Raw genomic sequence first — 72,089 nt, 5'->3', positions numbered from 1 at the left:
ACACATAAACTCAGTGAGATTGTACTTAACATACACCTGGTGCACACACTCATAGCCACTGCCTATGGTCAGAGAAGGCTCAAGGAATTGGTCTTGCCATGCGAGGATATCATGACTGCCTGATCCAGCATGTCTGGTACTGGAAAAACCACATGCTGACTCTAAGGATCTTCTCAGAATAGCAGCCCAAGCATTTCCCCATAGGAGCCATCACTTGGAGGGCATCCTGCAAAATACCTGCATGATTTGCCCTTCACATTTGTGTATACGTGTGGTGAAAAGTCCTATTTCACTAAATCTAAATTGGAAGAACAATACCCTCTTCCTCTTTTTAAAAAAAAGGAGTTGGATGGAAAAAATTTTAAAAAACCACAACCACCTTTTCAGAATTATACACATTTAAGTATTGACTGCACACTGGTAGAGGGAATATGTTTTTTTCCTTATTCTTTGTGGCAGTCTTATTTAAAATGCTTTGGAGTCTTGGTCCATTCGGTATGAAAATCCCTTTTATCTTCTCATCAGACTTCCTACTGTTGTAGGACAATATCTCATTTCCCTCATCTTTTTTGTCCTCTCTCTCTCCCAAATACATCCTAGAACATTTCTTCTTAATAGAGAGGCCAGTGCATTACTCCAGTATTAGTTTTTAATGTGCACAACTGGGAAAGTGCCTTAGACTGGCACACTACTGGATCTGTTCCCTTCTAGATGAAGCAAATCAAAGTGAGACAAACTTCAGTGCCCTGCTGCTTTGGCTTCTGATCATTCTTGTATTCACAGAAAAAAGAAAAAAACCAACCCACCAAAACCTCTGCTAGAAGTCAGCTGAAGTAACCCACTCAAAGAAAATATATTTTTTTTCCAGTGTGCTGTATTCATTTAAAGTTAGTGGTTAAATATAAAAGATTTGTATCAGAGTTTCCACTTAATGAAAGTATTTGTGTGGATGATCTCTGTTTAGTTGCTGTTCGTAGGAATTTTGCAAGATGTAATTTTCAACAAAGCAGCAAACTACCTTATTGAGACTATTATCAAAAGTTCTTTAAATTAGGGGTGTTGACTGTGATACAACATAACTGTCATTCCTGATTTCTTATGTTTTTTTCTGTGCTAGAAGAGGAATGTCTTACTGGAGAAACTAATACATTTGTGTTCCAAGAGCACAAATTGAGTCTAACACCTGAATATCCTGTACATGTACAAAATAACTAACTATATAATCCCATCTCATGGATCTCATCTCTTTCTGTACATGTAATAATGTACAGAAATAAGAAAAGGGAGAAATCTTATGGCCTTTCTGTAATACATTTATTGTGGCATCATTAGAGGAGTCCAGACTTAATACAAGAGAGAAAGATGAGGAATTATGTAGACATCTCTTTTATATTCACAGGAATTACTCACATATTCCAGTGTCTGAGTGTTCAACCCTGACTGTCAGGTGGAGTTTGTGCCTCCACACTCCTGTCAGGACCACAGTGCTTCCTCTCCTGTGCTACCAGGGAGTCATGCTGTCAGCTTGAGGCTCTGCTTAAGCTGGTCCTGTTTAAGCCCCTTTAAGCCTATTTAAGCCCACCATTGCCCATACTGCGCTCAGTCAGATCCTTTTCTTTGTATCCCTCCCAGCTTCTTGCATTGTCACAGCTCCAGCCTGTCACCTCTGCTTTCCCTTCTCTCTAAACAAAAAAATGCCAAGAGGCAATTTATCTACAACAGCAATGAGGTATTTAATAGCAAGTGAAATCACAGGTTTGATAAAGGTAACAATGTAAATAAATCAAATATTATTTGACAGGACACCACACAATGTTATGAAAATAAACTAGAATGCTGTAAAGTCAATAAAGTACAGAGCACAGATTAAAAATCAGCAGCTCTTGAAATACAACTAGAAACATGAAGTAATTTTTGAGTAAAGTCCTACAGGGACAATCTTTGACACTAATTTGCATATATATTTTAATTATCTAATTAAATGAGGAGAAAAAAAAACCCAAGTCAGATGTCACTACTGTTTGCTTTTGGCACTTTTGTGAGAGGAATGGTGGAAAAAAATGCAAAAGCAGAGCTTTGCTGGCATTGTTTTACATCATTTGCTTGGGTAACCATATGACTTTTGTTATGCTCAAAAGTTAAGTCATGTACTGAATCAGGAAGACTAACCAATTGATATCCCAGGACTGGAGAAGGGGAACCAAGAGGAGGAGACTTCGACTGGGCCTGAGCCCCTGGCAAGTAAGACTTCCTGAAGTGATGGTTGCAAAAAAAGGACAACAGAGCTCAGTGAGATATACACAGGGGGATAATGAATTGAAGTGGGAAGATTTCTCTGTGCTATGCTGCAGTTGAATCAGACTTGAAGAAGTAATTAATATACAGCAAACGAGATGCCTTTGTTACGTATGAGGCCAGATGAAGAGTCCCTTCTGGTCTTAAAATATATTAATTTATGTATGGGGGAAAAAATTACCCTCACAAAGCTTTATCCAACCTGACAGAATCAGTGCAGTGCACATGGAATAGTAATTAATTTTCTAGTTATTATTTTAACAAGAAAATTGCAAAGCAAATCTTAACAAATTTTTAGATAACTCAAGGTTTTCCAAACTGGAAATACCAATACTTCACCTGTTTGAAGCTTTGTATTCCTGTCTTTTCCCTTTTCCCCTCCCTTTCACCAGTGAATAAATGATTCTCAGGGATTTCACTCCATTTCTAGTTCTCTTTCTCCCACCCCCTTCTCTCTCTATTATTCTCAGGAATTCCTCATTTTTGAAAATGTTACGGAGCAGTTCTAGGAAAACTGGGAGTCTCCAGTGTCCAGCCCCGGGCTGTTTCCCCTAGCTGGCTCTGAGCAGCCCTGCCTCGCACCAGCTGCCAAAACCCGCCCAGGGCAGCAGCCAGACACCCAGAGCCCCACCGACACCTCCTGCCTCCCCTGTGCACCCTCCCTGTGGTGGCTGGCAAGGGCTCAGCTCGGGAGCGACCCCTGCGACCCACCACCACCTGCACTCTTCCCCAAGGAAAAGGATCTGGAAGTTTTATGGGGCGATTCAAAGTGGCCACAGCAGTCAGGAAAATCTGGGCGTCTGCATTTCTCTCCTTTTTCCTGTCTCCAATGAGGTGTTATATGGCAAATGCAAATTGTCTTGAAAGGGGAAAAACAAATGAGGAACCTTGCACATGTTCATAGAGTGAAATCCAGACTGCCTGACAAAAGGACCAACAATAAGTTAATGAGTGCTACAAACCAGGACTTAATCATGTACTCATAGGTCATTAAAAAAAAAAAAATCAGTGTTGTCTTCAGACAATTTGCTGATTCTCAGTGTGTAAAGTTTTCTTTAGAGTTGTCTGGCAAGCGGATAGGGGAAATGCAGACTCCACCATTAGAGACATTTAGGAGTAGTTTTATCAACAGCTGGATTATGAATGTGTGAAAATGTCTCTCCTATCCTTCCAAATTGGTATTTAATAAAAACCAAGACATTTAAAAGAAGAAAAGGTATCACAGAAAGAGTTTTCTTAAACTGGCACAATCTGGCATTGAGGAATTTGGAAGGTGTTTTATATGGATTTTTGTGGGTTTTTAAGTATACTACATTAATTTTCAGTCTGCACTTACAGACTGTAGCAGAGTGAAGATAAAACAATTAAGTTTGTTTGCTCTCTGAATTGTGATACTCTTGGCCTTTCATTGATTTAAAGGTTTGTTGATCATATTTTATGCTTTGATAGCACCTGCCAATCCAGGATCTCAAATGCTTTATAGTAGTTAATTAGCAAAACCTACAGAATATTTCTGCCTCTTTAAGCCAGATACTGTAATGCTGAAAATGCAAATCCTTTATATGCACTAATGAGAAAGAAAATGCATGATAGTGAAAAAAATCTTTTGCTGCGGCAGGTGTTAAGAATCCTATTTTGTTTACAGAGGGGAAAAAAAACAGTAGAAAAGTTGATAGTCACAGTCAGTTAACAAGAATGCAAACATGTGAAAACTGCAACCACTCTAGCAGTAACCACGGCTGGAATATGGATTTTGAGAGGTGCTCAGTACCCAGTAATTCCTGTGCTCCTTCAACTAAATGCCCAAATAAAAACAACCAGAGCTGTAGCTCATATACATAGCCATCTGCTAGTTCCCTTCTTTACCCTCTAAGCAAGTGTCCTCCTAGCCAGAGATTACAAGATGTGAAAGGCTTGTTTCTGCTGTGATGGTAATGGGAAAAAGTGGTAAGGAGAGGCCAAGAGAGAGCATGTGCTGCTCCAGGCAATGCTAATGAGGGGGCCACTCATTAGCACAGTAGCCTCCCCTGACATAAATCTGCCCTGATCTGTTAACATTTGCTAATATGTAGTTTACTGTAATAAATTAGAATAAATTGTACCAGCTAAATTGCCTGTGAAGTTGCAGTTTCTCTTTGCAAGACCTGAGCTGCCTATTTGGTTCACTGGCGTGTTCATTGCTCTGCTCTGTGTGGCTCCCTGCACCACCAGCCCAAGCTCCCCGCTACAGATCTGCATGCACCCAGGAGCTCTAAATAAAACAAAATCCCAGCCCTTGAGTTTCACTTGGTTTCATTCTGAAATCATGCAAAACCAGACATCTAATTTTTAGAGAAGGTAGTGAATGAAGTTCACAAATGAGTTTTCCAAAAAGCTTCCAGACAACCTGGGCTGAGATTTGGAGCAGGTAGGTCCAGACTGAGATGTTAAGCCATGACAGCACTGATCAAAAGATCAAACTCTTTTGCAAGTGGGTACAGTAAATTGTTGATGCATATGCTGCCATCAGCACTGTTGACCACAGAATCTAGTTGAATAAGTGGAAAAATTAAACAGTTGCTCATTAACTTGTTCCTTTTTTTTTAGGATGAGGTCTGACACGGGAGACAACAAAAGGAAGGGGAAATTACTTTTTGCCATTAGCTGTGAATTCCCTTATACCACTGATGCACGTGATGCATGTGAGCAGATTTAAGAAGCTAAACAAGAAGAAAAAAATTTTTTTTTCCTTCCATGAGTTTAGTATGCTGATGATCCAGAAAGTTGAACCCAGTTCATGTAAGAGTAAGACAACTCACTCAAGTGAACAAAACCATCAGTGATTATGAAAGAGGAAGTGTGCTGCTCCCCTTTCATAGGAGCAGAAGGAATATAAGTTGAGAGGTCTTTCTGTAAAGTAAAACTCCACCCTCAAAGATCGTACATATTATTTAAACCAGTAACATCCTTACATAAAAATCATCATTAGAATCTAGATATAGTACCACAGAATGGTTGAGGTTGGAAGTGGCCTATGAGGGTCACTTGGTCCAACCCTTCTGCTCAAGCAGGGCTGCCTAGCGTTGGTTGTACACAACTTTGCTGAGAAACTTCTGTCAGTGCTCTATCACCCTCACAGTAAAAAGTGCTGAAGTTCAGAGGGATCCTTCTGAGTTTCAGTTTGTGTCCATTGCCTCTGGTCCTGTCACTCAGCACTGCTGAAAAGGGACAGACTCCTTTTTCTTTGTACCTTTCCTTCAGATATTTTTACACATTAATAAGACCCCCCCCGCCAGGCTGAACAGTCCCAGCTGTCTTGGCCTTTACCCACATGAGAGATTGCTTACCAAATTCTTTGAGGAAAATTGTTTATATTCCTTCTCCTGTGAGGTCAGGTGATAGAAGACAGGATACAATGTGCATTAGAATCTATTTGATTATATTGAACTGTCTCTCTTTATAATAACTTGAAATCTCATGTGTGATCAACAGAATCTAAAGAGTGATTCATCCCATCTTAAAGTAACTGTCTAAAACAGGTGAGATGAACTATGCTCTAAAATTCCCTGCTTCAGTAAAGAAGGCACAGTGCAATTATTCACACTGAAGGAGAATAAAGTTGGACAAAATTGTCTCTTGTAAGTTACAGAGTCCTGTAAAAAAGAATTTGCTACAGCATAAACTAAAAATACAACTGATGTGTTTATTCTGCACAGAAGATATGCAGGAGGTATTCTAATGTGCTAAATTAATACTATGGTCCCTAAAAATGACATTCAAATTAGTTTTAAAAAATCTGTTCTCAACAGCAGAAATCTTATGTCATTGACATAACAAGATACAGAATTTTAAATCTTTAAAAACAGTCCCTGGCAAACAAATCTACTACAAATATGCTATTATTTGGTTCATAGGGAAATATTACACAAGCTGGCCTAGACCACAAAGGTTTTTATATCAGCTGCCGTTTCTGGGGTAATTTATAAAGCAGGATAGGACATGGGATAATTGCCATTGTAAGGAGATATTTAATGTATTGGATATTGATCACATAGCAATTTGCTGTAAAAATTCAATTTCAGTACACTACTGTATTCTTTTTGTTTAATCAATAGCCTCAGGCTGGTCTGAAGCCTTTTGCATATGAAAGTATGTACAGTGGGAGAAAGGCGAAATTACAGATGAGCTTCAGAGGAGCTTTGATAGGATACAGATTCAGCTTCCTTTTAATCATCTGGATATCATCTGGACAATCATCTGCTTCTTCACAAAAGAAAACAAACACCAGAGATTTTTGGCATGAGATTTAAGTTGGCTGGTATTAAACAGCAGCTGTAGATCACATTGCTCCATAATAAACCCTCCACCCCTCCCTCAAAAGTGATACTAATTTTAAATATTTAGGTTTCCATGTAGATGAGATTATGTACTTCTGGAGACATACTCATGCATTTGCTTATAGAAAAGGGGTTGAGATGAAATTAGGTGTGTTTTATTATTTGAAGACTTGTTATACTGTGCCTGTCAGGAGAGGTTTAGCACTGTAATTAATGTTTCCATGAATTAAACACAGAAGTCTGGTACATACAGTGACAGTATTTAAGTAAAATATATGGTTAGTCTATCATCTGTTTAACAGACTTTGTCAGTTCATAATTCATGTTTATTTTGAATATCAGTCAATCTCTGATTGTTCTTCCTCTAAAATACCATTGCTGCATTACATAGGAAGAAACATAAATCTATAGTACTACAAAGAACAAGACAGTCTCTTCAATATTCTCCAGGTACTCAGAATATTGAGTTTAGGTACTGATATATATCTGGGGCAGCACCTCTGTATATGCCTTATTGGTCCTGAAAATATTTCCAAACACTGAGAACACTGAAAGTTGAAACAATACTTTATACATCCTATTTCACTTCAAAATGCTGCAAATAATATTTTAAATATTTTTGCCAGCTTACAAGAATATAAGCTAATAAGCAAGTAGATAAACATGTTTTACTGGAATATCTGAATTCAGATTTTCAAAATCTTCAGAGTCTGAAAGGAAAAGAAATTATCAAGATCGTTCAGATACCCACTTTCATTATTGTCAGTAAGGTCTTTGACAGGTGGGAAAATTTTAAAAGTCCCAGTGCTTCAGTACCTATGGTAATGAGAACTGCTAGATGGATGTTGAGAAAATCCATTTGATAATGTGAATGATCCTTCAGTCCAGCTGACAGTCAGTGCACACTGATCAGAAGGATAATTCCAGTTTGGCTTGCTCTCACTTCTTGTTCCATTATCCGTCTGCAAATTGGGTCCTGAAGAATTTGTGACTTCAATGTTTCTCTGACATTGGATCTGGAATAACTAAGAAACTCCATGAACTAAAATCTTTCACCCAAGTGTAGGGGACTGGATTAAAACATTATCTTTCAATATTCTGAAAGAAAACTCTGCAGCAGCTGAAAGCAAAAGGTATGCAGAGGAGCTCACAAGCATCACCCAGAATGGAATGCATACAAAGGATGTCTTAAGAGGTCCTACCATTCAGAAGCTAAGCACAATGTTATTTTCTTGATAGCAGATAAGTCAAGAAGCATAGTAATGATATGCAGGAAGACAGGGTCATGAAGACGTCAGGAGATGGATTTTGGAAAAGACAAATGCAGGAGAAATATGGTAGATTACAGACTAGCAATTAAGACAGAAAACCACTACAGAATATAAGGAGAGATTTCCTTATTTTACCATTTCAACATTTTTTAATGGTTCAAGTCCTTTACTCTGGTTCACAATGCAGGGTCCAGATAGTTTAAATGAGAGAGCTGAGTGTATCTCATCACAACTGCACTGCTCCTAAGATGAAGAATACAGGACTAGCTCCACAGACCATTCCTTAGGGTTATATCAAATAAAGGATGTTCAGAGATAAAGAATAAACCTATTTTATTCAGGGAGATGGAACTACTGTGCTTTGGAGTTTTATAAGATTTTCATTTTCAGAGAAAATTATGTGACATGATACACTTCATATTTCCAAAGCTGCTTTCCAAAAGTTTACATGAACTCACACAAACCAGTTTTGCTACATACATTTAGCTCTTTTTCTACTATTGAAGCTTTTAACTAACTAAACCCACATTAAATTAAGAAGCTGTAAAAAGATTTACACATCATTTGTTTTGAAACACAAACTTAATTGGACATATGTTTTTACCTAGAGAGGAGCCTATTTGTTTACCTGTAAACACACAATGTGGTGAGATTGCCACATAAATGGAGCAAGTGAGTGATGAATTTGGTCTCCAATATTCTGACTTCTCATTATATCAGTGAGGAAAATATAGAGATCAAAAGATAAATATATATACAGTATCAAGAGATACACAGTCAGGTGAACTTATTCCAGACAAAAACAAGTAATGAAAACTGGAATAAAGCAGAGAAATAGGTGAAGATTTCAGAAGAGAGAATAAAAATAATTTCTTTACATCATTTATTCCTTACATTGGTTATGACTTTTTATACTAATTACTTTTCAAGGCCGATGTTTAACTCTCCCCATTTTAATCAGGAGAAATGTAAAAATCCCATGATTAAATAAATCAATCAGATACCTTTTTAACTCTTTTTCTACCAGTTCTACCACTGAACCTTCTACATCACAATAATGAGTCCCTTGAATTGCTGACCAGTTTTTCTTAAATAGCCCATGGGGCAGTTTAGTATGAGCAGAATATTATTCACGCTGCATATGACTTAATCTTTCTAGCAACAGACTTTTCTGAACAATAGTTTATAAACACAAGCCATTCTGTTATTACTCCAGAGGCAAAGAACCAGATATAGCTCTAGAAGGTACAGGCAACTCTTTTCCTCCTTTGAAAAGTGCAGAATCAACAAAAACTTGCACCCAAAAACCTGGAAATAGGGTTTTCCCCACTGTACAGTGTTATTGCATGGATATGATCACACATGCTGAAGTTAGCACATTGTTATGCCCCATTCTGCCCAGTGAGTTTGGGGAAAGAATGTTTGGCTCACTCTGGGTGGTGCGCAGGAGAAACAAAATTCTTAGGAGGTTCAAAACCTAACTTTTATGTGCAAACTTTAGAACAGTAAGGTAGAATAAAGAACTAGACAAAGTTTAAAATGCAGCCATTTTGGTTAGAAGTGCAAAAATACAAAACCATAAAGATAACACTTCAGAAAATGTTTAAGGGTAAAGGAGGAAAGAGAAAGAAAGGTAGATAATCACCACCCATGGGTCCTGCAGCAAGAGTTGGTTGTTGCAATTCCAATGTCTGCTGGTCAAAGTGATGGATGCAGTCTTGGTCTGTCGGGGGTGGAGGAAACACAAAGTCCAATGGGTTAATATATGTTCAAGTATAGGTGTGAACACCCAGGTACCTCTCCTGGGGTGGGGAATTTTGTACTGTATGGATATGTTCCCTGTATGGGAATGGAGGCTAATTTAAGTGATTTGAATAACTTTTTGAAGATGTTGTATTAAGTGTAACAAAGTTAGTATTCTGCTTCAGTGTGTAGGTTTGAATCACACCCAAACTAGATACTTCAAATAGCCAAAGCTCTGCTCCAAAATCCCCTGGGGTCTCTTTTGGAAGAAAAAAATTACAAATCTTGGACTTTTTATGTTGGAAAAGTCTCTTCCACAACATACCTGACGACTGTTGACATTAGAATAACTCAGATTTATTCCATTATGGTAGCAATGATAGAATACTTATAATAAATTGACCTGAAATTTATTACCATAAAAATAATTTAGAAAAAATAAACTGGTTAAAATATTTTTAATTGGACTACATTAACATACCCTCTGTTTCTAGAGCAACTGCAGTGGAGTGATCAAAAAGGGGAAAATACCCAAATATTGAGAGTTTAACTACAACTGATTTGCCAGATGGTAGGTAGAATGAACACAGCAGAACCCTATTAAAAATTGCTTATAAACTGACTTGATTTAGCCACAAAGTGAGCCCCAAAAGGATATTTTACCGTCATTTATTAAAGAAAAACCAGTGGTTTGCATTTACACTACATGAGCAATTGTTGTGGATGCGTAGAAGAAAACTGATGGTGTACACATTTCAGAGATTCATATTGGACTACCTCTGCTCTGATTCTATGGGCTGAATACCTATGTCTTTGTTAAAACTTATAGTAGGTTCAAAATGATAGGAGGTGATCATAGAGTATCTAACTTGGAAGTGACCCACTAAGATCGTTGAGTGAAACTCCTGGCCCTGCACAGGACAACCCTAATCCTTGATGACCTGACAGACAAAAATATGGAATGACTGCTCAGTCCTCTAAACTTCATTTTCTTAGAAAAATGTAGAATAAAGTACCCAAAACATTACCAAAATCACCTCAGAAGCCTTAAAAAAGTATCTACTTAAAGTAAGAAATACACATTCTTTATTAGCTTTGCAATCAAACCTCAGGCTGCCTCACCCAGCGTGTGAGCGCAATGGGACGCTGCAGATATTTTAGCTGGAGCCACTAGCTGTTAAGCAAATATCTTTCTTTCAAACTATTCACTTCCCTTTTGGTTTTAAGTTACAAGGGCAAACAGAGCTAAAAGAACAAGCTGAAGAAGAGAGGCACTGAAATTCTGCAAAGGAACCAATCAGAAAAAGGCATTACTTCATTTTCTCATATTCACACAAATGGAAATCTGAAAAGTGAAATGCTAATGGTACTTTCAAAGTGTTGAGTATCTTGGGCAATTTAAATCCTTACTGCAGAGAGAAAGGCATTTCCACAGAGTTATTCTCTGCCAATATCAGAAATTCCCCTTTATTAAACAAGTTCAAGTAATAGCTCAGTGTTTCCAAACTTAAAGAAAATGTGAGCTGTTATGATTTCCACAGAGCAAAAGAGACATATTTTCTTCTCTGGAATAAGTAATTTTACATTAAGTGAAACAACACAACCAGAAAAATATATTAAAAATAATAATAATAATAATAATAGTAATTAAAAAAAAGTTCCATATGGAAACCACAGCTAACACCAGAACAAGTAAAATCCTGGAAGCATATCCCACATGGAAAATGGAATTTTTACTGCTGTATGTGACAGCTTCATGTACCTCTGTAATGGCACTTCTGTTGCGTTCTTCTGGAACTAGAAAATATTTTACTCCATGATTCAAAAGTTTGATTGTATTTGGTGTTCCTGACTTTTCAGAAACAGTTCCTATTCTAGAAGATAATAAAATATTTGTTATAAATACATCAATTATGTAAGAATGCAGTATGAACCCATGTGGAAATGATGACATTAACAAATATGACTGGTTTGAAACGAGATAATTTCTTAATCTATCTAAGAAAATAACAGATTTTTTTTCAATCAAGGAGCCAACTTTTTTCCCTCAAATTCCAATTTGAAGTTATTCCTAGAGAACAAGCAAGGATAAGTAAATTCAAGAGACAGACTGACTGCAAATGTCTTGGCTAGGATGGTATGATTCCATATTGTGGAACACAGACCAAAGACGGGAAAAAATTACCTATATTAAAAGTATGAAAACAAGAACTCCATTATATCTTAATATCATATTAAGAACTTAGAAAGCAGCAATGCATTCGGTGATGAGTTCACTGATAGACCTGATCCATGACTTTTTATATCTTCAGGATTTTTAGATGATTTTCAGAAAATATCATATAATTTCAGATCTTTGATGAGAGAGAAAATGTTCCAAATGTACAGGGCAGCTAGAATTGCACTTTCTGGTGCAGTAGTACACTGCATGAAAACCCAAGTTCATGTTCCCTGGAGAGGGATGAGTTATTTGGATGCATGGTCTCATCATCATTAACCATCACAAGGAAACCACCACATGCTGCAATTCACTTTACTGAGATGCTACTACCAGGATAAGGAACAACTCTCTAGCAGCATTACTAATGTCAGAGATACACATCAAAGCATTTCTTCTGGAGACAAGCATCCTTTCAGCTCTATAAAGTAGAAAATATCTGCAAAATAAAATACTTTGTTTGTCTGTTAAGAGTGCTGAGAATGGGGGAGTTTTCATACTCCAGAGGTAGCAATATCTCAGGAGAAAACTCCTCAGGAAGTTAGTCCCTATCATGGATAAGCCATAAGATGGAGTTTTGTTTAAAAAGGCAGGATAAAGCAGCAGCTCTAGAGGATTTGGAAGCTGGCACAAAAGCTTGCATCACATGTTTGAATTAAGCTGAGGCCCATCACCAGAAGAAATGCTAAATCAGTAGCATACACAGATTTATGAAAAATTGTTCCTAGTCAAGCAATCAGCAGAACAAGGAGATCTGTAATGTATCTTTTATTTATTAAAAGTTACAGAAATTACAAGATAGCAGCAGATTAATACTCCATTTTCTATGAAGTGCACTGAATGCAGGGCACAACTAAGGTCATAGGCAAAGATATTTGTATTGCTTAAAAAGTCTATCAGCTGGTTGCTCTGGTTGTGTTGTGACCTAACACCACTCTGACCAGGAGTTTCTTATTTCTTCTTTGCACTGCCCTATCATCATTTCTATTTGTGTGCACTGATTCTGGCTTACAAATTCAGGCAGAGACTCTTTTGATCTTTGAAAGATGTGTAACAAACCTGACTTGCTGAGACAACAGACCTCCATGCCCCACGGTAGAACACAAATCAGTCAGTGTCAATCGGCAACTTAAGCACAAATTATCATCTAATAGGTGCTTTGTGAGCAAATGAAGACAGACTTGGAGGACATTCTAGATTGTCACAGCAGTTGCCAAGCATAAAATTAAAGACCTCAGAAAAGAAGGCATCAAATAACAATGTTTTTGTTTCACACTAGCAGGAGAATGAGTGACAGAACAAAAAAAGCAGTAAAATATAGGGATGATAATAATCCAAGGCCCATGTACTCAGGTTATCACATCTGAGAACAGTCCTCAAGAAGTACTTTTAAGTACTTTCAGTTAAGAATGAAAAACCTAAACTGCATTGGAACAAACTGCATGGGTGACACACGGCAGATTGCCCTGCAGTAGGCAAGGCAAGTAAGGAGTTATCAGTGACCTTGTCATATGCAGCTATGTCATGTATATGCCAGGACCTGAACTTAACAGGACTATCATTGGTCAGTGACACCCAGTGCTTCTGATTTTTCCACAAGATTTGCAAACAACATCAGCAGGAATCCAGAGATTACAATTAATAGAACCCAAACAATCCCATAGAGAAGACTAGTGCAACCATAATGATGTGAAGGGACAGGATAGATTCCTGGAATATCCGTGCACTGTAAAGTCTGGCTCCAGAAGGCTTTCACAGAGAACACCAAGTAGTTACTAAAGGAACCTGTGCATACAGCTCAAATCAGGGATATGGCCTGGAACTGTTCATTAGTTACTTCCTAAGATGTGAAGAGATGTTCCCTTACAACAAAGCTACTCATGAAGTACATGCTCACCTCATACTATCTCAGTGGAGAGAAGTTATGAGCAATATGCAATGAAGACTTTTTATTTTCTGAAAAAAGTATTAAGTTGTGCATTCTCCAAAACCATCATCTTGAAAACACCTCCAAACCAGACTTGGTGCTCTCTGTTAGTGCTAAGGGAGGATTTTCCCTGGGTCAGTCAATAATCCACAAGACTGCTCTGATGGTCATGTTGGAGGCAGCTAGTACTTTTCCTTCATCACTTTTCGTTCTTCATCCAAGGTGAAAACAAGTTATATGAAAGCATCCCTTATTAAGACAGAGTAAGTTATTATATGTGTATTACAGTTTATGTTACATTGAATCAGATATATAGCAACCAAATTTGACTGACAAAACTGATAAAATCAGTGGACAGATACAGGGAGATGGCTAAGAAAGTCACTACAAGTTTCTCAAATGCTGGCTGCAGATGTTTTCTACAAGTAACTGTATTCTTTAAGAATCTCTGAATCCTCACTTGCTGAATTAACTGCTTGCCAAATAAAGAACTATTCCTGGCATGTTGCTCCAGGCAATGTCAAATGTGTACTAGGGATCCCCTGCAACCAAAACCCAGGCAGGATTTTGATAACAGTAGTCTCGGGATTAGGAACAATTTAAGGTACCTGACTGCTGCTATGGGCCCAAATCACTTACTCTACAGTATTTGAAGACAGTGAAAGCTGAGTTTTCACTTATATGCTAGAATTCTCTGCTCAAGCTATCCTTCTGTGATCGAATGGAAGCTGAATTTGCCAGGTTAATAATCTAGAAAATATATGTGAAACACTGCCCTTGACTATCTTAAAGCAGAAACAAACTCTCTTTGTCTTTTTTTCTGGGAGTGATTTCATTCTATACATCACCTTTAAAGCACATACTTTCTTTTTCTTTTTCTTTTTCTTTTTCTTTTTCTTTTTCTTTTTCTTTTTCTTTTTCTTTTTCTTTTTCTTTTTCTTTTTCTTTTTCTTTTTCTTTTTCTTTTTCTTTTTCTTTTTCTTTTTCTTTTCAGTATTTTGGGAGACAGTGGGAGGGAAGGAAGAGGAGGACATCAGTAGTTCCCTTTCCAAGTCATTTTCCAAGTACAGATTTTACTTTTCTGTACATTAAATTTTTATCAACTTGTAGCATTCATTTTGCCTAATGCTGAAAGTCCTTTCTGATTATATAAGGGAGAAAACTGAGAATTATTGGATTTGTCTACAGACAACTATAGTCTCTCCATGACCTTATGTCTCTCCACTCTGCAGAAGCTCCTGGCTTTGGACAACACAAAGTTTTGGAGCAGGAAAGCATAAGGAGATGGAGTCCGTCTGCTCGTAACAAAAGCTTCCCGTGATGAGCCCTAACATTTGCAATTGGAAATTCAAAGAAGAGTTAATGCCTGCCTCAAAGCCTGAGGCACAGATAACTTCACTTTCACTCTACCTGGCCACAAACCAGAGCTGCTGGCCTTGTTATTATGTGGCAGCCAGTCAGAATTGAGTCTAAACTGGACCCTAGCTTTCCTCATTCCTGTGAAACAAAGAATCACAAAATACCTACCTATGTCTACACACAAACAAAGCTTCTATTCTTATTGACATTTGACAACATTATTCCAAAAAAGAGCTCACACATCCACAGGCAGTGTGATTCCCAGAGAGCTCCAATATCACTGCACTGAGAGACCTAATTTACTATGCATAGTTATGAGGTAATTAATATGCATTTATTACTTATTATTCTATTATGTGTTTATTTTGGAAAGGCAATAAACTATCTGCAAGGCTCTTTTTTTAAGATTTTTTATATCTTTGATTTGTCTTGGCTTGAAAATTACCAAATTACCAATTTTGCAGGCAATGGGAGTGGGTCTTGTTTGGTTTGAAAAAATTAGTTCTCTTGTCTCAGGTACCAAATTCCAACTCAGGAACAGCAAAGGAAGTTACTTTTCCTACTTAGTTCATTAAGAAAGCAAAAGACATGTTTTGTCCAGCTTTGACAAGTTCCAATGAAATCAGACCATAAAGCTGTAGTCCTTCCATGAATTCCATTGTGCAGTCACAAAACGTGCATGGAGTAAACGGGCATCTGCCTAGTCACAGTTCATAGCCCAAGCACAGGGGTTGGTTTATGATCTGTTTTCCATTTGTTTCACAGGCATTGCCCACTGTCTAATGGATAGGATATTTGGTCAAAAATCAAGGAAATAAACTAGTTAGAACTGAAGCACTGCAAGTTCCTGACTGGTACGCATTGTTGCATTTGCATTGAGGGTTTTGGTTTTTTGGTTGGTTGGTTGGTTGGTTGGTTGGTTGGTTGGTTGGTTGGTTGGTTGGTTGGGGTGGGGTTTTTTGCTTTGCTTTGCTTAATTTTTGGGGTGGGTGGTTGTGAGTTTGTTTATGGGATTTTTTTTGTATAAGCAATTCTGTTAACAAAAGTTTGGGCACTCTTTTTATTCATTACTTAAATGCAAAGCCTTGTTCCCCTGAATAAAGTCCTTTCCATTTGAAGGTAGAATGGTAAAAATTGAAACACTTGATTAATATATTCCTTGGCAATTTCCCACCAGCACAACCAGAGATACGATTGTTTTTCATAATAATCTTTTCCCTCAATAACTCTTAGTAGAGGTTCCCTTTAAACCTTACCAAGACTGAGCCCTGGCAGTCCTCAAGAGCAGTTGGTTTTACCATGCTTCTTTAGGAATGTAAATGAAGTTTTTAAACTATATTTTGTTGTATTCCTTAAGGAAAAAAAATTACAAGTTGACTGCTTGTAAAAATCCAAACAGTGACAACCATACCATCCCATTGACTTCAAAATTTTTATGGGTCTAATTTTCTCATTCTATTTTCTTTCAATATTTTGTAACTATACTAAATTAATTTTTTAATGAAATAACATCTAAAAAGTGTTCAAAGGGTTTTTCCCTCCCCTTTCTTTGGCAATAAACATCTTGAGACTTCATAATAGGTCTCTCTTTTTTTTGTTAAAACACATCTTTATTATCTCTTTCAGCTAACATGGAAAGGTGCAAGCATTTCGCTGTACTAAAAGCTTTTTGCTGTGCTGAGCTCAGAGGAATAAACAGACTTGAATATAATAGTGATGCTCTTAAAAAGTAATTACTGAGGTGCTTTCTGGAAGGATTAGTGCCATTTAATATGCTGATTAATCAGCTCCTAAATAGTGAATTTGTAAAATCAAAAGCAGTTAATACCTGAAGCGTGTTTAATTGTACAAACAGAATTCTTTTCAGAAAGAAAAACGTGTTTGGTAACATCTTTACTGCCTGCCTATTCTGTCTCGCCGAACATTTAATTTAAGGGTTTTCTTATTCTGTCTGTAACAGGCAATAAGCTCCCCATAGACTTCAATGACACCCCAGGGACGGCGACACCAGGGATGGTGAGCGGGCTGGCACCGCGCCCCGGGCACCCACCCCGGGAGTCAGAGCTAATCGGGCAGCTCTAATTACTGCTGAGCATTGGAAAGGGCTCCTGAAAGCTTCTTAGGACATCTCAGTCCAAGGCAACCTCCAAAAGCAAATGAATAGCAGATAAATACCTTATAAATGCCCAGTTAGAATTATTATTCACTGTAACACAGGAGTGCTTTGCCTCTTTCTTAAAAGCAAACATAATTTGCAAATGCTTCTTAAGCGGCTTGTCACACCCACGTCTTCACATGAACTTAATCAGAGTGTCAAATGTCCCGTTGGGTGAAACAGATCCCAAACTTTCCCCTGCGCTGCAGATAAAGCAGGGCACTTCTATGGTCTGTCACTTCTACACCTACTTTTGTCTGAATTTTCTTCTCTAAGTAGTCTCCTTTATGGCAATATAATTTTCAAAGTACACTTCACTATATATATGGATTTAACGTGTTGTACAAATAATCTCCAGAAAACACTGTGCTCCTGTCTTTTGTGACTTCAGATATAGGAGTAAGGTGATGGAATTAAAAGACCCTCACACTCTTAAAATTAAACAGCTCTATAATTGTTTGCAGAATGGAGGCTTACCTTACTTCTTGTCTATTTCTAATATCTACAAATTGCATTTATTATTTGCGTCCTTTGTTATGTTTACAATCTTTACTATTTTTTTTACCCATTCTTTAAGGCTGCAAATTAAAACAAAGAAGACAAGCCTTGGCATCAGGAGCTGTACTTTGATGATCCTTGTGGGTCCCTTCCAACTCAGGAAATTCTAATCCTATGATCCTACAGGACATTTTTCACCAGTGTCTCTTCAAACCCTTTGCTGGTCTTTACTGAAGTTTTCAGCTGAAAATTTGATATGCGACAGATCAGTTAGGGAAAAAAGAAAACAAACAAACCAAATCACCACATCAGATTTAATGATACAGTCTATTGACCACTCTTGCTTAATTTACCAGAATGGACCAAATCTATTTCCAAAATAAATCACTAAATCCATAGCAGCTGTAGGACTGTGCTAGGGTCACTGATAGACAATACGAGATAACACTATAAACTGTGGGACAGAACAGCATCTTTCTGATGATGAGAAATGTACAGCCTTTTCTTTCATGTGGAGAAGTATCAGCCTTTTTAAAACCATGCAATAAAACACCCATTAGCTGCAGTGTTATCCTCCTTACTTGACGGTTTGTTTGTTTTGTTGTTGTGTTGTTTTTGGGTTTTTTTTTTACCGTATGTGTGGCAATAACAATATTCCAAGTTTCGCTTCAAAGAGACTCAAAGTTGCAGTTGTGTAACAGTTTGGTGCATTTGGAAGACTGAAGCAAAGGTTTCTCATCTGGGAACTTGTAACGCCTCAGCAAGGAGGATGCTTCTATCAACACTGTAAATCACAGAAATCCGTGGGGTGCAGCAGGATTTGCAGGTTTTCCTGCCAGGCTGTTGAGCCTGAGGCTGACAGAGACAGTCTCAGTTGAAAGCTGCACTAGCTGTGCTTGGAACCTACAGTACTTGTGACAAAAACACATGCAGGACATGAAGTTAAATATCATGTGCAGAGAAGGTTAAATTACATATAAAACATAATTATGTGTATATATGAATTTAAAGGTGCAATATAAGAATGTGTCTGAGTATTCAAATCAAGAAACCAGGACAAAATTGTGCACTAAAGAACTGTAGCATGCATGCAAACTTTGTGGCTTTAGACAAACAAATCTTAGACAGCACTAGAAATGGAAGAACTTAAAGTACAAGCCCTGATGCATGCTGTCAGGTTTGTTTCCAAGTATTTTTCAAATTTTGAGCCCCTACACATTATTTACTGGCATTATGAATGCCTGCCAGGCTTATGAAAATGAGCTTGTTTTTCTTGTACTGCAGGTTCCATGATCATTTATACCACACCTGTGCATTACAGGAGTAAATGGAAATGCACATTGGAGATAGATCAGGTTTGAATGCACAACTGCATTCTGCCAAACTGGACAGTAAGATTTTTAATTCTGTCTTTAGGATCTTATACTAGCTTTTTTTGAGCTACAGATTGATACATTCTGATCTTGCATAAAGCAAAAGCAAGGGAGACAACATTTGTGACAGCAAAGCTTCAAGATCAAAGATGTCTATGAAAAAAAAACTGAATTAGTTTGAAGAGGCAGAGTGGAGTTTTTAAGTTCAAGGGACTGTTATGTTTCTAGACTCAGATTCAGTGCACAAAGACTGGATTTACCACCACAATAAATGGTACTCTTTAGGGCACAATGTATTTGACACACTCTTTTCAGAGGTAACAACCATTTAAGGTGCACCTGGGACCCCTAATGCCTTGCTACTGGTTCATATAATGACAGCCAGCATCATTTGTGGGGCCAAATGACAAACCAAACAAATGAACAGAGGCGGGTTAAAATAACTCTAACAAAAAAAAAAATCATGATCTGGCTTCATCTAAGGGACCACAAGCAGCTGTGCTCACACTGTGCAAAGGGGGGTTAGGGCAGGTCTGAGCAGGCAATGTGCTGGATGGGAAAATCTGCAGCCATGGCTGCTTGAGAAAATTGTGTGGGGAGCCATTCATAGGGATACTTACTCTGTTTGCTCTCCACTGCCTCAGCCTGTCAACCTGAAAACTTGTCTATAGGTATGGAAAGGTCCTCAGGCCACAGGCAAAAGGTTATTCAGGCATACCTGCTCTGCTGAGGGAGAAGTGCTAGAGACAGCTTAGGGAAACATGCTCCGAATGCTGGCAGCTATGATGATTTTCCCCATCGACTGTATTCAGCTTTGTTACAAGTCCAGCACTCAAGTCCAGTTCAGAAAGGGTCCTCACCATCCATCTTACTGGGCTTAGAGTTCTGAGTCCAAACCTCCTTCTTAAATACATGCTCCAGGACTCTTTGAATAAATGACATTTTTCAATAGTCCAGCTCTGGAAATCAGTGTATGCTCCTAAATAAAGACGACAACAAAGGATTGTTTGCATTTGCAAAGCAGCTTCTCTGGTAGAATTATTCATTTCTGTGAACTGCTTTTACATATTTTATAATTAATTATACACTTAATTTTATCTGTTTAAGAAAATTAGAGAATGAAGTATTTGGAAAGCAGTAGAATAAGTTCAAGAGATTTAAAATGCAAGAGAAGTCAGGCAGCTATACCCAAAAATTTTAAACAAAATTCTACCCTTTTATTTTTCGCTGTTGACATTTTTTTAGACAGTCACATTTAGTTTTAACTTTTAAAGATTTCTTCTTGTTGATCTTATTTTAACATACTTTATGGTTTATTTCTTATGACATCTATTCATATATATGTGTAAAAAGAACATTTATTTATAATTGATGATATAAATTTATATACTGAAATATACACAAGGCTAAGTTTCTTCGCTAGATCTCTTTTGATCTTATTTTTAAAATAGTATTAGTTTACAAATAAGATGCTAGTCCAAGGGTTTAACATTGCCCCAGGAGAATTAGTCACTGAGGAACACATTCCTCACAGCTGCAGTGAAATATCCACCACTGAAAATTTCAGCACTTTTAATTCCATCTCAGTGACATCAGTGGGATATCTGAAATATTACTCACATGTGGTACACAGTAAGGGCATGTATGATTTTATGAAAATTCTAGAAAAGTAATTTTGTGTTTATCATTAGCAGTTTTTTCTAACAAAAAATCAGAACAAAAAAATATTACTGTTCTAACATGGTGCATTTGTGGTGGAATTTTTTTTCCATTATGATTACAGTAAGACGTAATTTTCCCAAAGTTTAAAATGATCAGCAAACCTCTTCTTGTTTACTTTAATTTATAGAAAATTATCAGCAAACCTCTTCCTGTTTAATTTATAGCTTCTTTCTTTTGATCTCCCCACAAAATTAGGAAATTCATACTGTAGCAGTAGCTTAGCCAACCTTATGGAGACTTTACTGATAATTTCCCAGAATAACTAGGTTGGAAGAGACTTTCAAGATCATTGAGTCCAACCCAGCCCTAACACCTCAAATAACCATGGCACTGAGTGCCACATCCAGTCTTTTTTTAAACACATAAGTCACTCAAAGGGTAACTCAATTATTGAGCATCTGCCACTCAGTGAAAGACAAGGTTTCTTAATCACCACTGCCAGACTTATGCCCAGCCTGACCACGCACACGTGACACACCACTGCTTTGACACTGCACGTGTGCGCCAAGGTATGCAATATCCCACACTGTGGCACTGTGCCTTCTCATCCTCAGATCCTCATACCTCAGATGTGGTAGGATGCTGACAGTGTTGTTGATCTCTTTCTAGAAGATTGTTTTTTCTAATGCTCAGGTCAGTTCTGTCCACGGAGAACCGTACACTATTTGTCTTGTGGCAATGCTAATGCATTGCACCCTTGCATCCTATTTATTTCCTCTCCACAAGCTGAACAGGAATAGAGAACACAAATGCAAGGACAGTCCCTGGATCAGAAGTTCCTTCTCTGGAGATTACAGTACAGTACCAGGAAAGTATCTGAAGACTTGACATATACAACTCTCTGCCCTCCTAAATATTTTGTTTTATAGATTGAAGAGTGTAGAGAGGTTAGTGTAGAAAGAGTGAAATTACTGAGAGGAGATTACTAGGCTTCAAACATGTGAGGGAAAACAACAAAAGAAAGACTTCACAACTGAAAACATTATGTGAAATGTATGCTGAATGTTAGCTTAGCTTACCCTAGCAAAAACCCACTTGATAAAGTTACTTAGGGTCAAAAGAAGAACCACGACCATTAGGAAACTGACAAACCTGAGTTTTCTAGTGTTCACTGGCAGGGGTATTTGAAAGTAACATTTTCATTTCAGAGACATTTCAGAGACCATGTTGCCTCAATGTCAGAGATGTTCAAGAGGCCACAGAAACGTTTGCTTGTACAAAGTTCTCCAAAAGGATTCATACCAGAATCCCTCGCAGTTTCTTCTGATTCCATATTAACAAGATCAAAGCGAAGAGTGTGCTGCAGACCATTGTTCACCCATCTGGCCAGCTGGTGCACAGGACTGGTGTTTGTTGTAACTCCTGCTGGGATGTAGCTGGCACCCAGCCCATTCAGATGTACAGGCTGTGTGCTGCTGTTGGAACCAGCCTGCTCTTTGATGCTCCAGCTCGGAAAGTCAGACATTATTGGCAAACATAGCTATTTCAAGTAACCACTTGAACAGCTGTGGTAGTGGTCAATGTGTGTTTGGCCAACTCCTCACTGGGATAGTGCTTGCTTATTTTGTTGCATATAATCATTGGGAAAGCAAGAGGCAGTAGACAACAGAACGGGGGGACCAAGTCCAGATGACACTACAGTGCACTATGACTCACTGGTTTCCCATGATGGCAATGGGATAGCTTTGTGCAAAACATCAAGTGTTACTTGCTGTACTGCAACACTGGGTATTCATTTTGTGAGAGCTGGAAGCTCTGTCCTCCTGAACTTGCTCCCAGCTTTTAGTAGCCTACTCCATTCCTCTCCTTTAATATGTGACTTCCAAATGGGATATCGTACTTTGTCTCAGTCCTCATCAGAACACTTATTTCTTTCTTCCACATAGAAAGATCCAAGTGATATACCCCAAAAAGTTTCCTATATAGTTATTGTTGACACATACTTATTTAGTTTGTGATGCACTACTAATCTTCCATTAGTATTAGTACATGATACTTCACTTATGCATAGCACTTCCCCTTTGGTTTATTAAGTCTTGTAAGATTTAACCTGTTTAGAAATCCTTAGTAGAACTTGTTACATCAGCAGGAAACAAAGTAAACTATTACAAGGGCATAATAAAATTTAAAACTACAATTCATATTTGTGATAAATTTTGCTTACTATTGTTACAATGATATTTAAGGTACTGTCATGGGTTGATGGTGGCCAGATGCCAGGCACCCACCAAAGCCAGTCACTCACTCCCTTCTGTAGCTGAACAGAGGAGAAAAAATACTATATATGGGTTGAGATAAGGACCAGGAAAGAATCACTCATCAAATACCATCATGGGCAAAACAGACTCAACTAACAAAATCAGACAAGGATAATGCGAAGTAAAATAAACCCTAAAAAATGCCTTCCCCCCACCCCTCCCTCCTTGGAACTCTATTACCTACTCCAGTGGCTGAAGGAGGCAGGGAATGGGGTTATGGTCAGTTCACCACCTGAGGTTTCTCCTGTTGCTCAGGGAGAGGAGTTATTCTCTGGCTGCACCATGGGGTCCCTGCCATGGGAGACAGCTCTCCATGAACTCCTCCAATGTGAGTCCAACTCACGAGCAACAGCTCCCCACAAACTGAAGCAATGCTTGTCCACCGTATGGGCAATAGTCCTCCCAAAACTGCTGCAGCATGGGTCACTCTTCCATGGGGTGCAGTCCTTCAAGGACAGGCTGCTCCAGCATGGGAGCAGGCCTCTTCTCTCCATGGGGTCACAGCCTCCTCTTAAGCATCCACCTGCTCTCGTGCGGGGGTCCTCTACAGGCTGCAGTTGGATCTCTGCCTCCCCATGGACCTCCATGGGTTGTAGCAGCACAGCTGCCTCACCATGGTTATCACCAAGGCCTGCAGGAATCTCAGCTCCAGCACCTGGAGCACTCTGTCTCCTTCACTGACCTTGGTGTCTGCAGAGCTGTTCTTCTCACATATTATCACCCCGTTCTTCTCTTGCTGAAATAAAACTACGCCAATACTTTTTTAATCTTTCTTCTTAAATGTTAGCACAGAGGCATTATCAGCATTTCTGTTTGGCCCAGCCTTTGCTAGTGGCATGTCCATTTCTTGAGCCACCAGGGACTGGTTCTGCTGGACACGGAAGAAGCTTCTAGAAGCTTCTCACAGAAGCCACCCCTGTAGCTTCCCTACTACCAAAACCAAGGCATACAAAACCAATATAGGTCCCCATTATAGAAAGATATTTGAGAAATATGTTCCCATATTATTCTATTTAGCTTAATGTGTATACTTGAAGGCAGACACTGAGAATCATTTGAAAAAACAGGTCTACACTAAACTAGTCAAAAGGTTCTTTTTATACAGAAGGAGAAAATCTCCAGAGACTGATTCACTCTAAATTCCTTGATTGTCTATTTTAGAAAGGTAGTAATCACTTCCTGGATTTGTATTTTTCTACTGACTACAGAAGAAGCCAATACAAATGCTTTAGAAGAGATACCAAACTTCCAAATGGCTAAAATTACACAAGATGAGTCCCAGCTGCAGCTCATTCTCCCCCTAGAACAGACAATCAGACATAAAGTCTTTATAAAGATTTAGGGCCTAACTCCCATTGATTTCTTGCTGTGAGATTCTTTAAGCAGTTGACTTCAAGGAGAGCTACACACCCAGAGGTAGTGAATACTTAACACTGAGACTGCAAAATACTGATATAAAACTTAAAAATTGGCCTGTGACTATTTAAGCAGATAAAGCCTTCAAGCCCTTTTTCCTGGGGCAACAACTTCCATCCCCACTGCTGAAAGGAACTTATGTTTGAACATCAGGTACCATAGTAATCTCCCACGCCAGGGAAGGGCAGCAGGGAAGAGCCATAGACATCATTGACTGGAAGAGCCACTGCTAGGTTCAACAGAGCACTCTTTCAGATTCCCTTTTGGAGCACTTCTTGGCCTTTCTTACCACAAAATGTTTACTTATTTTAAAAGATTATTTAAAAACCCGCAACAAACTAAAACAACAGGTAGAACAGATCTGGCAGGTGTTTTATTACAGTAGCACCATCCTGAAATTACATCTACTTATTTTCATTCAAATTGAAAACATTTCAACTTGAGTGTTCCTTAATGACATAAAACTAAGTCTTTTTTTTTTTTCTCTTTGAAGTTACATCATTGTAGCTGTTGATTGTTTAATTGTCCTTCCAATCAAGCACTTAACTTCCTACTTAGCCCCACACAGGACATGACTTGAAGACATTAACAATCGTCACTAATGCGGATTGCCTTAGGATGTTTTAAGTTTATTTGTAATGGAGGGAAACACTCACTGTTTGGATGAATTCTATAGAAGCTGAACATTTTCTGCCCTAGGCAAAATTTGCAGAAAGAGTTCATATGGTTTTTCTGGTTGTAATCAGTGCATTCAAATTATGTATAATTTGGTTTTCATGGTTTCACTGTTGGATCACATAAAGTCAATTATAATTACTACCAAAAATAAATGTCTGTATGCACCTTGGAATTTTCACTGTGGAGTTATGACACACTAGAAGGAGATTCACAATTACTAGGAAATTATTTAAGAATATTTTATTATTTTCCTCAAATGCAAATGAAATTGCGATGGTTAATCACAGGGTTTGAAACAAATGGTCATGAAGTCTTAGTGCCACTATAAACTAAAAGTAGTATCAAATGCAATACCAAATGGGCAGAAGTAAAGGAAGGCAGAAAAGCTCTTCATTTAGAGTAATTTCCATGAAAAATATTCCAAGATATTGGATGTGACACACAAGGAAGTGAAAAGGCTCTTCAGCATACAATACAGAGGTTTTGTGGGACTCGTCAGTAACTTCCAGACAGGTGCCTGAGGCAAAACGTTCTCTTGCCTATTGCAAGGTATTTCATGTAGGCAAGAAGCCTCCACAAAAAGCATGTCCTGCTCCACTTTTGTTTTGTAAGCAGGGGTCTCACTGGTTCGTCTCTCCCTCCATCTGTGGTTTTAGAAAAAAAAAATTGTTAGCCTTAAGATTATTATTTTAATGGACTAAATTGGTGAATCTCCAAAAGACATAATGATCTTGAAAGCATGAACTCTTCATTTCCTTCTCTCAGATAGCCCTAAACATCTTCTTTGACAACAAATAAAACTGAACTGTGAAAGTTTAGGAATAAACAGACAGGACATTAATTCTGCCACTGCTCATACAGGGCCATTTACTGACAGGAAAGTAAATAAATGGGCCATTGCTTTCTATCTCACTCTATCAGAAGTTAGATGTGTCAGAGTGTAAGCAATGTTGTTCTGCTGCGCTTCTGCGTTTTGCTGCTGAACCCTACCCAAATCACTTCATTTACCCATGAAAATAGAAAAATCTGAAATGAATACCAGACACAGATTTGGATTACAAGGTGATCCAGGAGTACATGGGGAGACTTTTAATTCCTGAGGTGGCCTTAGTGGACAAAATCATTTAAAATTTAGTAGATTTAACTGTTCAGTCTTTTTGACCTTCTGATATTAATCCTGCAAATCTAACTACACATAACTACATACAACTATATGTAATTGTCTGATGTAATGACTTGAGATTCCTTTGCAAAATGCATAAAAAACCTGTAATTAGATTAACTGAACTCTTACTAATGTTATGAAAGATGTTCTAATTTGAATTCAGAACAGAAAATGTATAGTACCTTGTTTAGTTTTGCTGAATTTAGCAATAGGTAAATTATTTTTAATAATCTGCTAAACCCAGTCAGATTTAGGGTTGACTTTTTCTGGAAGTAGATTATTTGAAAGCAGTGCCTGATGTCAGGGCATAAATGATATGCAAAAAAATCATCATACTTACACAGCTTCTGGGTGTGTCTTTTGCCTGAAGTGAATACATATTTTAAACAACATATGTTTGAACTTGACTCTGACTTATAATCAAAGACTGAAAATGATACCATTAGAATCAAGCCATAACATCCAAAACAGCGGGTTGTATCTCACTACACAATCCCCTGTCCTCCACTACCAACTCATCCACAGGACTATGCTTGGTAGTGTTGTGGAGGAAACTAATCTCGTTTGCCAAAGAGAGAGCTTGAGAGTCTAGTTTTACAAGAATTCTTCTCTCCAGCCATGCTCCCCTCTCCTCAACATCATTGCCCCAGGTGACCTGTATTCAGGCTGTCATGGAAAGGAACTGTCTTTGCATAACCACAAGGAAAGTCTCTTCCTTGTGCAGCTACATGGAAAACTGGATAAGGAAATTATTCCAACTCAGAATTAAAGAAAGTGTGTTTGTGTGTGTGTGTGTGGGTGGGGGGATATATGACTATTTTTAAGGGGTTTCAGACATATCAGTTCTCTAATCCTGGTGAATTATGTTAATGCCAATGCCAAAGAATGGTCACCAGAAGTTCCTTGCTACATGTAGATATAACAGGGTAGATGAATGGGAGACCTCTTATTTTGATATAAGCTTACTTTTAAGCTTGTAAGATATAGTCCAGCCAAACTTGTGAAGGAGTGACGTGTATTCGCTCATGCACAGTCACAGTGCACATTCAACCTAAAACCAGTGATGAAGACACTCCTGGAACTGAGGGTCACAAGAGCTTGCAGTGCTCAAAGGAGGTGCAAAACCAGCCCCTGAAACTTCTGAAGAGAGCAAATCTCCCTGTGGGAAGAAAGACTTTCTGTCACGGACTCTGAAGTACACATACATATAAGCATATATAAGCATTGTAGGATTCATAATATTGATTATTTTGAGAAAAGAAGCTGCAAAGACAAATGAACTAATTTTCTGGATTGATTTACCTTGCTTAACTTAAACCAGCTTCATATATTACTAGCCCTAAATATGCATTAGGTTTTTCTAAGGACACAGTATTCCCTGATTGCATGAGTGGTTTTCAAAACTACAAAACCAGAAGTTCCTGCCCTTTTCATCTCTTTTTTCCCCTGCTTTTGTTTCTCAGATTCTGTCTTGCTCCACCATTCACATAAGCACCATATATATTATTGACTGCTATGACAAATTAAGTTCATAATGCTTTGTTTCTAACTTTTCTTTTCCTTGGATGTTAAAACTGATAGCTTAATGATTCTCTTGCCACCTACTAGCGAATCACCACCCTTACCAACACTCAAGATGAGAGAAGCTCACTTTTCCCGGAGAAGCGAGGCCCTTCACTGTGCACTCTGGGAACTATAATACAAAGCTTAGTTACTTTAAATCTATTTTAATTTTTTTAGATCCTTCAATAATTACCTGGAGCAACATAAAGATCCTTCCCTTGAATTTTTGATTACTTTGCAAAATTAGCAAGTATAGCATATATTACCTATATGTAAATACAACATGTTCACTTTATCTTGGTGTTACAGTGTGAAACAATTGGACAGCTAGAACAAATGTCTGAACTTGAGAAAAGAAGCTTTCCCACTGACTTCCATGGAAACAGGTACAGACTAATCATGGATAGCTTCAAAAATCCAAACTGGGCACTGTCCTGCCGTCTGTTTAGAACAGCCTAGTGATTCACAGGCTTTGTTGATCTGAAGTCACCCTAATGTTTTCCAAAGGAAGACTGGAAAAGAAACTGTAATACTGACATGCCAACGGTACCAGGTCAGTTTTCATATACTTTAAATAAAAAACAACTTGTAAAGACATACAAAGCAATTTCTATCCTATATTTTGTTCTTTTGCTGGTTTGCTTGCTTTTATATGCAGAAAAAAGTGTGTTCCTGCAGCATTTGTTTCTTTTCCCATGGTAATTTCTTTAAGGAACACCAATGGTCAATGGAGCACAAGCTGACAAACATTGCAGAGCTCTGCACACTCTATGCATCTGAAACAGTCATGCTGACAGTGGCACATGAATGTTTATAGTTACTTAGGACTTGTCAGTCTTACAAACTCATGACTCCTGGCTAAAATGTAGTTTTGTTCCTTTAACAAAAATCCCTGTATCATGAGATATACATGGAAACAATAAAAACCGGGACAAAGCTTCAGCCTTACAAACCTTGATACTGGAGCTGTCAAACTTCTTGAGGCTCCAAGTTCACAGATGTCTACCATCTTTCAGGTGCACCTATGAAGGTGGAAAGGAAAGCAGTGTTCCTGAGTAATTTGATGGCAGCTGCTCCTGCAGAGTAGGAGGGCGTGAAACCTTCAGTAATTGAATCCTTTGCAGGGTCCGCGCTTACATATGGAACTTGAACAATAGGTATTTACTTAAATTACATCGATTACCTCAGACATGTGGAATCTGTACGTCCTGCCCACTTCCCTGAACCTTTGGAGCCGGGATCCTGTGGGGAACATAATGGGCTTAATTACGGTGTCTGGACTAGCCATGTAGGACCCGGAAGGCAGGAGTTAACCTCACCTCACCTTTTACATGCCAGTGACCCCAGGCTTGGCTGGGAAGCCTGGGGCCTCTAGAGCAGCTTCTGGATTACCACGACATACACTACCTGGTGTGATGGCAAAGGGAAACCCCATGCGAGCGCGGCCATGGTGCCCGTGCCTCGGCCCGGGCGTGGTGGGTGACGCTCGGGGCACACAGGGCCCGCTCCCCGCTCCCGCCCGCCCATGGAGAGGCCGAGGACGGCAGCAAAATCCCACAGCAGCGCCCGCCGTGCTGCGGCGCGGGGGCCCGGGGCTGCCACCGCCAAGGCCGGGCAGCAGAGGGGCACGATGCCGGCCCACCCTGACTCGCCATCCCACACGGCAACCCCGCGGGGCCCGGCCGCGGCTGTCACATGGCACGGGGAGGGGGCTGCGGCGGGGCGGGCCGTGCTCGGGGCTCCCCCGGCCGCGCGGAGGCGGGCTGAGGTGGCGGAAAGTTTGCGGAGTGGCTGGCGGCGGTGGCGGCGCTGCGGTCCCCTGCTGCTTTCTTTACTTTTTTTACACACCCGTCTCCCACCGCCTTCCCCCGTCAGCGGTCGCTCCGGGGTATGAGCGGCAGCCGCCACCCGCGCTGAGAAGCAGGAGGTCGTGCCGCGCTCGGCTCTGTCAGTGGGGCGAACGCCAGGGACGGGAGCGCGGGCAGCGGCTCCGAGCCCGCCATGCTCCGCCGGCCCCGCTCGGCGCTCGCCGTCCTCCCGGTGCTGCTCCTGCTGCCGCTGCTGCTGGACGGCCGCCCCGCCGCCGCCCGCTGCCCCGCGCCTTGCCGCTGCGCTGGGCACCTCGTCGCCTGCAGCCGCCTGGAGTCGAGCCGGCTGCCCGAGCGGCTGCCGCATGGGGCGGTGCAGCTGTGAGTATCGGGGCGGCGGGCTCCGCGGCGGGCTGGGGGCACCGGTTTGCGTCCTCCCGCCATCTTCTGCCCCTGGGGCTGCGGACGGGCGGGCTTTGAGGGGAGGGCGGGTGTGGTGGCGGCAGTGAGGTGCGGGAGCGGGCAGCACTGGGGCTGCGGCCGAGCTGTCAGCGGGACAGCGTCCCTTGGGGCGGGCTGCGGCCCCGGACGGTAGCGGCGATAAGCGCCCGGCTGAAATGGGCCCGGGAGCGCTGCTCAGTGTCGGAGAGGGCGAGGAAAAAGTTCTGTTGACTTTCTTAGACAACGTGCAGTAATCATCACGTTAACGCTGATCGGTGTTGTTGGGAAAGCTCCTATCGGTTTTCTTCGTGCAGCTCTTCATTCCTGGGGAGTTTTGGCGCTGGCGATGGTGCGGGCCCGCCTGGGCCGGTGCCGCGCAGTGGCCGAACCCAGGGCAGCGCGAACTCAAGTGCCAGCTGAGGAAAAGTTACTTTCAGTTACAAACTTCTATAGAAAAAGCATAAATTAGGTCAGCTGTCTAAAAGTTTGAAAATGGCCGAGGTACTTCTCACATTTGTTTTTAATAGCTTGTCACTGAAAGATCATCTGTATTAGTCGTATTAATTTTCTATTACATTTTCAAAGCAGATCGAGATAAGGGCTTTAAAGTAAACAGGAAGACTTTCAATTAGTTGTGGCTAATTCTGTTCAATTGCCTCGTCTGGAGGTCATGCTGCTTTACTCATGAAATGTGGATGGCTGTATTGACACCATATGGAACTGAACACAGGCATGGCTCTGGGAGTTGAATATTTCCAGGACTGGCATACGAAAGTGTGAGGGGAAAGAAACTTTTTTTTTTTCTTTCTTATGTGATTGAAACATAGAGACCTACTACTGCATCTGCTTTACATTCAACAACTGGTTTTGTTTTCTATTATATTTCATTCCTCTGAATTTTTTGAAGTGTTTCAGTACGCCCCCTTAAGTTTTCTGAAAAAACCTAAAGATTTTGTTTTGATATAAAGTAAGCTTTATAGTTTAATTTCTTAGTTTAGCATACGTCAATGCTGTTGAAATTCAGATGAGGTAAATAAAAAGGGGAAAATCACAGAACTTTACATTTTTTTAGAGTTGCCTTAAAATGCCTTAAAAAGCATTTTTCATTAGCGGTAATCCAAATTTGTTTTTTCCACTTATGTTCCCGAGAGACAATAAAACACATTGCAGGGCTTTCTTTGTTAGCAGGAGGGACATTTTTCTAATTAGAATTCCCTTGGTAGTGTAAATTGCCCTTATGTAAGTTCACATTCCTTTAAAAGTGTGAGAAAATAAGTTCCGCTTGTATAAATAAGCTTTGGTCTGTTGTAAGGAACCCTGCTGTGATTACTCATTGGACAGCTGTGTCACTTGCTTTTAAACTCACAGAGGTACATCATTGTAGGTGTCACCAAACCATGTGGTCTGGCCGCTTTTGTGTAAATATTTCTTTTGTTTGTGACAAATGCCTTAGCAGTACCCAGCTCTTTCTTCCTTCCCCTCTTAATAAGAACAAGGAAGAGTGTGGCATTGTCTGTTACCTCCAGCTACCCCAGTACTTGGACCTGGGATTGTGCAATTTGGTAATTAATGAGTTCAGCTTTACATACGCAAAAAAAAAAAGGTTTGACTAGTTTGGATTATTGTTGCAACAAACTGCGCATTACAAATTGTAAAAGACTGTTTATGAATTTTATTGCTATATGTCTGCCGTGTTTTCCATGAAACTCTATAGTGGGTATAGCCAAAGGCTAGTAGTTAATTGCAGGCTTTCCAGTCCTCTTGAGAAAACAGCAGCTTTTCTTACCACCTTCTTAACATACACAGGCGAGACCCCCAAGCAGGGGAATGGGAGCTCTTCTGCCTGAGAAGGTCTAGGCCCATGTCAGGCTTTACACCTTCCTTTGCCCATCTGTGCTCACCCATATGGAGAGCAGGTTTTTGAAACTCCTGCTGCATACTTTCATGCCTTTTTTTTGTTCACTCTCCCTGCTGAAATAAGAGTGACCTCAGAAGGGACAAAGAGAGGGGAAAAAATGAACCTGACTTATGTCCCCTTCTTCTTGGTGGCAGGTGTGAGTCTACTGTGTTGTATGGAAGTGTCTTCCAAAGTGGAGTGTAAATGGGCTATAATTGCCAGCTTCACTGTGACTTTAGCTAAAAATGCCTTCTTCCATTACCTTGTCTTCTTGAGAGGTAACAGTCTGCTGAAAACTGTTAAACGTTTTTAATGCCTTTGTGTACAGATAGTTTTGAAGTTGGATTACCGTTTAATTCCAGGATGTGTATCCTGATATTGCAAGAATGTGGGGTTGTTAGAGCTGGTGGAGGAGGAAGAGTGTTGGGCATTGGCCAGAGTCCTCCATGTGTGCAAACTCCCACTGGCGCTGCAGAACCCTTTGCCAGGTTCACTCAGGAATGCTAGAACTGTCGGTGGGGCAGGAGGGAAAGTCTGAAAAATGGTTTTCACTTGTGTTTGTATTACATCTTTAGTGTTTACATTTTATAAATCCTCTAGTTCTCTACCAGAATTGCCAGAAAAAAGCTGTATGGTTTTCACAGCTGTTTTTCAATATTTTCCAGACTGAAGCTTGAGCATAGCAAGCTGATTTATGAGTCACTTTGGATCAGTGTCTTAAAACAGCTACAGCCTGGCTTTTTGTTTTTCAGCTCTGCTGATTTCTGCTGAATTAGCAGCTCTATAGGCCCCAGTGGGACTGATTAAGGAACTGTTGCTGGATTTGCATTTTAAAATTTGACTTGGGGCTCAGGTTTCTGAGTTCTCTAAGAAAGAGGATGATAATTGTGACTAAGTGTTGTAAATTAAGTTAGAGTCTAAAAGTTATATCTATAAAATGTGTGAAGAAGCACTTACCTTCTCCCTCTGTGCATTAGGCTTCCTTTCACTTTTTAATCACACAAACATTAATGTTCAGAGTTCTTTCAGCTAATGTTGGGACTTGTGAGTTAGTTACAAAAGATGTCACACAAACATAATGGAACAAAGAAAATAGTTTTTTTCATAGAACAGGTTCTTTGAGGGTAAAAACTGTGGCATGCTTTTTCAAGTAGAGACAATTCTACTTAAATGTCCAATCACTTCTATTAGAAATGTGAGCTGAAGAACAGGTATATATGCTTACTATTGCTATAAAGACTTTCTTAATATGTATCTGATTTCTGACTTTTCAGAGTATGTTCTATCTTCTATGACTTTTGAGCTTCTAGTAGCAAAAGTAACCACAGAGGGAAGTTTCTCCCCTCTTGTAATTTGGTTTTAACATACAAGGAAAATTCAGAAATGGAAAACACATAGTACTAATGTTTGAACAATGTCAGTTCTATTTCTGTGAAGGAAAAATAGAATTTAATCTTCCAACTTATTCTTCATACATGTTTTAAGGTATGTTGAGAAATGCATTGGACTGAAATAAACTTGTAGTTTTTCAACTGGGATGATAGATTTTTATATTTTAAAAAATTGTGCCAATCCAATGCTTGTAAGTTTGAAGAACTTCTACAGGCTTAAGCTTCATTTAGATTATTAGTAAAAGGCAAATATTTTAACTCTTGGTTTCACTTCCAACCACTCTGATTGAACTTGAAATGTAACTTGCAAGGCTTTTTTTACTGAATGTTCATGAAGTTTCCTATGCCAGTGGTACTGAAGTAATGTTTAATAAAAATTTACAATATGTGTTTTGTGCAACTATTGGTAGACAAGCATATATACTGTATGAAATAGGTAATTCAGTATTTTCTGGAGGGTTGGGCATTTTTTGTTGGTTTTTTGCTTTGGGATTTTTTTTTTCATCTTGTGTTGGACAACCTGTAAGTAAACCAGGCATAAGAAATTTCTGTGTATGTATTTTTTAAAGTAGGTGCTACTTGGAAAATGTGAATGTATCTTTAGTGTTAAAAAACAAACACCAAAAAAAGTAGTTTGAGACCTAGTGTTAGTTACGCTCACGGTTGCCTTGATAGACTCCAGATGGATGTGAGCTTAAGCTATGAGTGAAAGTGTCTGGCTCCAGTGTGGTGATCATGCACAGCAGTGGTTGTAATTGCAGGATTTTTATAGTTTAAGGACTCTGCCAGATTTTTTTTTTTTTTAACATGTTTTAACTCCAGCAGAACAAATCTACTCACGTCTGTGACTGTCTGGTGGGTCCTTTAGGCAAACTTGCCTTAAATAAACCTTTTGCAGAGTTTTTAGGTGAAATGAAGAAATGCAGGTTTTTAACACTAATGTTGAAAGCTCTTTGTTGAAATAATTACTGATTCCTAAGTCTTGTCTGAAGCGTGAACAACAGTAACATGTTAGGCACTAGCAGCCATAACTGAAGTGAATTTTGGCTGTTTATTTGCATAGTTCTTATAATCCCTACAGACTAAAGCCAAATATTGAATTAAGTTTAAGGGCAAAAGCTGTCTCTACTCTGTCTTTAAGGACCAAGTTAGATTGCTGTCTAGATTTTTGTAGCAGCATACTTTTTCAGTATTTACACTTAAGAATGCAGTGGGATAATTTCAAACCTGTGCAGCTAATGCCTTCACATCTTAAACAAAGGGATTTTTCTCCAGTGCATGGTCTGGGGATTGTTTGCACTAGATTTTTAAGTAGTGAAAGATGCACTCCTCTAACTTTAGTGTGGTTCACCTAATATACGGGAGAACTCAGAATCATAACGGTGGAACTAAAATTAGTGGGCTTTGGAAAACATTGACACTGTATTGGTTTTCCATTGTTAAGAGGAAAGCCTCTGGGGTTTAGACACCTGGAAGTCAAGGCACAGATATATGTTAGGTTCTAGAGTCCAGAGCTGAGTCTCTGAAAACATCCCTTTTGTGGCCACCTGGAGGTGGTGGAATGTGTTCTCCTCTGTAGGTGGCTCTCCCCCAGCCCTCGGCCCCTTCTTTTGTTCTGGAAAATGCCATTCACACCTGCAGCTCTGCCCTGTGCAGTCCTGGCTTGGGAAACCCAGCCCATCTCTTTTCCCTGCCTGTGGCCCTGAACCAGGCTCTCATGCCACAGCTCAGCAACTCGCTGGGCCTGGTCCAGTTGGCTGGCTCAGAGCACACCTTACAGCTGAGTACTGGTGATACCCCTCATAATACCCATGTGTGCCTGGGATTATTTTTTATACTTAATTCTTATTATTACTCGGGGATTTTTTAATTGCCAACTGTAGAAGAGGAGCAAAAGTGATGATGAAACTGTCCCGGCAACATTGAACGAGTCAGTTGGGAGAATCTAAAACAGAGTTTTACTATCCACATGTTCTGCTAAGGAAACCTAGCCTAGGTTCCTGGCTGGGTTGCAGAATTACACCTGTGTCTGAGGATGTGGAGTCGTGGATGCAGGGAAACTGAATTTCTCTGGATCTGTGGGTTTTCAGGGCTTAGTCACAGAGCAGAATGCCTAGCACAGACCCTGAACTTGGCTTTGTTTAAGCCAGCTCTGGTCTGTGTGCAGCAGGGATATGCTGTTCATCAGCTTTCTTCACTTCTGGAACTGTGGATGGAGAGCAGACATGTCCATGGCAGTCAGAGCTGTGTTTGGCGTGCTCAGCACAGTTGACTCTACTGAGTCATCTCACCCAGAAGTGAGGAATAATGTAGTTTCTACATAGATTCAACTTGAAATGACACTTCATGCTTGTGTGGCTTGATGAGGACCCTGGGTATGGTGGATGACTCTTAAGTGCTTAATTAGCATGGGGAATAGTATCATGGAGTGTGAGCAATTTAAAAAAAAAAAATTGAAAAAAAGCACCCTTTACCTGTTACTGTAGCTGCTCACTGCTGAGGTGCACTGATTCATTGCTTTATGTGTCTGCATTACAAACACTCATGAGTGAATTAAGGAACTTACTAAAATAATGTCATTTTTGTTAGCTGGCTTGGATAAATGCAGTGTTTTAACTTGGGACAAATGCTTGCAGATGTCTGGATTGATGCTGGTGAGATAGTGATAATCTGTAGTAGGGGAACAGAAAAGTGCACGTTTTGGTGGATGAGTGACTGAGAAGGGGGAGGCCTTTAACAGAGGTAGTCATGGTCACAAGATGAGTTGTGGGTCTGTACTACTTGTGCAGAGGTTAGAGAAGTGCAGGTTTGAGTTCCTGCAGTTAGCTTTTCTGTCTTTCACTTTACAGTCACTCTTATTTCTGTTATATTTCCAAAACAGAAACATAAGGCTGAGGCTACAGCAAAAATTTCTTAGGCCTCTTGTATGATGTCAGGTGTTTGAGAGGGTAAAGATGCATGGCACTGTAAGGAAAAGTATTTCTTGTGGTCAAGAAGTGTTATATTTTTAGTACCTGGCTTGTTTTGTAGCTAATGCTGCACAGATGTTAACAATTGTTTATAAGCTGCATCAATATATACTGGGATCTTCAACATGGCACAAGCTAAGGGTTCAAGCTGCTTCTACAAGGGTCATTAAGTATTAAGTGGTATTAATATCAACAGTATACAAACATATTAAAACTCAGAATTAGCCCTTGCTATGTCCTTTTTCTTCTGCTATTTTTTAAGATCTCTATTGAATTTAGTTATGTGGGAATGGTGTCTGGAATTTTGTGGAAGCATGAAAATACAGTTGTGATTTATGGGTGGTCCTCATTGTGTATTTGTGAGCTATACATTGCTTTTGAGATGCATGTGAAAAGAGTGAAGTATTATGATTAACCCAAGGAATGAGACTGCAATGACTATGGTTTTTGAATTTTCCTTGTTGAAGGAACCAAGAGGTTGTTATAGCCATATGTTTTGTTGTGAGAGTATGTGGGAAAGCAGTTGTTGGTTTATCTGAGTCAGAATCTTAAGATGTTTTCCATGGGTCCTATGTACATTCCAATGAACAGTTCTATATTGTTCAGAGATACTAGGAATTCCTTTGACACAGCTAGCAGTGATCAAGGTATTTGCATTTGTATTTGTATATTTACACCTTGTGTAAGCAAATGAGTTTCTATTCTAATTTTGCTAATAAAAAAAATCCTTTTATGTACTTGGAGACAAGTGAGAACATAATTTGGATTGAAATTGCACTGCTTTACCTGATATCGTGTGGCAAAACTGACAGGGTGTTTATTTTTGTAACCTCATAGGGACTTAAGTCACAACAAATTATCTTCAATCAAGACCAGTATCTTGGATCACCTTCATAGTCTTCAGGAAGTGTAAGTTAATTTGTCTTAATTAAAAACCATACCAAAACATAAACCCCAACCAAAAATACCCAACCTGTGTTTGTGTATGCTAATTGTATAGTTGTTTCTCTAGGGATGATTGCTTGAACAACAAAGATTCTTGCTGTTCTGATATTTTACATTAAGTGAAACTGAAATTATTTTTTAATTTTGAGGTGACAGAGTTCAGCAGTTTAGCAAGTCCGATGTACATAGTTCTGATTAAAATTAAAGCTAACTCTCCCTTTTGTAATATTAATAGGAATTTGAACAACAATGAACTGGAGATCATTCCAGATCTGGGACCAGTCTCAGCAAATATAACTCTTCTGTCTTTGTAAGTAAATCTTACTTTTGTCCCTGTTTAGTGGAACTAACTCTGCAGGGTTCATGGAAATATGTGTATTACAGAGATTAAAGTAAAATAATTGGAAATAGAGCAGCTTGTGGTTAGGAAGTCGATTATGTCATATTATTTAGTCGTTCTTTAAAATGTGTATAATTGAGCTTAATCCTTGTAGTTTTTGTGCTTCCCAAATACAAAGACTGCATTAGAATTAATTTATGTTGTGGTAGTACCCAGAAGCCTCAGTCCTGTTGTGCTAGGCTCTGTATGAGCATCTGTAAATGTTACACAAACTTGTACAGTGCTGTCTTTAAAACAAGACTTATACTCCATCGTTATGCATCTTGGCTGAGATCCTGATGTGTTAAATCATGGCTGAATTCCATTAATTTCACTGGACAATACAGGGAAATCCTCTTGAGATGCAGCTTCAGCACAAGTATCTAGGTCAGAAGATGTTTTGCCAGCATTGTGAATTTTTTTTTTTGAGCCCATTTTAATGTGTGGCACTTTTTTTTTTACTGCAGTTAATACATAAAGTTATGACACATGATGGTGTCCATGTTCATTGCATTTCATGAAAGAAATGAGTAGGTTACTTGGTGTTCATGTGTAATACGAGTATAATGTAAAAGGCATACAGAATCCATAACAAAAAAAAGCTGATTTTAAAGGAAATGTTATTCCTGATGTTTTAATGATAAATTAGTTGGATTTCTTTTCTGTGATTTAGTTTCAATAAACTGTTGAAGGAAGATGTAGAAAAGTAGCTACTATCATACTGTTAGTTTAAAAAAAAGACCTGATTTTCATGTGTGGGATTTGTGTTTTATCAGTGGGAATCTAAAGTGTCTGAAGCTAATAATTTGTAGCCCTCTGGTCAAATCCTGTCCTTGAATACAAATTGCAAGTTACCTTTCTTGAAGAATCCTGAAGGGTTAAAACAGTACAATAAACTTTGGAAAGCTGTTCAGTTAATTAAATTGATCACTATTCAATTGCTTACATCTGGTGATTTATAGGGGTTTGTTTTTACTCTAGGCCTAGGTCAGCCAAGTCAGCTGGTGCAGCCGCTGTGTCTGGGCTGCTCTGTTTGAATAAGAACTAAGTGACATTTGATACTGATGTGGTTTCTTACAGATCAGAATCAGAAAAGAATGAAAGAAAAAGCAGATGGTGTCTGACAAATAACTGTTGAATTTAAGTACTTATTTTATTTTGTAGTAGCTTTGGCATTACTTTTACACTGGCGTAGCATTCTGTAGTTCAAGCATCTAATTGATCTAAAATTTTATTTCTTATAAATATATATATATATATATATGTATGTATGTATATATATATTTACCACCTTGCTAAAGTCCTTTTTACCACAAGGCTAGAAATATTAGCATAATAAAGTGATTTATATAGTCTTGCTTTTTTTTCTGAATTCTCAGCATTTCTCCTTTTCATGGAAACTCAACAATTGTTGTTTAGAGGAAGCCAAAATCATTCTTTTGCAGCTGTGCAAAAATTTTGGTATTCCTTTGAGAGAATAAATAATTTTCAGTCACTGTTGAATTGTTTGTTCTATGTCCTTATGTCCTTATGTCCCTGACTTGGGCCATTTACTCAGGCAGTCAAACATGGAAAAATCTTTGCTATGCACTGTATATGCTAACACTTGAAAGAAAAATAAGTATTTTCTAAAAGCTTTTATCACGCTACTAATGCAGTTAAAGTTGCTCTTGTTGGGTGTTAGCTGGTTTTCATTCTAATTCTGTGTGCGGATAAGGAGATTACTGAATGGAATTGTGCTACACTTAAGATTTAGTACATATTCTACAACTATAGCAGAGATTCCTGGAGTTTAGTATGGCAGAAATAATTACTTTAATGTTTTGTGTTAACTTACAAATTCCAATCTACAGTAGTTGAGATAATTGATTGTTCTATATCAAAACAGATGAACATAGAACATAAAAATAAATTGTGTTGTATTGTATTGTCCAAAAATAATTCATCTTGTCTCTTTTACATGGCTTTTCTTTAAAACTTGGCATAGAATCATAGAATCGTTTTAAGTTGAAAAAGACCTTTAGGATCAAGTCCAACCATTAACTCAGCCCTGTCAAGGCCACCACTAAACCATGTCTGTAAAAGCCACATATGCACATCTTGTAAATACTTCCAGAGATGGTGGCTTAATCCCTTTCCAGCCTGTTCCAATGCCTCACACCCTTTACCATGATGAAATTTTAGAGAGCAATAAGGTCTCTCCTGAGCCTCCTGTTCTTACTGGTTGGATATTATTTATGTAAAGATACTAAATTTAATTTCATAGAAAATAGTATAAATAAAGAGAAATAAGCATATAACTGTTTGGCATAAAAAATATATAAGGTATTGTGATAGCATAAATGGACAGATAATCTAATGATACTTGGTTTTTTTAGATGTGAAAAAATATGTGCATTTGGTTTTTCTGTGGTGGATGTTTTTTGAAGGGAACTGATTTAATGTATCTTAAGTCATGTGAAGAGAACACATATAGAACAATTAGAATACAAGTTTTAGAATCACTCTTTAGAGAAACATCTGATGACCTTCTCCAGGATTTTAAACTTTTAAAAGAAAGGAGGTTGTGAAGCCTTTCCAAAGCAAACCCCTGTTTCCATGTTGAGTCTTTGTTCTGGCTTTCAAATGATAGCAGAAAAGAGAGTGATAGTCTTCTAGCTTTGATTCCACTTCTTATGAGATGCATATGGTTGGTTCATTACTATCAGTTGAAAACCCAGCTGGTTTTTTTCCAAGGAATGCTGTAGAAGCGATACCCTCTTTTCTTGCCAATATCTGCATTGTTGAAGGAACTCTATTACAATATTTTTTTCTTGTGAAGAATTCTCACTGAACTGGGGAGCCTTAGTCTCTTACCTGTTCTGAAAGAATTTTCTTGCCCTGCAGAGGAAATTATACTGCTGCTATGTCTCCACAATAGTGCAGGTATCCCCACACAGCCATGTATGTCTGAATACTTTGAAGGATATAAACAAGCATGGGTGGATTATCATGTTAGTCCACTTTCCATTTCTGGATCTTCCTCATTTCTAGGTATCTAGTTGATATTTTATCTAAATGAGATATTTACGTACTAATGAATTATTCAGGATAAACATACCCAGAGCAGGAAATGATCCCAGTCTGTCTGTAACATGAAACGGGAGTGTTAACATTTTGTTTTTACCAATGCCAGGTGAGGGTTGAGCATCTTGGGAATTCAGTATCAGGCAGGCACGCCCCCTCACCACCACCCTGGGAGATGTGTCAGTGTGAAGGAGTGAGTATACAAGGATATTCAGGCACATTCTCTTTACATGGCTGGAGATGTATCTATGATTTTATTCGTGTGATGATTCTATTCTTGTGAGAGCTTGTGAGCCTCCTGGCAGTCTGGATACAACTGTGACCTATGTGGGTGGTAGTTTGGGATATATCTGGTCAGGGGGCCTAGGTCAGGTCTCTGAAAATTAAATTGCAGAGTGTTCTTTTTGCACAGCCACCAAGCCCTTTTATATACCTTCTATAAGAGAAGGCATGAAGAGAGCAGTATATGGAGGCAGGGAATTTCGGGTATTTGCCAGAGATTGTCAGCACAATAACTCTAGCCAGGAGCTCAGGTCCCACACGTGCTGGCAACTCTTTGAGGAGAGTATTGGATTTAACAGCTGCTTAAAACAGGTATATAATGTGCAGGCAGTACACCTGGTAGTGTATTTATCTAACCCTCAAAGTAAAATATGTTAGACGTATTCTAAATGGAGAATTGCTTCAAATTTTTGTAGTAGAGAATTATTCATTTCTTGGAGAAAAAACAGTTTACTTTTTACTGTTCCAAGATAGGTAGATTGCTTTTGTATCAGGTACAAAATTGGGCACTAAAGCCCTCATTCCAGGAGAGAAAGCGAAAGTTTTGAGTATTGTTTCCATTCCCATGACATTGCTTGTCCAAGATGTACCAGTTCTGTCCTTTTTATCCTAAAAGTCTGCCTGAACCAGTGGTCTTGACACATGAGAAGAAAACTAAATACTGCCTTTCAGGTCTATTGCAGTTGTAGTTTTGGACCTAGGGGAAAAATCCAGAAACAGATTTAAACCAAATGGTGTAAGTACAGTAGCCTTGTCTAGAAGTCCTGTTTGGTGTTTTACTTACCAGCTACTATTTGCATAGGGGTTTTACTTAAAAATTCTTCTGAAAATGTTAACTTCTTCTGATGTTACTAGTACTTTGTAAGAAAGAGACTGATTTGCAAATTCAGCAATGTTAGGTAAGATTTTGTTTAAGGATACACAGTTTAAATAAGAAACCCATGCTACTTTTACTTGCAGAATTTTTAAAAAATACCTAGTTGTATACACTGTCAAACATCATCAGTACACTATCCTTCAGTACTGTGAACTATGGAAGGTAGCAGTGACTGTGAAGAGACAGAAGAGCTTGGAGTATTGAAGTATCCTGTCTCTCCAACTAGAATTTATTGTTCTTATCAAAACATGTGTGTAGAACTGGTATTAAAGCCCCCATGTTTCTTATTACCCACATCCAGGATATGTTCCATAGTAATGCACTTGTAGTCAGTAGGAACTAGAAGAGCTGTACGTGCCCAAGTCTTTCATGCATATAGTGAAATTCTAACATTAGACTAGTTTTCCAGAATGGAGTGTTTTAAATAGCCATGTAATTTTACATTTTATTGAATAGGAGATAGTTTATTTAAAGGCACTAGAGCATATGGTGTAGGTGATTCAAGTTGTTAGATTGTAAGGACTGATCATGTTAGTCTAGAACACAAACAGATACTTGGTTGTAGTACAGTCAGAGAGGAACATGTGGAAGTTAAAGGGTGCATGAATGATTCACAGTTCAGGAATGTTTTTCAAGTCTTACAGTAATGTGTGTTTTATATTAGGTTCCTGCTTCACTACTCTTTTAGAATGTGAAATCTTCTGTTTATGAGAGACATAACAAAAATGTGACATGGTAGAGATTTTTCTATGCTCTGTTGGGGGAATCCTCCAACTCTATCTGTAGAGGAAGCCTTTAAGGCAGGGACTGTTGGACTGTTCACTTTTGACTTCTGAGATACTTAAAAGTGCTGCCAAAACTGAGGCAGTTTTTTGGAAATGTGGCCATGTGTTTGTTAGACGATGGACAGAATCCACAAGCCACTTCTCTGAAGGTTTTGTACAGCCTTTAGTTTGTAAATGTCTTTATGTCAATATGTGATGAATTTAAATTTACTGGCTTTGAAGATGTGTCTTGTCCTGGATGCTTAAAATGGTAAATGAACAAAAAGTACTAACAGGAAAGGTCAGGAGGTAAAACAGGACAAAAAAACTGTAAGGTAGCCAGTCCTAGGTGACTGCACAGGTCACAGGTTTTCATAGTAAGAAAAGCTATTGCAGCTTTAAATTTAGCTTTCTAGTCAGCCACTACAAAATTAGCCTGATGACTTATCTTACTTTATGCACAAACATAGTTACTGAAGAAAAGTGGCAGTTAATTCCTTCTACTATTGTGAAGGGATTTTTTTTTTTAATTTTTTTAAATTTTTTTTTTAGTATTGTGTGTTTCTTTCTGTTTAAAATGTGGAAAAGTGCATTTATGTGCGTGATTTGATAATGGGCATCCCAGATCAGGCTTCAGATAGTCATATTAAGAAATAAAATTCAGCTAATTGAAGCAAGCACTCAAAGTAAATCATGCATTTTTCCCATTTGACAGTTTAGAAATAAGAGTGATAGTTTGCACTTTGTGGCAGTAACTTAAACCCTTGTGAATGTTTTTCAGTAAAGACAGAAGGATAGGTGTGAGAAGTTTGCCTCTGTGTCATTTTACAGTGGTCTGGGAGTAAAAGCTGTGTGTAATATCCTGGAGAACACTGTCTCAGGAGGCAGTTAGAAAGCTGCAGTCACAAGAAAGATGTTTAGATGAAACTCCTGAAAATGAAAGCTTACATTCACTAGGAGCCTTTCCCCTCTATGCTTGCCAGAGAAAGTGGTATTGTTTGTTTATAAAGCTAGCAAACTAAACTGGAGTCTGGATCCCAGTATGAAGAAAACATTGGTCAAATATTTTACATCCTTGTCATCTCTTCAGCTACCACTTTATTATGGGAAGGATTAAGATTTGGGTGCTGCCTGGAAGAGTTTGTTTTGAAGAAGGATTGAAAGAAGGGATAGAGGAATGCCATACTGGCCTTCAGCCATAAGGCTACTTGGAGAATGTCCCAAAACTGAGAGGGGTGGTAAACCATGTGTGACTTGGTCTGAAGTTGTGAACAAAAAGCTAGAGCGAGGAACTTACTGGAATTAGTTCTTGCAGTCTTTGACATTTGGTGTGGAGACTTAAGAGGAAGTAAATGAAAGAATTTGAAAAGAAACCTGCCTTACTCAGGTTTACAGACATGGAAACTCAATTTTTATGACTGCAATTTAGGCTGAATGATGGGAAAGAGAAGTACATAGAAACCCATAGTTTGTTGTAGCAAAAATTGTATGAGTGAGAACCTAGATTAATGCGTTTGCAATGAGAATGGAAAAGAATGCAGATTTTATGAGCTATTTGCAGTGGATAAATCTGTCATGATTTTCTGATCAGAGTGGTAAAGGAAAAGATAAATTAAAAAGAATCGTAATGGACTACAAAAATAGAGAACACTGCTCTGATATGACAGAATGGAAGAGTGGCAGGAATTTTACAGAGGAGTGGGGCATATGGAAAATGGAAGAAGTGAGAATGAAATTGAGAGGTCAGGCATAAGTTTGGATTTTATTTTAGAGAATTGGTGGTGGTGATTGCAGTAGAGCAGTGAAATCACTTGTGCCTTGAGTGAAAGAAAAGTGGATGGGATAACATTGCTCACCTTGGATGATTCAAGTTAGGGGTACATCTAGAGGGGTGTGCAGTCTAATCTGCCTAGACTTTGGTCTGCACCCTCTAAAAGGGAGGATTGCTCTGTAATGATAAAAAATAGGTGTTTTTACTTAGGAGCTCTGTACATTAGATTAGAAAGATGATGTATAATACTCTAGGGAACTATACTGATTTTATCTAGATCATATTTAAAGTTTTCCAAGATTTTAGCTTTAACGAACTGTCACACAGCTCACCAAGTCTGCACTGGGCTATTCCTGTTGTCAGCTTTTGCCAAAGTAGCTATGCTTGAATTGCTTTTGTTTCAGTTGTTAAAATAAAGGGATGAACTTACACATTCACTTGCCTATCACATGCTAGGTAACTTGTGATTATTTTGGAAAAGCCAGAAAACTAAATTGGAAACAGACATCAGGGTATTAAGAAGAGAGTTTGGAAGAAAAACTTAATTAGTTGCATATTGGTACTATGACTGGAATCAGAAGAGAATTGTTATGGAAGTATCATGTGTTTGAAAGTTTGGATTTGTCTCTTCTTTTTGATGAGGAAAACGTATCTGATCACTGTTTCAGTCTGCATCTTTTCCCCTTTCCCAGTTTATGTTTGATTTGGGAACCAATAAACCTTTGGTTTCAAGTTTTGGACAGGGCATCGGTATCCTACAGAGTTCTGAGTTTTCATTTTCTGTTATGCCTGTGTAATATAAAAACACGAAATAGAAAAACAGAGTCTTTCTGACATCTGGCTTGAAAGAGGAATGAGAGGCATGGGTAATGAAATGGAGACCTTCAAAAGAAGGAACAACTGCTTGCCACAAGGAAGGCAAGAAGCTCATGTGTGAGAGAGGTATCAGACTTGTAAACCTACCAGTGGAACTGGAAGTGAGCCAGAATCTAGGCTCTATTTCTGCTGATTTTGCCTTGGAGAAAAACAGTTTCACTTGCAATACTTCTGTGACTAACACTTACAAATATTAAAAAAAAAAAAAAAAAAACAACCCAGACGTTTTTAATTCAGTCCAGTTGGGTGTCTTAATTGTGAGAAGAGCATGTAGTCCCATTCATATCAGAGGCTGCTTTTTTGGTAAGGGTAGTGTTCAGCTTAAAAATTCACTATTTTAATAATGTAATTGTTCATTACAGTGTTGCCCAGTATTCAGATGAGTAGAAATTAAAGAAAAAAGAACATTTTTGCTCTTCCTGAAGTAGTAGTTACTGAGGCTCTTCTAATAAGAGTTTCTTAAAGTTGTCCAGTCTTATCCTAAAAGCCACAAAGTATGTGTCTTCCAGCTCTTCCAATTACAGTCTTGATTCTTTGTATTAAATATAATTTGTTTTTTCCCTTTTGCTTCAGTTTTCTTCCACACAGTGTGTTTACATCCTTGCTCCCAAAGGAATTTGTGTGGGGAGGAGGGGGACTGCAAGAAACAATATGCCAGCTATATGAATATGATGTCAGCTAGTGAATGAAGGGAAGAGCAGGTAAAAAACGCAGAAAAATTTAAAAGGAGGCTGTGAGTTGTAGTGGCATGCAGTGGAGACCGCTCAGGACATGCTCAGATGTGGACAGTCGTGTTGGTTTTGCACGACTCTGACATGGCTGCCTCCAAAAGCTCTAACCTAGTCAGACCATGCATCTATGAAATGTCGTGTCTTGGCCTCAGCACTGGTCAGAAAGATGCATCCAGTCCTAGCAGAAGACTTTTTTTCCCTCTTTACTCTTGTTTTCCAATAGGAGATTCCACAATGGTTTAATTTGTCTTTTTGTAATTCAGATTATTCTGCTTCTCAAGGTTTAGTTGAAGGACAGAAGGTACTGTCTTAGTCCAGTTATACACGTATGTTAAGACAGTTACTTTGCATCTAACAATTATGCAGAACAGGTTGCATGGACTCTTCTCCAAAATTGTTGTTGTTGTTCTTGTTCTTTACTAGCTTGCTTCACCTCCAGGCTCCTACACATACTCTTTGCCAGTATAGTAGGGTGAGATCCAACAAAGAAGTTTTCAAAATACTGCAGATCAGGATACAGCAGGAAGAAAATTTATACTGGAAGTGCAGGAGTGGTTTTTTGTGCTGAGATTTCGAATAGAAACAAAAGACAAGACTTCAGGTCCTAATCTGTTCCTGCCTTGGATTTTCCATGTTACAGTGTGCACGATGAGTTACATCTCATCAGGACCATGAAGCTTAGGTGGATATTTTTCTTAGGTAGAAAACATTTCCTACTGACAATCTTAATCAAGAGACAGTATGACTGTCTCATATCTTTAAAAACTGGGGGGTGGAGGGGAGGGGGGGTAGATGTTGCAGCATTTAAGAGCTTTTATATCTGAAAGGCATTAACTGGATGCTCAACAAAATGAATACAGAAGTTTGTGACCTGCTTTGTATTTCCCCAGAATAAGGAAAGTAAAAGTCATTATGTCATATACATGGCAGCTGGTTATATAGAATGAATCTTGAGATCAGGATTAAGAGGGCTGTTACAGGATTTCTGGTCTATTGGTACATTTAAAGTCATGAATGTTGAGGAGGAGAGCTAAGATTTCTCATACCCATAATGAAAAACTGGTATTCTTCTTAAGCTGGTACTCACACTTTTACTTATGTAAAAGTAATTAAATCAGGCTGTATGCACTCCTGGTCAATGGTTTGTGGGGTTTTTTGCTGCAAGTCAGGATATAAGCACTCAAATTGCAAAAGGCACGTTCAAATCCAAGTAGATATTTTTGGTGGGTTTATCTGCATTCCTTGGTGCTCCTGCTGCTTTAGCTGTAACAGGAGAAATTGTAAGGAAGCTACAGCATGTTGCTGGTCCTTCCACATGAAGAAATTGATATCATTGCTGCAGGTTTGTTTCTGGCTGAGCTTGATGTGCTGGTTTTCTTGTTGCAGGGAATCTCTTTCTCTCATCGTGCCTTGAGGGTCTGTGAAATTAAACCAATGGAGTGTATGCAGCTCCTTTTATCTGAGCACAACAATAGTACCGTTCACAGGAAAGATTTTCTTTTGGCATTTTTTACCCTCACCCTCCTCTCAGTGGAAAAACTTTTATGTCATTGTGTCCACATTTGTGCTCTTTGATTCTGTCTTGACAGTTAGATAGGCTTGTGTTTTCAAACATGTCCTTCTTGACTAATTTTGATGATGGTTTGGCAGTTACGAGGAGGGTGATACACTGTTCTTTTCAATCTGCTTAAGTGATGATTATGAAGAAAAATCAAATTAGAGTTAAACTGTCTCCTGTTAAATAAAGTTGGGTCCTAAAGTAGAACTATTTGGATATCTTCAGTGCTGAGTAATCTTCCAGGTGTAAATTATTATATTTACAATCTTTTGAAGAGAAACTGGACTAGGAGCAATAGGGAGTGAACTGTTCAGCTATTTTGCAACTGAGTAACTTCTACAAATATGATTAAGCAGGAGGGTGCATTGAGGGCTGGTTTGATTTTGACTGTGTGGTGGACTAGGACTACGATGTATAGTGCAGTTTCAGTGAGCAGAAGTAGTTGCTTGTCACTCCTCAATATGGCCTTACCATCTCAAAAAAAGAAAAATGTTCCTGAAGCAAACAAGCTGCAGGTTTTTTGTTTGGTTTTGTTGTAACTTGGTCTGTGTCAGGTAATTTGCCAGTTGGTATAAGTGCTACTCTGAAGATGGTGTAAGAGTTTTATTTGGTTCCATTAGGTCCAACTAAAGTTTGTAATACAGGGGCTATTATCCTGCCAGTTGTGAGGAATTTATGTTTTATGGAGCAATGCTGACACAAAGACAGTACTGTGCAAGCCGTCTTATAACTGAACACTTTCACACTGCAATTTAGGAGGCGGGCAGTTCAGGAAATTGCTGGCTTCTGCTGGAGCACACTTTTACTGCAAGGAAAATTTTATTCGTCACTCAAGTAATTGGCAGTTTTAATACCTTGTTAGGAATTACCTTGTAAACAAACTAATGCATAAAGGCAAGGCTCTATGACCTGTTATGTTATCTAACTCACATTCTTATTTGGCCAGTGGAACTGACAGAGGGTGGTGGTGTTTGTTGTTGTTTTTTATTAAAGTAATTTGTTTCCATTTATTATAAATACTTTCAGCTAAGAGTTAAAAAATGCAGTGTACCTATACCAGACAGCCTAAGGAATTGAAACATGATACAAGCTCAGCATTGGAGGGGCTGCAGGATCACTTACCCATTCCCATATGTGGTCAGAAGGCCCATTAATCTCACTTCTGGTTCATTTGTGAGTTAGGACTTTTTTGTCTTGAGCAGTAGTTCCCCCACACCCCTTGAATACATGAGAGTTGTCCATGTTGTCCTAATGTGTGGCTTACTATTTGATCCAGAGCAAGTATTTCCATTAAAGGTAAACACTTTGCAGAATTAATATTCTTGTTGATAGTTTTCCTAAAATTGCTTTTGCCTGCAATCTCTAGGATCTGGGAAAAGCTCCTAAATCTTGGTAATTATTGAGCAAGATTTAGAGTGTACCACAGCTAGAATGACTTGAACTCAACAAGGTAACAAGAATTATTTCAGGTTACATTTGTTTAATTGGTTGGGATCTGCTTTCACCTATGTAGTGGTAGCCCTGAACAATAATGCTGCTGATGTGTGGTGTATGATTCTGTACATCATGCAGCTGAGGTGGAAAAACTGGTAGGTTGCTGGGTATGAGCATGAAATAGGGTCACTGGAAAAAGTTCATGTGTGAAAGAGGGGTGTTCCTCAGAACAGACTACATTACCCACATCTTCAGATTGTTGCATACTTTTTGTTGTGGAATTGGGTGTGATGCTGAGCTGAAGTTTGACCAGACATGAAGCCCAAAACTCCTGTAATGACCTCTAATATGCAGAATTTTTGTTCTTTGCTAACTCATTAGAAAAATCTGTAGATTGGAATACTAGGTCTAATTCCATAATTACAGAATGTTTTTCAGGGGGCTGTGTTGTCATCCATCCTTTATAATCTAGCTCTGTGGTTTCTTCTGGAAATTCAGATGGACTTCTGTGCCAAGGAAGTTTTCAAAAAAACCCAAGCACTGTGTTTTGCTACTATGATATTAATTTGCTTAAAACAGAAAACAGCTCTAACTTTATTTAATTAAATTGCTGTGGCATAAAGTTTCATGCAAGTGCCAGATATTTCTACTGTTCAGAATTAGGTGATTGTAGTGTTTTGTATCTCTTTTTAAAAGCCATGAATTGCAGTAATTGGATTATATTGCATTTTTTTTTCATTGTTTCCTGGAATTATATTTTATGAAATATTAATGAAAATTTATTTAGGCTATTTCAATTTGTGATTTTGGATTAATATTATGCATAGAGAACATACCTTATTGCTTTTCTGTAATTCAAAATTATTTTCAAGTAGAGGAATTATGAACTAATATTTGCCAGGGTTGTGTAGTTAAGATGTGTTTACTCTGGAAATGACATTTTGACTACTGCCCTTAAATTTCAGGACCAGTAACAAGATTGCCAACATTTTGTCTGAACATCTGAAGCCATTTCAGAGTCTAGAAACTTTGGACTTGAGCAACAACAATATATCAGAGCTAAAAATTTCATCATTTCCATTGTTACAACTCAAGTATCTGTAAGTAGATTTTTTTTTCTTTTAGGTTACTTTCAAATATCTTGTTGCATAATTTAGATTGGCAGCTGTTTATTAAGTATTAAATCTTCTTTTAATTAGAATGACATTAATATTCCTACCTGTCTAGTTTAACATAAGCTACTAACTTGAATATATGAGTTACAATGAGATGTTTTAATTCATTAAAAAAAGCTAAGGCCATTATCTTGAGATGAAACAAATAGATGTGTCTCTTGAGAGAAATAATTATGTGATAAAATTAAGTTCCCCATGGATAGTCTAGTTTGTTTTTATATGGAGCTGGATAGACTTCTTGTGAATACACTTCAATTCTTATTCAGGAATATTGGAATGCAAGATATACTGACTGATAAAAAAGTAACAGGATTGCCACATATTATCTTCTTCCATTATCACACTCTGGCAGAGTAGAGTAAAATGATGGTGGTGAAATACTATTTGACTAATGAAAAAGCTGTCAAGAGCTCTAATTAATATGAAAAAATCCATTTATAAATGAGTAAGACCCACAAGAGCTTTGTGTTTCACTATTTGGTGTTAAGAATTTATTAAATAACTGTAAATTTAACCTTCTGGATGTTGTTTCAACAGGTATATTAACAGTAACCGAATAACCTCTATGGAGCCTGGTACCTTTGACAATTTGTCTACCACACTTCAAGTATTGAAACTGAACAGGAACAAAATTTCAGCAATTCCTCAAAAGATGTTTAAACTGTCCCATCTGCAGCACCTGTAAGTGTAACCTACAATTGACTAATTGTTTTCAGGTTTTCCAAAGCACTGGCAGTGCTGGAACTTTAGCCTTTAATTTAACCAGAGGCAGAGTGAGACAGACAGAGAAAACATACTACTGCAACCCTTACTAACTGCAGCATTGTACTGAACAAAACTAGTCTTATATGTTGGTGAGATGTGAACAGTCTTTGTGTTTAAAATTGTGTTTGCCTATTAAAAGTAAAAAAAAAAAAAAAAGACTGGAAAAGGGGTAGGAGCAATATTTCTGTAATAAAGCATCAGGAAAATAGTAAGTAAAGTAAACTTATATAGTTCACTGCAGCAGTCATTTACTTTGTGCTTTCACACAGTGGAATGAAGGAAATTAACAATAAGCAATATGCTTGAATAAATAGACCTTCAGCTTTACTGACACAGTGCTGTCCATAAATATTCTACCAAATAAATAATAAAGTTATATGAAAGAGACTGTGGGGCTTGTTTTAATTGGAAAACTTAGAAAGTGCAGAAAATGGACAAAAGAATGGGTTGCACTTTGTCAAATCCTGGATAATTACTTTCCATATTAGATAGTTAGGAGTTAAAAATTACAATTACAAAGTCTCTAAGGTTAGCCTTGAAAGTGATAGCTGATAAGAACACCGAAATATTAGGGTGCTTGACACTTCTGGAAAGAGTGACTGTGTTTCTTCTGGATATGAGCGTTGGAGCAGTTTTAGTCAGGCCTCAATAGAAGTCCTGCAAAGCTCAGGATTTGTTAATGATTTTGGTAGACTTTCTGATCTTCAGATTCACCTGAACTTTTGGATGTTGCTTATATCCTTGCCTAAAAATGTTCCCTTTGTTCATAGTTGTTATGCTGACTGAGTTATGCTAGGTAGTTTATCTGCAAGGAAGCCCAAAAATTTGCGTTATCACCTGAAAGTATTCAAAGAAGAATGAGGAAGAACTAAAGCCTGTTCTTACTGAATGTTCTTCACTTTTTATTCATATTTAAACATAGGATAAGAAGTAGGGCTCTCCCTCAGGTCTGTTATGAAGTAGATTTTTGTGTCAGACTGCTGTAGAGACAAGCTGAATTCTTACAGGGTTGTGACTCTGAAAAATAATGATGGTAGTAATGTGGGTAGAGGATTATTTAGACCTTTACTTTGCATGGTGAAATGAGTTTTGAAAGGAGAGATTCTTCCTAGTTTGATAGACCTAAGACTTCCTTGAAGGGACAGATGATCACTCCTTTTATTACCTTTTGGTAGTATTGTCTAATCCTGTCACTGCATCTTGCCCTCCTGCTAGTTACACCCTCCATCTCCCTCAGAGGATACACATTGCTCCCAGTTTCTGACCTGCACAGGGTCAGTGTAGTGGCAGAAGAGTGAGTGCCAAGACCACTTGAGAAAGAGGGAGGGCACTATGTGTAACTGGTTTTGAAGAAGGGAGGGATGTAATGAGTGCTTGACTACGGATACAGAAATAGATCACCCAGGATGTTCAATTTTGTCTCGTTATCACAACTAAAATTTAACTTTTTTTTTACTGTTTATTGACTGCAATTACAAACCAGCCTTAACATCTCTACTTCTGGATAAACACTGCTCTCAATTTTGAATTTAAGAACAGGATTAACCATGACATTCTAGGTCTACAGGGATTCTTTAAGTCTGAAAATCAGGGAACTACCAAGTACTCGTTCTCAGTATCAGAAAGGCAGAACAGTATTAACATGGTTGAATATAATGGGTTACAATAAAATATTTTATTTTTATTACTTCTTGTCTTTGTTTCATGTGCAAGAGAAATGTTTAAATAAAGTTGGTTCCAGAGAGGGAAGAAAGGTTGTTGGCATGTAGGTAAAATTACTGTGCTGTAACTGTAAATTCTATTGATGCAGGGAGCTGAATCGCAACAAAATCAAAAAAATAGATGGGCTCACTTTCCAAGGACTTCCTGCTTTGAAATCATTAAAACTGCAGAGAAATGGGGTTACAAGGCTTATGGATGGTGCTTTCTGGGGTTTGACCAACATGGAAGTCTTGTAAGTATCAAAATTTTGCTGATAAGTTCTACTGATAACATATTAAGTAGATTTCCACAAAATTAATAGAATTGTGTGATAAAATTTAAAGATGTTTATGAATTGAATTGTTTTGTTGTGGTCTGAAAAGGAGCAGTCAGTCAGTAGTGAGTGTGTAGAGCAGCACATTTTAAATGCATGGATACAACTCAAGATTTATGTAGAGGCCCCAGCTCTCTAGCCAGTGTTGTGAGGTCAGAGGTGGACCTGTGGCATAGCATGCATGCTGCTGTGTTTCTATATCTTATGTCTTTTTCTGTTTGTGGGTGTTTGTAGGCAGCTGGACCATAACAACTTAACAGAGGTAACCAAGGGCTGGCTTTATGGCTTACTGATGCTGCAACAACTCCATCTCAGCCAAAATGCCATCAGCAGGATCAGTCCTGATGCCTGGGAATTTTGCCAAAAACTCAGTGAACTGTGAGTATCTTTATTCTCTTCCAGTTTCAAAAGCCAGGTAGATGGCAAAACATGAGCTTCTTAGCACTGATCTGTGAATTTTTCATAGCAAAGTTTCCAAGATGACTACAACTTTGCTGTATAAGACAGTTATATCTTGTTGAAAGAATTTGGAAGTTAAATGAGATTGCTCCATTTCACTATAGCAGTTGTACTGAAGCCATAACACAGTAATTTTCAAATGAGAGAAATTAATTCTGCAGTAATTTGTGAATTGTTCAAAACAATGCAAAATGCTTTGTGGTCAGAAGTGGTGTAGTGGATTCTGTGATAATCATCAGGGGAAAACTGGTGCTTCCCCCCTGAAAATCCATGTGGGTTGAACTAAGTTAAATAAGCACTGCAGCAGGAACATTAAAATGCTTTCTTTCCCCCTTAAATTTGCAGAGATTTGACATTCAATCAATTAGCAAGGTTAGATGATTCAAGCTTCATTGGTTTAAGCGTGCTGGTTGGACTGTACATTGGAAACAACAAAGTAAACTACATTGCTGATTGTGCCTTCAAGGGACTTTCCAGTCTACAGATTTTGTAAGTTGACAAACTCAATTTGTAAGGTTAAAACTTTGGGAAAAATCCTGTGTTTATGGGTTATTTCTTTCCTTTATGAAAGAGACAAGAACATTTTGTTAACTTCCCCTGATCAGTGTATGATTTTCTTAGAGTAAGATTTCTTTCCAGAATAGTTGAGAAAGGGAAGAGTTCCTCTTTTGTTAAGGCTGTGCACAATGGATGGTGGTAACAGTGATGCAGACTTCCAGTAGCATTGCTGTGGGAGAGGCATATCTCTTGAAGGCAGCAAGGAGAGCGCTGCTACCCAGTTTTAGGGATCTGGATCATAGTTGTGTCTTAACTGAATCATTTTCTCTCACAGCAGAAATAAGAATACAAAAATCATTGTCATGACTGGACAATTGCTTTAAGTATCGGTTTGTGTTTTTGAAATAGCATTTCTTAAAGGAAGGGAAAGAACTAATCTAAATACATTCCTCTTCATTAAAACCTTGCCATTGCGTACCACTGACCCATCTGTCAGCCAGATGAGCAAAACGATTGCCTTTGCCTCTAGGCTTTATTTTCAGGGGTTTGCTCACATACACTTAGGGCATCTAGGAAAAATGCAAATTAGAGGAGTGTACACCATGTTTTTTAACAATATAGAGAGTTGGAAATCATAAAGAAAGGAACTTAGAGAATTGTGAGCTGTTTAGGTATTAAGTATTAGGCAATTTTTCCTAGATTTTTCTTTCTCTTCCTGCTCAACCCTGTAGATTGTTTGCAGACACACTATTCTGTACACAAATCTGTAAGCTCTTTATGCTTCATAGATAATTAAGTAAGTGTTTTGGGATGTTAAAATGACTCTCTGGGTGTTAAGGACTTAAAACAACATGGGGGGGTTCCATTTCAAACGGACAACAGTTGGTCCTTTCCCTTCCTTCAGTGCATGTTTTTCTAAATAGTCCTGTATCTGAATACCTTTTCAGGGATATGTCGTTTGGTTTGCTCACAGTTCTAAAAATTGTTGAGTTAGTGATCTTTTCAATTATCAGTGGGAAAAATACTAACAGTCGTCCAAGTCTCTCAGTAAAAATTGAAGTGATAAAGTTAATCAGGAAAAGCTTCTCTTAACCCACCAAAACCAACTGAACAAAAATCCAACCAATCCAACAGAAAGCTATTTTAGATTTTTTTTTAAGTAATACATGCTGTTGAAGAGCTATGTGCCTTGTTCTTTTTAATAGCTTTTGTGATTTGATTTCCCCTCCCCTCTTAAACAGGGATCTGAAAAACAATGAAATATCATGGACTATTGAAGATATGAATGGTGCTTTCTCTGGCCTAGATAAACTTAAGAAGCTGTGAGTATTGCTACAGCATTTGTATCTCATCATGCCTTAAAAAAAAGACCTTATTATGTGTCTTTCAAAGGACAAGCCCAACACTTAAGGATATTAAATTTTCCATAGCAGAGCTGATTTTTTTCTCTCTTAACACTTTGTTCTCTATAACATCTTCCGTGACAATAAAAGAAAATCAAGATTCTCCAAGTCAAACTAATCTGAAATACTTCAAGTATTGATAATATTTATGGACATATTTATCAAAGAATGAGGTTTTTCCATACTTAAAAATAATAAGTATATCATATGATAAAAGCATAGTGGCAGGCTTAGTCTTCAGTAAGGTAAAGCAGCATCCAGTGGAAGTGGCTCCATTGCATTGAAATTTTCAAATGCATATTTATGAAATTAAAAAGTGATTACAGTTTTACATTTAGAATAATCCATATCACTTAACTGCATACCTTAAATGTCTTCTAAAATCATTGTAAAATCTAGTTCTTTATTCAAGGGGAATAAATTAGTATCTTTTAGATGTGATGCAGATTGTTGCATTGGAAATGGGTGAGTGGTGAATACTAGTCACAGTCGAAAAATAAATGCCAAAAATGAAATTATTCAGCTCAAAAATACTCCCATTTAATTTCATTTCTTTTGCATCATGTGCTTAAATTTTTTAGGATACTCCAAGGAAACAGGATTAGATCCATTACAAAGAAAGCATTTTCTGGTTTGGATGCACTTGAACACTTGTAAGTAGTAGACATTCACATTTAACCCAAAATGGGAAAAAAATGAATTTTGATACTAACTGAATTTAAAGGAGAAGTAACAAGCTTTATTTATGACTTGGGATGAAAGTCATAAATATTTGATTATTTGATTAACCTTACCATGGTTGCTACTGTGATCTTCAGAAGATTTTTCAGTTTTGAAGTTACACTGAGTGTGAATTTTGGAATTAATGCAGAAATTCTTACATATGAAACACACTGTGAAACTCCTCATTTGCATCTCCTTTTATTTTGAGCTTAAACACCCTTTGTATATCACTAAAATAGCAAATTATTGCTTGAGTCTTAAATCCATTCAGTTTAATAAATCTATTATTTTCTTCTAATCCTGTTTTTCTTTTTTCTTCCTAGAGATCTAAGTAACAATGCAATTATGTCAGTTCAAGGAAATGCATTTTCACAAATGAAGAAACTCAAAGAACTGTAAGTTTCTATCAAAAGACATAATCTCTATTAAGTATATAGATATTATCTATACATATAAAGGTATAAATAAAAGCCTTGTAAGACATCACCTGGTGCAGTGATAAACCCCTGCTGTAATCTCTCTGAAATAACATAAAAAGTTTATGCCAGTGTTTTGGGGTTTTTTTTCTATTTTTATATGATGGGTGTATTTAAGTGAGAGAGTGTAGGATAGGTGGCTGCATTCAATTTCTGCTACATTTGTTGTCTCTAAAATCCTTATTTTAAATTAGGTGATCTCTAACAGGTTTTAGATAAGGGAGACTTTAATGTAACATGCTCTTAAGAACAGCGGTGCTGGACCAGTGAAATGCAGTGCTGTAATTCTTCTGTAAAGACCTGGTTGTCACTGCTTGTAATTGGCTCCTTCTCTCCTGTAGTAGCAGAGACAGATCTTCAGAGAAGTCGTGAAGTGGTCACTGCAAAAAATGTATTTTAGTGAGGATGAGTTTTTGTCCTCTCATCCTTTTTTTCTATTGATCAATGCAGAGCAGCACTGGCTCATGGGTTGGGTGCAGAGGGTTATACTGAAAGGGGTGACATCAAATTGGCAACCTGCCACTGGTGGGGTTCAGCCGGGCTCCATCATCAGCCCTGTGCTCTTCATCAGTGACTTGGATTTGGGACTCAAAGGAGATACTGAGCAAGTTCACAGGTGATGCAAAGCTGGGAGGAGCTGTTAACTCCCTGGAAGGCAGGGAGGCCCTGCAGAGTGACCTCAACAAATGAGAGGGCTGGGCAATCAGCAGCTGTATGACGTCCAACAAGAGAAAGGGCTGGCTTCTGCACCTGGGGTAGGGCAGCCCTGGGTGTGTGGACAGACCTGGGAATGAGAGACTGGAAAGCAGAGCTGTGGAACCTGGTGCCCTGGTCAGTGGCAAGTTGGATATAACTCACCAGTGCCCTGGCAGCCAGGAGGGCCCACCCATGTCCTCAGGGGGCATCAGGCACAGCATCACCAGCTGGGCAAGGGAGGAGATTTCAGCTGAGCAATATTGCCATCTTTCTCTTGCAATATGTGTGTTTAACCTAGAGCCTTAGTTTTGTTATGAAAGTGTGCTCACACAGATCTGTATTACAAACAGAATAGAACAAACAAACAGGCTTTGATTTTAATTGCTTTTTCTTAGGCACTTCAATACATCAAGTCTCTTGTGTGACTGCCAGTTGAAATGGCTACCACAGTGGATGTCAGAGAACAACTTCCAGAGCTTTGTAAATGCCAGTTGTGCCCATCCTCAGCTGCTAAAAGGGAGAAGTATTTTTGCTGTCAGCCTGGATGGGTTTGTCTGTGGTGAGTGTAGCCTCTATTTCTCATCCCATAAAACAAATATTGCTGTGTGCTTGGATTTTTTTTTTTTTTTGTGGTTCCTCCGTATGTTGTGATTTCTATAAAAAAATTGAAAGGATGTGATACTTAGTAACATTTTCTCCTGTTCCCAAACTGTGTTGTAGATGCTTAAAGCTTGAGGCTTTGTACAAGACAGGGAGTCTTTGACTTTTATACCAAGTGCAGCTTGCTTACATAGAAGATACCATGTTCTATGCGTGCAAGTGAAAGCTCAGTACGTTGTGAGGGTAAATGTATGTGCCTCTAGATTTAAAAGATACTGTTTTGATCACTATTGTTTTTAAGTGAGACATACTTTGGGAAATTAAGATGTAGTTTTTGGGTTTGGTTATTTGTAAATTTTTTTCATTTTCCATTATTCTTGAGGTTATTCCAGGGCTGATAAAATTTCAAGGTAAAAAAGCTATATTGGCCTCACCTCTGATGCTTTTATGTGTGCTTGTGGTGTACTTTAAAAATTATTTGGAGTATTTAAATTACTGCCTTTTAAACTGTGTTTAAAAAATATGATTACCACAGTTACGATACTGGTGTTTTTTTATTTCAGTTTGCCAGAGAGTAAATGCTAGCAAAATATTTTTACTTTAGGACCTGAGAATTTGAGGTGATAGCATCTGCTTTAAAAATGAAATTTTGCTATGTGTGTTTAGTAGCATAATGAACATCCGTGTTATGTTCTCTAAAGCAAAGTGAAGCTAAGCATTCAGGGTAAGGGCATTTTTGATTACTCTGATATATAAAGTAGAAACTTTGAAAATACCAGGAAATTTAAAAGCCAACTAACTGCATTTCGTGTATTTTTGTTGAATAAGTTTTATTTTTCTTACTAAAGAAAATTCAAACATTGTATTCTTTGGAGACAAAAAGATAAGTGTTTTCTCAATAATTTTGTCTCATAGCAAATATAACTGGTTAATTTTTACTGTTGCTACCCTTTTTCAGTGGGAAAGCAAGTCCAGAATATAAAATAGTGTACCAAAATGTTGGTTTTTCCTTTCCTGTTAGCAGACAGATATTTAATAAATAATCAGCAGATTGTAGCTACTGCCGAGAAGCAGAGGTTGATATAATGCAGGGAATTAGAGCTTATTCACTGGCTAGAGGAATATATATGAGGTAGGCATCCTAATTTATGCGAAACACATTCTGTCAAAAAATTAACCTGGAGATTTAAATGTATGTCTTCCATTTGTTAAATTTGGAGGAATTGTGGTCTTTCTTTGGGCTAATGAATGCTATTTTTAAGTATTTAGTTTTAAACCATTTAAGATGTGTTAGCAAAAAGAAATGTACTGAATCAGTTTTTGCATGTGATACTTAACATAGTTGCCATGCAGAAATAACTAAAATCTCCAAATAAAATCGTTGAGTGTTTCAGTTATATCTGTAAAGTCTGTTATCACTAGACGTTCTGGTATACCCACCTTGCTTACAAGTTTACAAGGGCTGCTTTTGCTTTTATAGAATTTTTAAATGGAGTGTGTTGACTCCTGTCTGAAATTAAAAGGTGTGTATAAATGTGGATGTCTTTGTAATACATTCCTTCAAATATGCTCTTGGATTATTCTGTTCTGACAAAACATAATGCTAGTCTTATCCTAGTGTGTTCTGTATTCTGTACTGTATGCTTATTTGAGTGACCTTTGTGTCACCCCTTCCTGTCAGGTAATTAAGATTGAAGTATGTTCTGCTGTCCTTTCACAAGGCTAATTTAAGTACTTAGAGTGTTTTACTTAGTTCTTGCCATGCAAAGTCGGTGAATGCATTAACTCAGTTTGCAAATGGTAAGGCATGGGTATGAAGCATGAAAAGCAAATAGCCTGGGATGGTCTTAAAATCCATGCTTAGTGTCCCAGATCCATGTTGCCCTGTCACTGGAGCACAGCATCATACCTGCAGGAGTTTTGCAGATGGATCAAGGTTAGGCTATCTGCACATCTCATTTTCATTTGTAACAGAGTAGAGGTTCTTCAAGGAAGTAGCACTTGACCCCATAGTTCTTCCCAGTCATTTGAGATGTAATAAGACAAACGTGCTGGGAGACAGCAGGATCTGCAGGGAGGAATTTTTGGGGCACAGGACTTTTCCTGCAGTTCCTTTTTCCAGAGATTGGATACATCTTGAAAGTTGGGAATATACTAATGCTTTTGGTTTTGGGAGACCAGGCATTTACTTGTCCACTCCTTTTGCACATGCTGTGTACACACAGTCCAATTAATAATTCAGAAGGCAGCTAATTCTGTAAACTCATAACATGGCACTTCGAAGGTAACATTCCTATAGTAAAGGGACCTCCAGGAATTCTTGAAATTCTTGTGTTCTGCACTGCTTAAGTGACCTTCCATCCCCTTTAGCCCAAACAGACGCACATCATTGGAACACTGACTTTTGTACATGATTTTTTTTGTGGGTGTGGGTGAAATGCTCCACTGTAACTTGCAGTTTCTGATAGCAGATGAACTATGCATTCAATAAAGAAAAACTCCCAGCACCTGAGGTGTTGTAAAGATGAGAGGTAGGCTTCATGATTGATGTACAGAGTAGTTCTTATGGATGTCAGGGAGTAGTTTTTCTATCTTTAGTGCTGTTATTGAAGAAGCTATGCACACAGTCTGCTTTTAAATGTGCTTTCTTTTCAATAAGAGATGGCTTTGCACAATAAACTCATAAATACGGCATCTTTAAATGCCCTAAGGCTAACAAAATTTAAAACAAAAGCATTGTGGATCCATTTAATAAATACTTATCTGACTCTTCTCTCAAACCTATAAAACAAGGCTTACTAACTCTCTGGAAAGAGTCCTCAGGCATCACATGTATTTTTTTTCTTTTCCTCTCTGCAGATGATTTTCCTAAACCACAGATCACTGTCCAGCCAGAAACCCAGTCAGCAATTAAAGGCTCCAATTTGAGTTTTGTGTGTTCAGCAGCCAGCAGCAGTGATTCCCCAATGACTTTTGCATGGAAGAAAGACAACGAATTACTGCAAGACGCTGAAATGGAGAATTATGCACACCTCCGGGCCCAGGGCGGAGAAGTGATGGAGTACACCACCATCCTTCGACTGCGCAATGTGGAATTCAGTAATGAGGGGAAATACCAGTGTGTTATTTCAAATCATTTCGGTTCATCCTACTCTGTCAAAGCCAAACTTACAGTAAATAGTAAGTACGTTTTGTTTTGCTTTTGGACTTCAAATGATTTTAATCAAGATAAGGATTCATAGATTTTTCATTCTTGTCATCTGCATCTTTTAGAAGATCCATAATACAAGATAATTTCATAAAATGTATCCATTTCCAAGGTCACTATTCAATTTTACCTCTCATCCCAGTGTACTGAAGCATAGTATAGGAAAAAACAACATACCTAATTCATAGTCAGTCTGGCAAAATCAATGTTACAAGATGGAAAAATGTTAACTTTTTCTCACAGGAGTTAAGTGTGTGCTCTGTTTCAAGATGCTATGGAAAGGTCACATAGGAGGCTGTTAGCAAAAATGAGATTTTGATCTAGGTGGTCTCACATACTTCACAGTCCCCTCCCTTTCTGCTGGCTACTGATCAATTTAGACTGTGTGTTTCTCTAGTGTTTTTAGGCCCATGAGGGGTGTTCAAGGAAAGGCTGTACAAAAGAGAAGTATGTTTCATGTACTGATTTGGGTATCACCAACTTTTCTTTAGTGCTACCTTCATTTACAAAAATCCCCATGGACCTGACCATTCGAGCTGGGGCAATGGCACGTTTGGAATGTGCTGCAGTTGGGCATCCTGTCCCACAGATTGCTTGGCAGAAAGATGGTGGAACAGATTTTCCTGCAGCACGCAAGAGGCGCATGCATGTCATGCCTGAAGATGATGTATTCTTTATTGTTGATGTAAAGATCGAGGACACAGGTGTTTACAGCTGTACAGCTCAAAACACTGCTGGAAGCATTTCAGCTAATGCAACATTAACAGTACTAGGTAAGATATTGGCAAACTTTAACAGCACAATCAATATTATTACTCAAAATAATAAAAGTTGGTTAATGTTTCTCAGTGTATACACATCTGGTACACATGGGATGGAGGGAAGAAGGAGCTTCTGTTTTCATTTAGAGACTGTAGATTTGTTTAACTTTTGATTTCTTGAAATTTTGGTAATTGTTTTTATTGTAGTTCTCTGCATCTTAAGCGTGTATGATGTAGCATTTTTACCCTGTAAAGTAATCAAGCATGTAAATTGGACCAGTTGACAAGTAAATTGTAGGCTTTAAGTACAAATTCTTGAGTTTCTTCTTAGAATGAGAGTTAGCTTTATTAGGCCTTACTGATGCATTTAATTCAGCTTTTCCTCTTGAGCTGTGAAGGAAAGGGACACTTCTTATTCTTGCGAGGTCATTAGGAAAAAAACATAGAATATGAGGCTTGTGCTTTCTTTTCAGAAACACCATCATTTTTGCGGCCTTTGCTGGATCGAACTGTAACAAAAGGTGAAACTGCCGTCTTGCAGTGCATTGCTGGTGGTAGCCCTCCACCCCGACTGAACTGGACTAAAGATGACAGCCCTCTCATGGTAACAGAAAGACACTTCTTTGCTGCAGGCAATCAGTTACTAATTATTGTGGATACAGATGTAGAAGATGCCGGGAAATACACTTGTGAAATGTCTAATACACTTGGAACGGAACGAGGCAACATCCGACTTAATGTAATTCCTACTCCCACCTGTGACTCTCCTCAAAACGTTGCCCCATCACTTGATGATGATGGATGGGCCACAGTTGGCATTGTGATCATAGCTGTGGTTTGCTGTGTGGTGGGCACTTCCTTGGTGTGGGTGGTCATCATCTACCACACCAGACGGAGAAATGAAGATTGCAGCATTACAAATACAGGTGCGTAAACTGAAGGTTTACCTTGGAAAGGAAAACAAATGTTTGTGATTGCCTTGCAGTGGCTTTATTGTCGGAGCGTTTGTGTGCTTTGACTCAGGCAGAAAGGTGAATTATTTGTTGCTTTCAGTGCTTTGCTGCCAAGTTTAAAAATGTTTCTACAAACTGAAGTGTGTTGATGACTTTTGTATGTGTTTTGCTCCCCCACAGATGAAACAAATTTGCCTGCTGACATTCCAAGTTACCTGTCATCCCAGGGGACACTGGCTGAAAGGCAGGATGGATATGGCTCATCTGAAAATGGCAGTCACCATCAGTTCCTCTCATCTTCTGCAGGAGGGTATTTCCTGCAGCAGAGGGACAGTAATGGTAGGTAGAAAATGCTAAACAGATTTTTCATGTGACTTGAGGAGCTGCAGTTTGGCTATTGTCTTTGTAACTGATAAAAAGAACACTAAAGAAGCGTCTTTACACAGTTTAATAGAGGACATGAAAATTATTGCTTGGGATTTTTCAACACGATAATAACTTGGTTCTGTTCATCCAGATGATGTTATGGTGTTCATTTAAATCAGGAAGTTTTTCTCTAGTCTCAAGGGTAAATTTAAACTGATGAGGACATGTTCAAAACAAGAGCATCAAAAAGAAATTACCATGGCATGTCTTTTCTCTTACAGCTTGAAAAGGGTGCTTTTAGAGGAGTGTAAAGCATGTGTAGTAATACCAGTGGAACTTTAGTATAACTCTTTAAACTTGCTGGTTAAAAAAAAATCATTACAGTCAGAGTCAATAAAGAATTTAAGGTGACTGCAAGTTAAAAGCTGCAGTACTTGACATTTCTACCTGTGGCCCCAAAGAATCCCGTATATACTTGCACTAGGGAGGAAAAGGCACCTTTCTGGGAAAGGGCTTGGGGTTGAGACACTCGGGAGCTGGGACATGTGGGAATGGAGTGATGGTGAGATAATTTTGCAGTTGTGGGGTAGTGAGAGGAGCAGCCTCTTTGTGGATCAAGAACCGGAGACTGTGTCCAGAGCTTTGAGGAGCCATTGAACTAAAAATCTTCATAGCTGTTTAGGCAGTGATCCCCTCAGATTCTTTCAACCAGGACTTTGACATTGACATTCTGCTTTTGAAGGAGGCTGTGAGAGAGATAATTAATTTGTCTAGTGTGCTTTGGAAGAAGGAAGTCCCCGGTTCTGATCCCTGTAATTGGTTTGGTTTTGTTTTGTTATTCAGGGATTGTATAGTGAAGTGACACATTCTCTGTCAAGCTAATTAATCGAACGATTGCTGGAGTTAGGATTGTCATCCAAAAGTTAGGTTAAACCTAGGCAAACTCTAAACTACACTATGAAATTTTGTTGAGACGTGGGGTTCTTAAAAGTTACTCAAGAAACTCTAAGCTGGAGATTCAAAAAAGACTGTGTGCTGACACATCAATTTTATTTTTAAGGCATTTGCCATCTAGATAACAGCAGTGAGACAGACTTGGAGGGTGTTGCAGATCCATTCCTTTGCCACTATCTGGGGACTTCGGGGACTTTGTATTTAAAAGGCAGCGCTTACAGTTCTGATGCATTTGAAGCATACGGTACAAGTAAGTTCATTGGGGAGAGGTTTTAGTCCTAAGTCAGTCTTTGTTAAGATGAATCTATATAAAATGAATTTTTCATTTCCTTTAGGTTGCAGCCCTGACCAGAGAACAGCGGGCTTGGGCCTTTACGAGTCTGGATATTTAAAGAAAAAGGAATGCTGTCAGTACTCACCTCCACAGGAAGATCCCTTTGACCAGTGTGTTGGCATTATTGGAACACAGGCTACAAGTAGCAGATTGATGAACTCTATTTATACTCAAAATGAAGGAACGGGACTGAAAAGCAGAAGTCTCAATTCAGACACATTTGATTTAAACAGAAGTTTGGAACCCTCATCTATTATGAGTAAAAGCACTTTCATGGGTATGTTCTAGCTATTGCTTTTTATTTAAGCTGCCATTGTCTTTGCTGTCTTGTTTCCTGCCTACAACACCAAGCAAAACTGATTTCTCACCTTTTTCTTTCCCAAATGTTTGATGCTGAGGAACAGAAAAGTGACTATAGTAAAACTGTGTAATGAGGATATTTAGATTACCAGATCTTCATAGCTCACACTTATGTAAAAATCTCATCAATGATATGATTCTTATCTTCTGTCTTAATATAGCTGGCAAATTTCTGTAAACATTAGCATAGATAGCTTAAATACACCCTAAGAAACTTCAGGCATACCAGAAGTTTTGCCTGACAGGCAAAAGGTGTGTAAGGAGGGCTCAGTGCAGGTGGGGAGAATTGAACTTGTGTGCATATATATTGTATAATACTGTCAGCCAGAACTATTTACCTTTCAAAATAAGGCAGTATGTAAAAATGCCCTCCTTTATCCCTCCTTTGTCATTTTCTCATGATGTGCATGATAAAAGAATTCCCAAAGTTTAGTTTAGGGTTTACAATTTTAATCCAGATTACAGGGAGAGGTGGGGGAAGGAGAAAAGCATTGCTTTATCCTTGAAGCTCATTAAATTTTGGATGTTGGTTTGGTTGCTTGGTGTAAAATGCATACAAAACCACATATTGCTTTCATATTTGTGATATCTTGGTGCCAAAACCAACCCTGGTACCATGGATTGTCTCCCGGCTGGTGTGTCAGCACTGGCTGATCAAGATCTGGGTCTGCAGGCTCTGAAGGGGACCTGGGGGAATGTGCATCACTGGGCTCTTTGTTCTCAGGGGGTGGGGAGGGAGGCACAAGCTCTGAAGTTTTCCCCCTTCAAAAGCCAGATGTTTGAACTGTAAAATGTTGCAGATGCCAGGACATCTGGCAGAGACCCTGGGACTGCACACGGCCGGCCTCCTGGCTGCCTGCCACTATTGCTGTGGTGGGACCATGCAGATAGGGCTTTAGTATGTCTCCTGCAGAAAGCAGTCCAACTGTATGTTCGTATATCCAGCAGTTAATGTCACCCCAAGGGTGCATAGGCCTCAGTCTGCCCTAAAAATCTCTGAAGAGTTACTTCTTTGATCAGTTCTCTGAGCGTACTACCCCACTTATATTGCATTGTCGTTGCCTTGGATGCTTCATAATCATTAGCACTCTTCCTTCAAAGAGCCTATGGCTAGATCTTGGATATGGTAGCTGTAGAACAAGTTGTGATTGATTTCTTTAGTTGTGAATTTGCTTCTTCAACATGGTCATGAAATTCAAGCCCCATTTTGCCTGTGCAATCATAGTGAAGTCGGCAGCTGGCGTTAGCATCACAGTTGACACACAAGCCAGAAAGTTCGTAGCTTGTATTTTTGTTTTTAAGACAGTTCATTTGTATCTTTGGTGCGGTGAGGAATATCCTTTCATACTGCATTAGGTCTAAACTGCTCTACAAATAATTGATGGAAGTAGGGGTTTTGTCCAATTCCTTTTTTAGTAACTTCTGAGTTCAGAGTTTTACTTGAAACCTTTAGTTCTAATAAAAGCAGAAGTGTTGCATTTTGGGTTCAAAATTTATTTTGAAATGTAGTGTTCAATTGTTAACAAAAACTTGAGTTCTTCAAAGTCAGCCTGTGATACATTGTCCTCTGAAAATAAGTCCTTACAGACACTTTGACTTAGGATGGGTATGTCTTTACTCACTGGAAAAAGGAGGCCCTTCTTGTAGAGGTGTTGATGCTAACAGCTTCCCAGTGATAGAGAATGACACACACTGATTGTTTACTGGCTAGTAAATACAGATAGTTGTTAATTATAGTTGAACTGAAACGTGTAATTCTCTTTGGGTTGCCACTGTTCTCTTTGCCCACAACTGACTGGATGGTCAGTGGTGAATGCAGCATGTGGCTATCTGCATCTTTATCATTAATGGGAGATGCTATCCAGAAGAAGATTCTGTTAGCATTCAGATTGCACCGTGGGACAATATTGTATAACCTGATAGGGGTTGTGGGGTTACATTTTTTTTTAAATTCCTAGTTTATTTTTTCTGAGCTGCATGGCAGATTGCATGTGCTATTCATTTTCTGAAGAACAAAACAGGGAGTGACTTTTGCATTAGAAAGTGTCTTATGATGTGTTTGCAGGTTGATCCCTATTCCTAACTCCCCCCTCACCAGCCTCCCCAAAGAAAAATGGGTAAGGAAGTAGTCATGAAAACAAAAGAAATGAAGTTGTAGGTGGCTATGCAACTACTTGGAAATGTTTTTAATGTCTCTTGTGGCAGAATCTTGCTTTATGCTTGTTATCACATGGATGTTTTCTTTAAAATGGTGGAACAGCATTTAAGTAAAATCTCACTTTGGTGAATTTCCTGTCAACCTTGCATTTCATGTCACTTATGTTAATTTCTGTCAGTCTTGCATCTCAATGTCACTTATGTACACTAGGGTGAGACACAAATCTTTTTGCATCAATATTTCTGTGCTCACTCTTTTACTGTCTTTCAGGAACATTTGGAAAGCCTTTATGGAGGCCTCAGCTGGACTCTCTTTCAAGCTGTAGACAGCCTGCAAATTGCCAACCAAAAACCTCCCGTAATAATCATCATGTCTCACTGGACTTCGATGCAGAGGCAGATGAAGAGGGAAAAGAAAGGACAGTTTCTAGAGGAGAAAATAGCTTTTATACTTGCAAGCAGTCCTTTGAAAACTTTAGGACTTCTACTTTCCAATCCTCTGATTCGGATACGTAGCTCCTTTTGGAATTAATGATTTGTGGAACCAAAGAAATAATTTTGCATACTACTACCTCAGTATGGAACTTTATTTAAAAAGGGAATAAGGAGAAGAAGGGAAGAAAGAAACCCCATGATGCTCTGAAATCAGAAGGAAAAAAAATATTTTTTTTCCAATAAAGCATAATTTCCAAGATGCTCTACATTGGTTATACAGGGAAAAAAACCTATATTTGTAATTATTTTATAGCCTTTTTTTAATGCAAATAATATGTTTTGTAAATTAATGGTGTAAATAATACAATGTATGTATTTCTATGTCAGACTTCATTTTCTTGAAATGAGTAGTAAGCATTCTAATTTTGTACTGTTACTTGTACCTTTTTACAAATGGAAACTACATGCTGTTTGCATGTACCATGCATCTTATTTGCACATTACTTTAATAAAATATGCTGCCGTGTGGTCTCTGACCCACATTAGAGTATGAAGAATAAAAAGTGTGAATTATGTTTGTAGACAGTGTTGCAAATGTAGGTGCTTTCTGATGCGTGTTTGCACCTTCATTTGACTTAAACTTGTACCTTTAGATTTACTGTGTAAAATATGTTCATCTTCAGAGAGTGGGTGTGGTCCTGCCACAGCTAGTGGTAAGGTGGGTTGCAGCTATATGAACAAAGCAATGCTGTAAATCCTCCAGTTTGTGAATTCCCCCTGTCAGATGTGCACACACATGCTCTCAGTTTCCATGCCTGTGAGGCTGTAGTACCAGCAGTTTCCCTGTGCCTGCCTCTGGTGTAGGGATATACACAGTAGATGCACAAATTCATATCGAGCTGTTTAGCAAAAGAAAAAAAAAGGCACTGGATGTCTGCCTGGTAACCTAGGTTTTCTCTGAGTGGCTTAGTGTCAAGTGTTTGCCAAATACTCAGTGCATGCCTGAGTCCTTGCTTTCCCATACCCTTTCTCCCTCTTTTTTCCTTCTGCAGCCACTCCCTGCTTAACATGAGGAGGTAATCCAAGAACACAATAATGGGGTTTTTTTGTTTAATTCATGCTTCTGTTCCTTACTTGGCTGCCCTTCTCTGGTTACAGATGAGATCTGTGCTTTATTTAATTGCTCAGTCAAGTTGAGAAATTGTAGACTCTTGCTGGATTACATTTGTAGTAATGAACCCAGTATCTTTACCTATCCAAGACGGAGAGGATTGCAGATTGCTTACTATAAAACAGTAGTTAAACCTGAGTGAAAACAGTCTTTATTTTGTGTTTCCATGTACAGATGCCTATTGTTTAAAAAAGCTGTGAATTGTGTTGTCATCACTGCACTAAAACAGCAAGACTTCAAAATGGTTAATTCTGCAGGACATTGGCTTTTTAAATGTGCCTGCTTTGAAGGTGCAAACTTACATGGTTGCCAAATAGCTTCTTTTAAACTAAATTAAAAGCAGCTGTTAGAGTAGGCCATCACAGACATCAGGGCTAAAGTGGGAGCAAAGATTTTGTTGCCTGGTGTAACTGAACTAAGGGCTTGTAGTTGTCTGCAGCCAGAAACCTGGTACCCAGATTGCAATACAATTTCCCTTTAATTTAGGCACCAGTATTAGAGACAGGAAGTTAATCCATCCTTAGTCACTGGTGGTCTAAGCGTACAGAATGGATTTTGCGTGCTTTAGTTGATCATATTGCCAGATTTTTTGACTTATTGTTAATTTGTCTTCATTGCTGCCAGATGTGCTGATGTGGTGAAAGACATTGGTATGGGTATTTGATTATAATTAAGTGCATTTGAAAGAGATTAATTTTTCCTCAGTTAAGCACAAACCTGTAGGTCAATAGGGCAAGAATCTGACATTTGATTCACTCAATATCTCTCCTTTTTCTCTCCCAAACCCCACTCCCCAGTGGTCCTGTTTTTAGGGAGAGGAGAGCTGGGGCCTGTGATAGCTCCTTTATAACCAGACATTGCTTTCTGACATACTAAAAAATACCCAAGTTAAAAACAGTAACTCCAGATTTAGTGTTTATCCTTAAGAACTCCATGTTAAAGGTCCATCATGAAAAACAAGCTTTAAATTCTGTAGTGGGTGAAGGTTGAGAACATGGCAATGTCATTCCTTTTTCATCTCCTTTGCAAAGATACTAATCTTCCAAAGGCTTGGATATCTGTGCCTAAATAAATGTTCAGGGTCAATGGCTGAATTTTAAGTGTTTTTTATCAAGTTGCATTTAGCAATCTAGACATAGGAATTACTTAAAATTTTATTTGATGCTTTAAATGCCCAGATATGGAAATGAAAGCTCCCAAGTCTTTTCTGCTAGCTTGAGTTTTTATGTTTTATACGTGGATTGTGCTTAAATATACAGTGGGTATCTGTAAAATGCAAGATATACTGTAAAGTTTCAATATCTTAGTAATTCTTTTCAAACCAATGATGTTACCAGACACCTATTTTAAAGGCTTGGAAGTTTGCTTATTTGGGGCTTTTTTTTTTTTTTTCCTCCCCTCTAAGATGCAGATGTTAGTGAGCTGGTAGTTGGGTATTTACTCAGCTGAAAACTAAATCAGGGGAAATAAATTGCAGCCAACCCTGAGTAAAGCTTACACTGCATCTCAAGAGTTACAATGAGAAACAAGTGTTGTGTTGCTGAATGACAAAACAGACATTTTTCGGTTTTATGACCAGGAGCAGCTGGAATCTTTCTGTTGGCTCATTTAAGACGTGTAGAATGTTCTTTAAGGGCAATAGCCACTTAATGCTTTACACAACAAAATGTTTTGCCTGTTGAATTCACACAAGCAGTTGCTGAGGTATAGTTTCTGCAAGCCTTAAATAGTTTAGATAAATAGAGTTAATCATTTACCACAGTTTCTCTGGCACAAGCATTTCCTAAAGGAGTTACCTAAATGGTGTCTGAGATGACACTAGGGATACTTGCATACTGAAGGGTGTTATAACACAACCTTATGGAGTACAGCTGTAATTCAGCAGCAAATGCTTTAATTTAGAATTCATAACTTAAGAGGATCTTGAAAAATGGCAAAGAGTTAGATGCAAAGCTTTCTCCAACTGAGGGCTCATTAGTGTCACCAAACATTTCTTATTTCAGTCTCGGGGAGCTCTTGAACACTTAAGCCTTATTCCTTGAGCTGCTTCAAGGAAGCTTGAAACTAAGACTTAGCTTTGCACTGCAAACATTTCTGTTCTGCCAGCCTTACAAATTAGGACTATAATTGGCCATTGTGTTTCTTCTTGAATATAAACATAAGGAGAAATTCTATTAGCTCCCTGCAAGATTTCTTCTTGGGGATATGACACATCTCAGAGAACTATACTTTCTCAGTGAAGTCTTGTTTTTTGCTCACTTTGTGTATTGCTTTGTCTTAGAGAATGTGTCTTGACTAGTTGGATTTTAGTTTAGAAGTCTTGTGAAATTATTTCATTAAAAGAACAGAGAGGGCAATCTCAGCCTGTTTAGTGAAGGGAAAAAACAAACATGTAGAACAAGATGTAGTTTGTGTACATACCATTTTACTTTGATTAAGAACTTTCCAGATGCCTTCTGTTTTTATATTTCAGGGAACTGTTACAGGAAGGAATAAAATCTGCAATGTCTTGACTCACTGATGTGTGGCAAACAATGCTTTTTCTGTTTGTTGTGCTTAATTATTAAGGGGTCAGTTATTCCCCTGAAATAAATATATGCACACCTGATTTCTTACCAAAAGGCACAGGTGGCCTCTCCTGTTTCCCATGCTGCTCTTTTTCTCATAGCTCAATACTGCTCCCATGTCCTCAGGGGGACCCTCTTTGCTAACCTGTGCTCCTCAGTTCCCAGTTTCTCTGTTTGCCCTGGCACTGTGGTGAGAGGCTGGGACAAATGGACTCAGTTTAGAGAGCACAGTGCAATTGCAGGCAGTAAGCAGCACTTGTGTGCTGGAAGAGAGGAGGGGGAAGTGTTGGAGAGAGACAGGCTAGCCACAGCTTTAGGAAGAACTTGGTGTGAGTGCACAGAAAATGCATAATTCAGGAGACGGGGATTAAATATTTATAGGACAATGTTATAAGCATAATAAAGAGCATTTTTGTACTTTACAAGATTTACAATGCTTTTTGTATATTTAATTCCACTCACCCTCTATGCTTTCAAGTGCCAAAAGCAGCAGTGCACGAAAGAGCATATCATCTGGAGATTTACCTCTTACTGCATGTAAAATCTCCTTTTCTAGTAGACAAGAAACAAGATCCATTTGTTTTTCTGTGTTGAGGTTCAAGACTGAATATTGCTGGTGCAGTGCATAGTTTCCCAGAGTCATGTGGTCTGTGGGGTCCACTGTGTCTGACTCAAGAATGCCATGGGACAGCAGGACCTGAGGGTGAAGTTGGTAGCAGTTCTAAATTCACTGCTGGTAAAACAAATTTAGGCCTTTTTTACTTCAGAAAATTTTTTTCCCACACAGCAGAGAGCAGAACCATAAATTACTCTAGATTAGACTACTGAATAGCAGTTCTGCATGATC

At 38.5% G+C, this 72,089-nt stretch overlaps 1 protein-coding gene across 1 annotated transcript; it reads left to right on the top strand.

Moving 5' to 3' along the window:
* Positions 1 to 29,930: 29,930 nt before the first annotated feature.
* LRIG3 (leucine rich repeats and immunoglobulin like domains 3) lies at positions 29,931 to 68,326 on the top strand. Its single transcript, XM_059472161.1, has 19 exons — positions 29,931 to 30,146; positions 37,301 to 37,372; positions 37,644 to 37,718; positions 50,112 to 50,246; positions 50,859 to 51,002; positions 52,897 to 53,040; positions 53,356 to 53,499; positions 53,926 to 54,069; positions 55,320 to 55,400; positions 56,063 to 56,134; positions 56,528 to 56,599; positions 57,772 to 57,935; positions 60,836 to 61,156; positions 61,676 to 61,957; positions 62,419 to 62,871; positions 63,079 to 63,237; positions 64,325 to 64,468; positions 64,554 to 64,829; positions 67,341 to 68,326. The coding sequence occupies exons 1-19, from the start codon at positions 29,959 to 29,961 to the stop codon at positions 67,583 to 67,585; spliced, it is 3,315 nt and encodes a 1,104-aa protein (XP_059328144.1). The 5' UTR covers positions 29,931 to 29,958; the 3' UTR covers positions 67,586 to 68,326.
* The last annotated feature ends 3,763 nt before the right edge of the window (positions 68,327 to 72,089 follow it).

Source organism: Ammospiza nelsoni, chromosome 5, assembly GCF_027579445.1.
Source record: "Ammospiza nelsoni isolate bAmmNel1 chromosome 5, bAmmNel1.pri, whole genome shotgun sequence".
In the NCBI taxonomy this organism is placed as follows: Eukaryota; Metazoa; Chordata; class Aves; order Passeriformes; family Passerellidae; genus Ammospiza; species Ammospiza nelsoni.
Note: the sequence above shows the minus strand (reverse complement) of the source record. Positions and strands in the feature narration are given on the sequence as shown.

Coding starts and splice junctions, on each gene's coding strand:
- LRIG3 (XM_059472161.1), top strand. CDS start 29,959: ATGCTCCGCCGGCCCCGCTCGGCGCTCGCCGTCCTCCCGGTGCTGCTC. Junction 53,041..53,355: donor TTGACCAACATGGAAGTCTT/GTAAGTATCAAA, acceptor GGGTGTTTGTAG/GCAGCTGGACCATAACAACT. Junction 64,469..64,553: donor ATTTGAAGCATACGGTACAA/GTAAGTTCATTG, acceptor CATTTCCTTTAG/GTTGCAGCCCTGACCAGAGA.